This window comes from Mesoplodon mirus (genome assembly GCF_964341445.2).
Source record: "Mesoplodon mirus genome assembly, chromosome: 4".
NCBI classification, from domain to species: domain Eukaryota; kingdom Metazoa; phylum Chordata; class Mammalia; order Artiodactyla; family Ziphiidae; genus Mesoplodon; species Mesoplodon mirus.
The window spans coordinates 44,897,036-44,969,124 of record NC_138979.1 but is presented as its reverse complement, the minus strand read 5'-3'; the positions used below and the strand labels follow the sequence as shown (position 1 = coordinate 44,969,124).

The following is a 72,089-nucleotide window of genomic DNA, read 5'->3' as shown; positions in this document are numbered from 1 at the left end:
CACACAGTGGAATATTATTCAGCCATAAAAATGAAATAATGCCATTTGTAGAGTTAACTTTTGAGGAGAAAGATCGTTATATGTTTCTAGAGCTATCCAAGTTTGAGGTGGTTCTGATTCTAGAAACTTAACCCCAACCCTTTAAACACTGTGTAACAGAGAAGAACAAACCTGACTCCATATTGAATCAATTCCCTTAGCTCTAACCCTTGTGCTCTGTTGCCTGTGCTTAGTCATGCTGGCTCTGCACCTTTCTCTAAAAGAATGTTGCCTATAGCCTGAAATATACATGGAAGCCCTTTCTCAAGGCTCTGCCTCCCAGGCTTGACCTTTAAAGCCATAACACTTTTCCTTCATATGGAGATTAAAAGTTGCAGAACAGAAAATGCCATTTGTCTTGGTGGTGGTTTATAGAAATATCATGACCTGACCTACATGGACAGCTGCACCAAGAAGTCTGCAACAGTCACACCCCCTACTCTTTTGGTATAAAAGAAGCCTGAATTCTAATTCAGGTAAGGTGGTTCTTTGGGACACTAGTCCTCCATCTCCTCAGTCTGCTGGTTTTCCAAATTAAGTCACTATTCCTTGCCCCAACACCTCATCTCTCTCAATTAACTGATTTATTGGCTTGTCTTGTGGCAATCAATATGAGCTTGGACTCTTTAACAATTGTTGAAGCTAGCTTGATAAAAGGAAACTGAATGCTAAACCTTGTCTGAAACTCTCCGCAGTTTATCTCCTTAAGCACTAGCTCTATAAATTTTCAGGCTCCTACTAAATTATATGGGAAACATAACTTAAGCACTGTTTGACTACCTCTTCAAAAATGCTCTGAAAATAAGGAACAAGATCACCCTCAGTCTCTGCCTTTTCCACCCACCAAAACAAACTGTTTAAGCCCACATTTTAATATTTAACCATAGTTTGCTGTCTAAGAGATCTGTATTGATGCCTCTTTCTTTCCCACTTGACTACTAGCTCCTAGGGGTCAGGGATTGTTTGGTGTTTGCTGCTGCCTTCTACACAAGGTTTAGCACTGTTTCTGACACCTGCTAAGGAAGAGCAATAAATGTGTGCTGACTTGAGCCAAATTTAAAATAAGGTGAAATTCCTCTCTTTCCTTTATTCATTTAATATGTCATTATAATTGAATGTTAAACAATAACCTCAAAAAGGAGTTGGTGTTTATATCATGCTAGTCAGAATTTCTGAGGTATCAAACAAAATGATTTGCTTGGAGTGGGGGAGAATTTTCTATTGTAGTACAATCCACATAACATAAAATTAACTACATTTAGTGTGTTCACAATGTTATGAGCATTTTTAAAATTAAAGTCTAATAAAGAAAATATTTACAAAGAAAGGAGCCACTACCTTTAAAAACACTACCTGAGCACATTTCATTTCTGTAAATTCTCACTTTGCTTATGTTAGAATTTCAGAGAAAGGATGTCATAATTAGTATACATTTAGTAATAGTATAATAGCATATATTCTTTGGCATTTATTTTAGTGATAAAATATTCCTATGAAGGCAATACCAGAGTGTTTTGAGCCTTATGGGTAGTACTCAGAGCTCCTCAAGTATTTTATAAGCCTGGAGTGCAGGGCATTCGTGTTTACACACACATGCCCACAAGCACACTCTGCAGCCCCATGAACAACCCAGCCAGCAAGGCTGCCTCTCAGTTCCATGACCTCCTCAACCTTGATGATCTTGTCCTCCATTCTACTTCCACCATCCACTCCCTGAACCATCTCATGACATTGTCATCATCTATAATTCTTACAACTACACAAACATTCTCTGCTCAGAGTTTCCATTAGTTTTTTGGTTCAACTGCTCCCAGTTTGACCAGACTGCAAACTCAATGAGCTATCCATCCCTTTGAGTTCCCAGGTTTGTCCCAATACTTAAGCTTTTTTTTTTCACTTGTCAACTTACACAGCTTAAGACCTGTCATTTCAATGATACCCTGGCCAGTCCCGTAAACTTCCTTGCCCCTCTGTTTTGTTTTACAGCCAAACCCCATCTAAGACAGGTTCACATGACAGGTAAGGACAGAAATCTGGAGCAAGATGGTGTATGTCTCTTTTTGATCACTGAGCACCCAGCCCAGTGCCTATGTGTTGTAGGCAGTAAAGATAAATTTGCTGTGTGAACACCCCATCCCTTAATATTCTTAAATGGGTGAAATCTGATTAAAATGACCAGGATTAGGAGGTAGCGGGATGGGACAGATAGATGATTGTAGTATTACCAGACCACCCAGCTGATTGCGTGTGTATAAAGCCTCAGGATTTTCAGTACCAACTGCTTCTCTCTCTCTCTGTGCCCTCCACCTTCCCTGTATTCTTGAGCTGCTGCCACCATCCACTTACACCCCACCACATCATGACTGCCCCCAAATTTCTGTAGAGAATACTCTAACGATATTTAAATGTTTTGGAGATGGAATTTCAACAGCCCTGTCACTTTGATTGTGTTTCAGCCAAATGAGATTGCTCTAATTACCCACATCACTTTGGCTGGAGCAGTTTCAACTTTTCTCATTTCCAAGTTCCTCTCACTCTAATGAAATAACAGGAATATAGCAACTGAAAAGTCATGCCTCTTACTAAACCTGTCTCTTATAATTTTGTATTCCTTAATTCAGCATGTTCAATATTGAAGATTATTCCTAGGTTGCTCTTTTCCCATTATGACTTTTTTCCTAGTTAGATTCAATATATATAACTCTTCGGGAAAAAAATAATAACTTTGATTCCATCATATAAAAAGAAGCAGGGGCTGGGCTTCCCTGGTGGCGCAGTGGTTGAGAGTCTGCCTGCCGATGCAGGGGACACGGGTTCATGCCCCTGTCCGGGAGGATCCCAAATGCCACAGAGTGGCTGGGCCTGGGAGCCATGGCCGCTGGGCCTGCGTGTCCAGAGCCTGTGCTCTGCAACGGGAGAGGCCACAACAGTGAGAGGCCCGCATACTGCAAAAAAAAAAAAAAAAAAAAAAAGACGCAGAAATCTTCTGAGAGAAGTCAAGCATCTCTGTGAACACAGGTGAAATACTATAGATAATCAAAGATACTATCTACATAATTCCTGCTCAGAATATATACTCACCTGAAATTGTCTCATACATAATAGCACTGATATTTTGGTGCTTCTGTGGATGAACATATATATTCCAATTCTCTTCTTATATTTTCCAAAATATCAAAAGTAGAACCAAGAAGTTGAATTTCAGATGTCCTAGCCGGCTCACCTTAGTATTATAATTGGACTGTGAAAGTATGCTGATTTCTTTATCATTTTGACCTTTGATATGGACCTTTCATTTTGACTTTGATATCACCATAAATTATGAAAGCCTTAAAGTAACAAGATAACAGTACCCTAACAGCCCAAGCAAGGCCAAGAAACACATCATTTATTTATCACAATTTTTGAAATATAAACTTGGTCGTAGCATTTTACAATTCATATACATTTTCTCCCTTTAGGCTTGAGAGAGTGAGAACTACCTATCCCTAAACATATACCAAATCACTGAGGAGAAATCTTACTATTCTTTCCTAAGCTTATCCTGGGAGCCATCTAAATGTTTTTTGTTCTGTAACAAATCTAGCTTCTATTTGAAGTGTACAGTTAGAAGACAAAACCTGTAAAGTTCACTCAAGAGCAAGTTGTAAAGATGTATGGCAACATCTAATTTTGGATTACATCTTCATCAGAAGAGGCTGTCTGATAGCAGGAAAAGCCCTGAGACCTGAAGTGAGAACTTTGGCACCTGAATTCCAGGTTAATCAATTTAAAACTGTGTAATAATCAATAATTACCAACAAATAATCAATTTATACCTTGTGAAAACACTTTTAAACTTCCGTTAATACTGCCTTTGCTCACACCAGTTAGAATGGGCATCATCAGAAAATCTACAAACAACAAATGCTGGAGAGGGTATGGAGAAAAGGGAACCTTCTTGCACTGTTGGTGGGAATGTAAATTGATACAGCCACTATGGAGAACAGTACGGAGGCTTCTTCAAAAACTAAAACTAAAACTACCATATGACACAGCAATCCCACTACTGGGCATGTACCCAGAGAAAACCATAATTCAAAAAGACACATGCACCCCAATGTTCATTGCAGCACTATTTATAATAGCCAGGTCATGGAAGCAACCTAAATGCCAATCGACAGATGAATGGATAAAGAAGTTGTGGTACATATATACAATGGAGTATTACTCAGCCATAAAAAGGAAAGAAATTGGGTCATTTGTTGAGACGTGGATGGATCTAGAGACTGTCATACAGAGTGAAGTAAGTCAGAAAGAGAAAAACAAATATCGTATATTAATGCATATATGTGGAACCTAGAAAAATGGTACAGATGAACCAGTTTGCAGGGCAGAAATAGAGACACAGATGTAGAGAACAAACGTATGGACACCAAGGGGGATAAGCAGCGGGGGTGGTGGTGGTGTGATGAATTTGGAGATTGGGATTGACATGTATACACCGATGTGTATAAAATGGATAACTAATAAGGACCTGCTGTATAAAAAAAATACTGCCTTTGCAACTATCAATCAATAATTTAAAATAGACCTATACCTATCCAAACCCCTATTATGTGAAATTACTATGCTAAGTAGCAATAGTTCAAAGAGAAACATTGCCTCTACCCTCAAGAAGCACATAGTTTAGTGAGACAAAGAGACAAAACACTGTATTAGCATAGATTTAGATGTGAAGCATGCTTTGAGAATGGGCAGAGAAACACCTGACCTGGTCTTTGGCTGATGGTAATAGCTTCTGAAAAGTGATTTAGATAAATGAGATGGCATATGTAAAACTGACAGGCATAGAGTAGTTATTCCTTGTACAACCCATCACTATGAGAAATTCAGGCTCTTTAAAGGATGGGTAGGAAATGATGAATGAGAAAGGAGACGATGGTAAGGGATGAGAAGAGCTGTGCTGCCCTGCTGCTCCTTCCATTCAAAGCTCAGAGCCAGAGCCGTGCGTAGTGATCTGGCTGTGGTGCACCTCTCCAGAATCATGGCACGTGTCTGTTTACCAGCTCACTGACAAGAAACTTTGGATTCTGTTCTGACGTTGCTTCTAGGGGATATAAGAGCAAGGGGAGGTTTGTGATGAGGAAACCTATCATCACTAGATGTCTTAGAGGTCAAGTAGCAGGAAACGAGAAAGCACAAGCAAAATGAAAATCTAATGTGTTGGCAAGTGTTAACAATTGTTATGGGACAGGTAGATCATATCTAAATATCTACTCTGCCTCTGAGTCATTGCCGCCAGTCCCTGACACAGGGCAACTGCCCCCAATTTGTAATGCATCCATTTTTAGAGCAAATTTGTTCAAGCTTTAGCCTAGTCCAAAAAGGAGAATCTTTATTCTGCTTGTCCTGTAATATTCTTGGGCAATGCCACAATTTTGCTATTCCAGAAATATCCCTGAGTCTAAAGTTTCCTTAGGGCTGAGTTGGACAGAAGCAGGAGACTCATTGCTAATGTGACTTGACTTTTGGGGCCCTCCTAAGGGGAAACCCCTACAGTATCACACAGCAGCCGCCTGTGGCACAGCCTAACTCCCCGCCTACCTGCCATGCTCTTAGAAAGAAAGCCATCAATTTCTCATTTCCCTCGGGATTCAAGACTGCCTGCTTTGCATCAGATTAATGGAGGTTTTCCACATAGAAATAAAGTGTGATCTCTGGTCATCTAACCGTGTGAATCTGAGGGAAAAAAGAATTCTCAAAGTGCATTTCAAAATCCTCTCATCACATCAAAGTCTGAACCACGATATAAAAAGAAGCCTAAGTTACCCACTGAGAGCAGCTGTTGTGAGGTGCTAATTCAGTAACAGTTTATTCACATCTACTATTTTACTTAATGTTTTGAACACATAAGTGACATATATTTCACATTTTGCACTTCACATAAATACAAGGCACTCCAGCAATCTTATTTTCGTTTTGCTATGTTCTTTACCAAACCTCTCCAAAAAAAATCAGACATTTTAAGAGACTGTAAAATTTTGCAATGTTTTATTATACATGCCCTGAAAGCTATGAACAGCATGGGTCCCTGTGCTTTAATGGTTTCTCTGTAAACTTGGAGTAAGAAGGAGAGGCTTTGAATCCCCTATTTTATCGCAGTGCTTTAGGTCATCTTTAATTCCTAGATGCTAACTAAGTGCCTAGCACAGTGGATTCCTAATTTGGTTACACATTAGAATCATCTGGGAAGCTTTTTAAAATCCTGATGCCCAGGTCACAGCTCAGCAACTAAATCAGAATGTCTAGGTTGGCAGCCACGAAGGAATCAGTATTTTTCAAAGATCCCAAGGTGTTTCAAAAAGGCATCAATATTTGAAACCCCTGTCCTAGCATGAAGTTGGTACTCAGTACATTTTTTTCTGATAACTGATAATATAAATTAGTTGATGAGTGGGAGGGAGAATCATGAGGGAAGAGAGAACGAATGGGAGAATGATTTAGAGTTAGAAGTCCTGAGTTCAAGATCTAGCTTATTAATTTCTGTGTAACTTTGGGAAAGCAAGTCATTAATTGTATGAATCTATTCCCTTTTTCATACAATCGAGATAATAATATTGTCCTAAGCAGTAACACCATCATCATCTTAACGACCATTACCACCTTTACTTCTTAACTATCTCATGAAATTCCCACTTTAATTCACATCTATACAACTTTAGGGCAATGACCATGCTTCTCCAGGCCATGTGTCCAAGATCTCCAGAATCAATACTTTTTAGAAAAGATTCCTCTTCTCTTCTCAGAACAATGACAGCTCAAGGAATAATTTACTGTATCATTTGCCTTCAGATTATTATCTTAGCCCACAACTACAAGGCTCAACGTTGCCCAAGCTCCCACACTGTCCTATAGCAGATGTGTGAACCAAAGGTGCATATCATCCTGTGCAACCTCTATCCTTTGTTTTTTGCAGCCAAAGTGTTACCTTTACAAAGATAAAATCCTTATGACCAGCTGGTCTGTAGGTCTGCTGGGACAGAGCCAAAGGAATCACTTGAACTTGCAACAAGATGGATTTGAGTTTAACATTAGGAAAAATGTCCTAGGTGTAAAGGTTATTTATATTTATAAAAATAAAGGACGTGATACCCTTTTCTGTCTTACATTTTACGTAATTTTTCCTAGCATTTAGTGGGAAAAGGTATCCTTAAAGTGTAGTGGTTAAAAACATTAGCTTTGGCATCAGACAGAACTGAATTTTCATCCTGGCTCCATCGCTCACTAGCTTAACCTCTCAAAACCAGGTACCATGGCCTGACCTGTGAGATTAGGAGAGTAACACATACTGTACTTCACAAAGTTGTTGTGAGGAATAGGGTGACCATACAATTTGCCACTCAGATCAAGATACTTTTTTGAGAGTGAAAAGGGGTCACCTCATTAATTAGTGGGTTTTAATTAATCTGTAATAGAGTTAATATCTGTTCCTGGCAAACCTGAACACATGGTCAACCCACATAGTGGGCATCCACTATGTGGAAGACATGTGAAATTAGAGTAAAATAGACAGACATGTGAAATTAGGGTAAAATGTTGAAATGAGTCAAGATGAAATTTAGTCCTTCCAATTCAGCTTGTATATCAACTCTCTGGAGGCATTTCTTATGCCAAGTCACCCATCAATGCAGGTTTATTGAATTGAATTGGGTTTAAGAAAAAAGGTAGAGATTTTCACACTTGTTAAAAACATAAATAATAATTAAAGAAATTTGACAAAAGGGACCATGGATATTATCCAGTCTACTGCTCATATCTTATGGTTTAGGAAACAAATTCAAAGAAAAGGCATCATCTTCCCATATTCTCCTCACAGTGAGAATCAGAGAATGGAGAAAACTCCAGGGTTCTTTCCATCAGATTATTATATTAAATTTCTCTTTGCAATGTACCAAAAACTGTTGCTACATAAAGACACAAAACTTTGGGGAATATGTTTATGAAGGAAATGCAGTTGCCTTAGCTGCTTTCCTAAAAGCGTCTTGGAACACTAACATGTCTTTCGTAAGCATAACAAAGTGTTGTAGCCCTAAGCCACCCCTGAGCTGCAGTCTCCTCTGAGAGAAAAACGCCTGATCACTGGCTGCCACTCACTGCTTCTGTGTCTTAGGTCCGGAATCCAGAATCAGATGTGACTTTCTCAAATCGGTTTCCTGTCTTACAGAAGCATCTTGCAGGAACATTCCATGTTTTACAATACAGGCAGATGTTAGAAGTGGACCTACTGAGTGCAGTCCACAATTAAATATCAAAAACCTGGAGTGTCCGTTGAAGTCTTTGATTCCCCAGTTATTATCGTCTGTTGTCAAAGATGAGAAATTACTACAAAATTAGGGTACTGAAGAATTCTATCAGAAAATGTTAGCATCAAAGTAGCTACTAAACATCAGGTCCTACAGAGGCAAAAATCTTTGTTAGTTTCTGTCTTTGTTGTTGATGATACTTCTTCAAACAAGCAAAGGAATTTTAAGAAAGGGGGGAAATGATAACTTATTTAACAAAAAGGGAAAAATAGAGAGACCTTCTCTGGGCAAATTACTTGACCTCTCAAGGTCTCAATTTCCGGTCTGTAAAATGGGAATTAATGTGTCTACTTTACATAGCTGTTGTGAAACACAAATTCATAAATATAAGGTGTGTTCCACATGGTGGGCTCTCAATACCTAATCATCTTTATTCCACCCCTTCTTTATATTTTAGGTTTAGAAGTTACCATACAGATAACTTTCAGTTCCCTGACTGGGGTTAATATGGATTTTTTCCCTCCTATGTGTACTGATAGAATATACTGAGGTAAGAACATCACAGATGTCTTTTCTAGATACACTTCTGTGTATTGACATTTATATCTTCTTATTGCTTGTGTTTCTGATGTTGAAGATATGGGTGCCAAAAATATGAAAAGAACAAGAACAGATAGTGGAGATTTTTAAGGTCAAATATAATTTTAGTTAAACTTGAATTTGTTATGATACCTTCTCCACTCAAAAAGAATAAGTTCTGGAGTATCAGTTCAACAACCAACATTTTATTGTCTTAAGTGCTTCTCAGACTTTAGTGTATCTAAGAATCTTTTGAGAATGGTATTTAAAATGCAAATTCTGAAAGCCTCCTAATAAAATCTGATTCACTACGTCTGGAGCAGGTCTCCAGGAATCTGTATTTTTGCAAGCCCATCAGTGGTCCTTGCATGATGCTTTGAGAAAATTCTCTCTGACATTCCAGGTCCTCTGCTTAGGATTCTGGAGTGCTCATAGTCCTCCAGTCCTGAGATGTGTAATCAGAGGACTACAGTCCTGCAGGAAATACTAATGCAGGTCTACACAGGGTGCTACGGAGAAATAGAAGGGAAAATGAAAAAGTACTCCAGATTCTAACTAAACAAATACTTAAGAAATTATTCTAGGACTTCCCTGGTGGCACAGTGGTTAAGAATCTGCCTGCCAGTGCAGGAGACACGGGTTCAAGCCCTGGTCCGGGAAGATCCCACGTGCCACGGAGCAACTAAGTGCATGCGCCCCAACTACTGAAGCCCACGGGCTTAGAGCCTGAGCTCCGCAACAAGAGAAGCCACCACAATGAGAAGCCCACGCACCACAATGAAGAGTAGCCCACGCTCACTGCAACTAGAGAAAGCCTGCATGCAGCAGTGAAGACCCAACACAGCCAAAAATAAATTAATTAATTAATTTTAAAAAAAGAAAGAAAGAAATTATTCTACACAAATTGCTTTTGATAACTTGCAGCTTTCTTTCTTATTTCTCTTTTTAAACAGACAAAACCAGAAGACACTTGTATGGATTTCCTGGGTTACCTCAATGAATAATTCTTAGTCAGGTGTTAATTTTTAAAAACACCTGCCAATCTCCCTTTCAACAAGTAGGAAATGGCCTAGGATTTAGGACTTTCAAGTATCTGCTATGTAGCAGCAGGTATTTTACCTTATTTGAGGAAGCAACTCACATTGCCAGCCTGTAGCCATCCCCAAACTGCACCAAGTGTGAGCAATCTAAAATATCCATAACTCCATTAAAAGGGCTAAACTTCCCCAATGCAGACAAAGATAATGTATTCATTATATTTTAATTGCCTATCCATTTCTTTGTATCCCTCACCAGAGTCTAAGTGCCTGGAGGGAAGACACTGTCTTGCCCTCTGCTATATCCCCAATGCCGAGAACAGCGCCTAGCACAAAAAATAGTGATGACCGGATTAATGGGCAATACCTTTAATGGTTTAATAAAGAATCAGTTCCAAGATCTTTAAGCACAACATCTAAGGCTCTGAATTCATCTTGCTAGCCTCATTCCTTATCATTCCCCTGCCTTTGACTTTAGCCTAAGGCATCTCTAAATATCATACTCTGTATCAGCTATGTGGCTTTACTCTCCCTATTTCCTCTCCTTGAAAGGCTATTTCTTCACCTGCCTAATTCCTATATATTCTTCTAGAATCATTTCAGTCCTCCCCCTTCTTTTTTTTTTAAATTTAAGACCTCAGAAAATAAAAGGACTGTGGCCCTAGATTGCTAGAATATAATAAGTCTACTTCTGTTGGTCTTTAGTACCTATGATGGCTCTTTCTTTGGTAAAGGTTTCTCAATAAGCCACTTTCTTCTGAAAGCAGTATCATTTTTTTTTCTGTCTTTAAATGAGAACTTCAGAAAGTAACATTCAGGAAACTGGTAACTTAAAAAGTTAAAGATATAGTAAGAACCTGCTGTATATATAAAATAAATAATAAATAAATAAATAAAAAGTTAAAAAATAAAAAGAGTAAGCAAATAAGACTTATTATGTTAGAAAGTCTAGGTAGATCTTACCTGGGTAGTTTTTGAGAAGGAAAATGCTTTTAAGTCAAGATTTTGGTTTTGGTTTGAACCCTCAGCCTACTCTTTTTGTTACTTTTAGTTCTTCTTATTTAGCTTTAGAATATATTCAGGTACTTTCACTACTGAATTTACATAGCAAAAAAATCCCACTGACAAGGTTAAAACTACAGCTAATTTTTTATTCAGAAAATACTGGCTGTCACTTTCCAAAATTTATGTCATGATATAATTCTGAAGACAAAGTCACTGTGATACTAAACATAAGTTTTTGTTCTAGATAATTTTCTGCCCATCTGTTCTTTGCAGTGAAACCTGAAGGGTCATCTTCTAACCCTGACAATCCTTCATCGTCATCACTGAACAAGTCCCAGACGATAGCAACAACCACCTCATGTGGTCCCGATTTTCTGCAGTAGGCATTCAACGAGAGTCTCTGAGGCATACAGAACACTGTATCAAGGGCTGTGGTGACAAGATCAAAGAGACATAGATGCCCTTTTTAGAAAATAAAGAAAGCTGCAAGATCATAATAAGGCATGTGAATAAATATCTCCAACAAGAAGTAGAAAGTGATCAGTGGAATTATGAAGAGTTATAAGATTTCAGGAAAGGGAGAGACTAGCTACTTCCAGCAGGGAGAAGATTCAGAAAATATTGTGAAGGAGTTCGTCTTTGAAATATGCCTTGGAGGCTGGGGATTGGGTATAGACAAAAGATGCAAGAAAGGATATTCTAACAACTGAGGACTGTTACTGAGCTGAGGGTTAATAAATCAGTTCTACTTCATTTTTTCATTCACTCATTTGACAAATATCAATCAAATGTCTTTTATGGGCTACACAATGCTATGCCGTAAGTATAAAGTGGTGAAAAAAGAAAGATGCAGCCCCTGCCTTAATGGAGCTTAGAGTCTAAAATCCTCTATCTACCTCCTTTCCACATTTTCACTTTGCAAGTCTGGGGCTATGTACAGTCCTGGAACTAATTAGAGCATAGATTAAAGAGTCCAGAGCAGGACATATGGATAGTTGTTGATTGACTGCACAGAAGTGATCAATATAAACTTGAGACCAAGTTTTATACCTACATTTATAGAGATAAGAAACAAAAAAGAGTGCCTTTTCCATTTGTTTGCTCGTAATCTAAGTATAACTAGCTAGAACTTTCATTACAACCTACTAGGTTCTGTGCTCATGACTTTAAAAATCGAGCCAAACAAATTAAATCATCCAAATAATAAAATAACAAATTTACTTTTTCTTCTAAGAGCTTTAAGAAACACAACAATTAGGAAGACTGAAGTTATCTTACAATAAGCCATTCATATTAAATATAAAAAAATTAAATGTAAATCATCTAAATATACCAATTAAAAGACACATTGACAGAGTGGGTTAAAAAATATGACCTCATTATATGCTGTCTATGAGAAACTCACTTCAAATATAACAACATAGGCAGGTTGAAAGTAAAAAGATAGACAAAAATAACTGTAAACATTCATCAAAAGAAAGTAGAAGTGGCTATATTAATAACACATAGGACTGTAAACTTCTGAGCAAATAAAATTATCAGACACTGAGACATTACACCAAGATAAAAGGGTAAATCCACCAAGAAGACATAGCAATCCTAAACATACACATACCAAATATAGTTCTGCAAAATATTTCATGTAAAAATTGATAGAATTGAACGTGGAAATAGACAAACTCATTTTTAGTTGTAGACTTTAATCCACCCTCCACCAACAACAGATAAAGCAACTAGACAAAAAAATTAGCAAATATATAGAATTCAAAAAAAAAAAGAATTCAACAACAGCATCAACTAACAGAGCCTAATTGATGTTTGTGGAACAATCCCCCCAATAACAGCAGAAAATACAGTCTTTTCAAGCACCCATAGAACATACACCAAAATTGGCTATATTATGGCTGTAGAGTAAATCTCAACGAATTTAAAAGAACTAAAGTCATATAGATGTATTTTCCATCTACAATAAAATCAAACTTGAAATCAATAACAGAAAGATAACAGGAAAATCTCCAAACAGTTAGAGACTAAGCAACACAATTTAGTCAATATGTCAAAGAAGAAGTCTCAAAGGAAATTTTAAAAGTACATTGAACTGAGTAAAAGGGAAAATATAAAATATCAAAATTTGCAGGAAACAGCTAAAGCAGCATTGAGAAAAATTTAAAGCACTAAATGCATGCAATCAAAAAGAAGTCTAAAATCAATAATCTAAGCTCCCATGACATGAACCTAGAATAAGAAGAGCAAAGTAAGCCCAAAGTCAGCAGAAAGACTGGAGTAATAAAGATAAGAGCAAAAATTAATAAAATTGAAAAAAGAAAAACAATGGAGAAAATCAGTGAAATGAAGTGCTTGGTCTTTGGAAATATCAACAAAAGTTACAAACCTCTAGCAAGACAGAAAAAGAAAAAAGGAAGACACAAATTACCAACATCAAGAATGAAACAGAGGATATTACTACAGACTCTACAGACATTAAAAGAATAATTAGGGTATACTCTGAAAAACTTTTCACCATAAATTTGACAGCTTTGATATAATATACCAATTCCTCAAAAAACACAAACTACCACAACTCTTTGAATATGAAATAAACTATTTTAATACCCCTGTACTATTAAAGAAATTAAATTTATTAATAAGAAACATAAAAAAAAGTTAATTTTCCCAAAAACTTAATATGGTTTCACTGGAAAATTTTGCCACACCTTTAAAGAAGAATTAGCACCAATTCTACATAATTTCTACCAGTAAATCCTTCTCAAATCACTTTACAAAGCTAAGATTACCTTGATATCAAAATTAGACAAAGACAGTACCAAAAAGAAAACTAGAAACCAATATTCCTCAGGAATTTAGATGTAAAAGTAACAAAATATAGACAAACAGAATTCAGCAGTATGTAAAAATAATTATATGCATTGACCAACTAGTATTTATTTCAGGGGTGCAAGGCTGGATCAGAATTTTAAAATTAACCAATGTGATCCACTATATTAACAGCCTAAGGGGAAAAAATCACATTATCATGTCAGTAGATGCAAAAAAAAAAAAAAAAAAACATTTGACAACATTTAACATTCATTCATAATAAAAATTCAGAAAAGTAGAAATAGAGGGGAACTTCCTCACCCTGATAAAGACCATCTAAAAACATTTACAGCAAACAATATACTTAATGGCAAAAGACTGGCTGCTCTTCCCTTATGATTGCGAACTAGGCAAAAATATTTGCTTTCACTATTCTTATTCAACATGGTGCTAGAACTTGTAACCAGTGGAATAAGACCAAAAAAAAAATAGTATTTCAAAGATGTACAGATTTACAGGAAAAAAATAAACTGTCCCTATTCACAAAGGATATGATCATCTATGTAGAAAATCTCAAGGGCTCTACCAAAAAAAGCACCTAATAGAACTAACAAGTGAATTAAACAAGGTTGCAGAATACACAAATATCAGTTTTCTATAAAAAACAATGTTTCTATATACTAGTAATGTATAGAGGATATCAAATTTTAAAATATAATACCATTTATAGTTGCTCAAAAACTTTAATACTTAGGTGTAAATCCAAAAAACATGTATTAAACTTTATTCTGAAGACTACAAAACACTGATATAACAAATCAATGGACATCTAAATAAATGGAATAATATGCAATGTTCATAGATCAGAAGATGCAGCACAGTAGAGATGCCAATTCCCCCCCAAGTTGATGCTCAGTTTTAATACAATTGCTATCAAAATTCCAGCAAGAATTTTTTATAGATATAGATCAGATTATTCTAAAATGTGTATAGAAGAAGAGCACAGGAGCTAGAATACCTAAAACAATTTTGAAAAAGAAGAATAAAGTTGGAGGCACCAATCAACCCAATTTCAAAACTTATTATATATAATAACTTTAGTCAAGACTTTTCTGCAAGGAATGCTGCCCTTAAAGAAACCAAAAGCAGTCAAACCTCTATCATCGTCCATGGGATATTTCCTCAAATGATAACTTAGAAAAACTGGCTAGGGAAGCCCAACAATTAGTTTTAGAAAATGAAGAATAAGACTGGAAATTCAACAGTTGTTTTGATAAAAAGAGAAAGCTCTGGTTTGGACCAACTAACAACCCAGTCTTACTGGAGACTCCAACATTCCTACTCCTAATCACTGTACATGCATTAAACAATTGGTTTATTGATAAAATGATAGCATTCATTAATCAATATTGATGGGAAAACAAATATTAACAAGGCCAGAAAACATGCCTACCTCACTTGTCCCACTTACTCGAAACACAATCCAGGGAACCCTGCTCCCAGATGTTTAAAACTGTCTAATGGACCATTCAAGTTCTGGCAAATGGATTTCATACAATTTTCTCCATCTCATGAATATAAATATGTTTTAGTCATGATCTGTATGTTTTCTCACTGGACAGAAGCCTTCCCTGGCAGACAGGATACTGCCTCCTCTGTGGAAAAGAGTATCTCTACTTGGGAAATTCCTCTCAAACATCATAGTGATCAAGGACCCCATTTTATTGGTCAGGTACTTTGACAAGTCTGCATTCTCTGGCCGGTTTTAAAACACCTTCACTGTGCTTACCACCCTCAATCCTCTGGTTTGGTCAAACACACTAATGGCATTATTAAGGCTCAATTGGCAAAATCTGTAGAAGCCCTCCAATTACCTTGGCCAAAAGCGTTGCCATTGATCTCTCTGAATCTCAGATCTACTCCTTTTGGAACTCATAAACTCTCACCCTTTGAAATAGTTACAGGACACCCAATGTACTTGGCTCCTGCCTCTTTTGACCCCCAACTAATAAAGAAAGAGATAGTTCAATATTGCAAAGTCCTAATTACCTTTATTTAAAACAACCATGTTTTGGTAGAGCAATCTTTTCACAGTGTGTTCTTGAGAGATGTAGACCTTGAGCATGGCACTTTGCAAACTGCAGACTTTGTTGAAAAAGACACCCTCAGAAAGACTCTCTTCAATGTCGCTGGAAAGGTCCCTATCTGGTACTGCTAACCAACCCTCATGCCGCCAAACTCCAGGGAATAGAGCCTTGGATTCATGTGACATAGCTAAAGAAAGAACCCTGACTGGACCTGCATTTCATCCAGTGACCTGAAAGTGAAGATTTCCCAGAATTGAAGCAGATGACATCTGATCAGACAGTTTTCCCAAGATATCCAGACCAGGCCTATTGGAAGTTTATTGCCAAACCTTTGATGGTGACATAATGTTTCAAATGATCTCCAGTGTCTATAATCTTGTTAACATATGGACTTTAGATAAAAAGTGCCTAAGAGTTCTCCCCCCTACCCCTCCTTGTTACTCAAATGTGACCTCAATAGGTTTCAACTTGCACACTTTCCCTTGAATGTGGGACATTATGCCCAGGAAAGTTCCTTCTGGTATTGAAGGACAAAAAGTCATTGAAACCAGAAAACCTAACTCTTAACCAGAGATGCTTTCAGAGAAAGATCTTGATCAAAAGTGGGAAATGTAAAAATTAATCATCAGAAACCTCAATTAAAATAGTCAGGAGGCCAGAAGGGCATGGACTCTCATGCCCTTAAACAATAGCAGAGTCCAACAGGAAGAAGAAAGATTCGCTCCTCTTGCTTGGCAAGAGCTCCACCATTGAGAGACCGCCACAACTTAGCCAATGAAAAGCTACTATACTTTGAACTCTCAATTCCTCCAATGGACTCTTTGTTTACTCTAGCCCTCCCAACTTCCTTTCCCCTCTTGAAAAGAGTTCTCTTCTCCTTGCTGTGTAGGGACTTGTACGTAGCTCACCATCACTGTAGACCCTGAATTGTAATTCTTTGTTGAGCCCAAACAAACCCATTTTTGCTAGAGAAATAACTGTCAGTCTATTTGTTTTAGGTCAACAGATAAAAGAGCTCTGTTATAAGAGAGTGTAAGGTCATGTATCAGTAGACAATTATAGATACAAGCAAGTGCAGTGAGATTGTGTAGATCTTCTTGCAGAAGTTCTGTACAGAATATTGTTCGGTAAAATTGCAGGAAAGACTTCAATGATGAAAAGATTTAGGATATGTGCCATGAACGTTCAATAAATGGCTACCAAGTAGACAAGGCTGGGAAAGGTAATCCAAGCTGGGATACCAGAGGGAGCAAAGGCACAGAGGCATGCAATGGTATGGTGCTGTCAGGGAGATGCAGGGGTTCAGCATGACTAAAGCACAGTACGCCGAGTGTGTTAAGGCAAATGGCTGGAGAAACAGAGAGAAACCAGACCATGTAAGACTTTGGAATTTACTTCACTTAGCATGATAATCTCTAGGTCCATCCATGTTGCTGCAAATGGCATTATTTCATTCTTTTTGAAGTAAGCCAAACAGAAAAGACAAATATCATATAATGCTGCTTATATGTGGGATCTAAAAAAAAAAAATGATACAAATGAAGTTATTTACAAAACAGAAGTAGACCCAGAGACATAGAAAGCAAACTTATTGTTACAAAGTAGAAAGGTGGGGGAGGGATAAATTAGGAGTTTGGGATTAAAAGATACACACTACTATATATAAAATAGATAAACAAGGACCTTCTGTATAGCACAGGAAACTATACTCAATTTCTTGTAATAACCTATAACGGAAAAGAATCTGAAAAAGAATCACTATGCTATACACCTGAAACTAACACAATGTTGTAAATCAACTATACTTTGATAAAGAAATTCAAAAAAAATTTTTTTTTTGGAACTATCCAATAGCTCAGAGGTGTACGTGTGGGATGTATCCACCACCAGTGCTATTATACCCAGTGCTGGAGCATGGGAAGTAAAATTAGAATGTGTGTTTATTTTAATCTCATGCTTAATTTCTATTTGTATATATGTTTTATAATGAAATATATTTGTGTAGTAATACATGGTGGTATTTTATAAGTGAATAAATATACATATGTTAGGAACATATGTTTAAGTTTTTTCTTTACTGATGAGGTACACTACCTACAATGTTTGGAGACAACAGCTATTAAAGTATTAAGCAGGGCCATAAAGTAATAAGATTTTTGCATTATAAAGTCTTCATGGTAGGGGAGTATGGGACAGTGTGGACTAGAGATTAGAGGCAAGGAGAAGAGTTACGTTGTTATTATAATTGTCCAGGCTGAGACGATGAGGACCTGAACTGTGGCAGTAGCTTTAGAGTTGGTGAGGAAGGAAGGGACTGTTATTGGAGAATTTTACAGAAAAATTATTAACAGGGTTCAGTCACTTATGAGATAGAAGAGATGAGGAACGGGGTGCATCTGGAATCATTCCCACGGGTGTCATTGGATTTGGATGACTAAGTGAATGGCAGTACCAGTCATGCGCATTAGGGCATGGGAACAGAGAAGGTTTGGTGGGAAAGCTAATGAGTGTGAACTTTTGACATGTTTAATTGTGAGACTCTTCTCTAACAACTGGATGGAAATGTTTAGGATACAGTTGGATATCTGGGTTTTAAAGTTCTGAAAAGGGATCTAACCTGATGATAAATATACATGGGAGTTACCAGCTTATCCTCAGAAGAGTACCCACAGAGTGAAATCAAAAAAATAAAAAAGAAAGAAAAGAAAAGAAGTTGAAGGACAGAAGCTAAGGGAACTCTAATATTTAAAGGAAAGTGATAGGAAGAAAAGACAGAAAAAGCCACCCAGAAGAAAAGCTTAGATTGCTAGGAACAGCATGAGTAGAGACAGAAGTCATGGCAGTCCAGCTGAGGAAGAGTCTCATGAAGACAAGTGATCTAATTGTCTTGGGTAAACAACACTCCCTTGTTCATCCTCCTATTAACATTGTCAAGTCTTTATTGAGCACCTGCAGTTAGACAAATTGCATTAATTCTAACATCACAGAATTATAGACACAGACTACAATGTAGAACAGAGTATCTATGAATAGTATTCTCAACATGAAGCAATTTTGTCTGCCATTTAACTGAGGTCAGCATTGTTAATTCAGCACTTAGTATATGTTAAATTAAGAGCATCATGAGGTGTATGCTGTGGATGGTTAAAAACACTGATACTGGGCCTCCCTGGTGGCGCAGTGGTTGAGAGTCCGCCTGCCGATGCAGGGGATACGGGTTCGTGCCCCGGTCTGGGAGGATCCCATATGCCGCGGAGCGGCTGGGCCCGTGAGCCATGGCCGCTGGGCCTGCGCGTCCGGAGCCTGTGCTCCGCAACGGGAGAGGCCACAACAGTGAGAGGCCCGCATACCGCAAAAAGAAAAAAAAAAAAAAAAAAAAAAAAAACACTGATACTGATGTTGGGCCAGATGTTAACAAATGCTCAAGTTAATCATCCCCATTTTAGTAAATGACCTTATTCTACTACATAAATCAATGACAACATCATAATGCCAGGGACATGACTCTACTTGTAGGGTACATGCCAGATGTGACATTAGGCATACTTCCTATTAGCAAAATAGGAAATAGTTTTTATCAAAACACAACTCAATTGATTTCATCCTTCCTAGGAGAAGAATCCCAAAATCTTCCACAAAACTCACCCACGTGTATATCTTAGTTTATTTGTCTTAACAATGTGTTTTAAAGCTTAGGCTAGACACATAAGCCAGAAGTTGAGTGCCCTGTAAATCAACCCCTCACCTTGAGTCACACAGGAAAGCGTATATGATTAAGAACAAGGTATCAAAGACAATTTACACACACACATGCATATACTTTGTAATACACAGGTTATGATTAATAAACAAAAGAAAAAAAATAACTTCTTGCCTGACATGGAAAGCTCATCTCACTTAAGCAGAAGTCATTGCCATCAAATGGCATTAGACAGTTGTCACCTGCTGGTTCTTTCCCCGGGAAACCTCTTGATTAAGTGCCCTTTGCAATCAGGCACATTCAATTTAGGAAAAACCCATTAAACAATAACTAGATAGTATTTTTCATTCACCATGACAAAGTGTTCTCTGAAGAGGTTGACAATAATTTTATTTGGGTTTAAATCTTACTTTCAGTTCATTGCTTGAGAAATCTTAACACTGAAAAAGTATCTTAAGAGCTCAGAAGTAAAATGCACAAGGGCAGCAGCTGTGTTTGCATTGTTCATATGTTTCCCAGCACTGACCTAACATTCAGCATTTCCTCAGTAATTGTCAAATGAAGAAATTAGAGTACAATTTAAAACCTATACATTATATCCATTCTGTCAGATAATAAATATAGTGTTTGAGTTCAGAAGGCAAAGATACAGATAAAATCCAACAAAGTCTACAGAGAAGCCATTTTTCCCAGTACAGATGAACCAATACAGTTCTTTTTTAGTATCAGTATTCTAGACATTTAGTTCACCACTGCCCTGGAAGGAAACACAGTGGCCCTCTTCCCAGAAAATGTATTTTTAATGATGTGGTTGATTGTCTCCAGAAATGGCCACCAACAATTCCACCCATCCTTCTAGCAACAGGCTACTCCTCCCATCAAGAGTTGGAGGTTATTTCCCCTCCCTCTGAATTTGGGCTGACCTTGTGATTTACTTTGACAAATAGAATGCAATGGCAGGGACATGTGTGAGTTCAGAGCCTAGCCATTAAGATGACTGATAGCATCCACTTTTGCTCTCTTGGGACTCGACTTCCATGTTATAAGGAAGCCCATACTTTCCTGCTGGGAAGAGTGTTCATGTGGAGAAACCTTGGATGATAAGACACTACGTGGAAAAAGAGGCCATATAAAACCCTGGAGAACAGAAGTAGCCCAGCTGACAGTCACCTTCAAGGCCCCAGACATGTGAGAGAGGTAGTCTTGGATATTCTAGGCCAGCCCATTTGCCAGCTGAATGCAGCCAATGGAGTGACCCTAGCTGGAGCAGAAGGATCACCAGCCAACCCACAGAATGGTAAGAAATATTGATAAAACTATTAATGTTTTAAGCCTCTGTATCTTGGGTGGCTTGTTATATAGTAATAGATAACTGAAACAAATGACATTACACTCCTCCCCTTCTATGTCACCATTAGCCTCTCTCTTTTTTTTTTTTTTTGATACTTTTCTCAAAGAAATTCTACCCTGTTTCCTTTCACTGTAGTGTTGAAACCAGTTTTTAGAATGAAGAGCTACAGTTGGAAAATGCTGGTTTCTAAAACTTTCCAATGGGTATGATGTCAGATAACCTAACTGTTATTATAACGGAGACAGTCTGTCTTTAAATTGTTTACAATCAAATGTACTGTACTTGACATACTCAAATGCATAGAACTTTTACTCTTAAAATTCTTATAATTCTTAAGTAGTCAGTACAAGGAGAGCAAAGCCCCCATTTAATGTAGTCTGTCCCCACGACATGCACCTGAAAGAATCATTTGGGTCTAAGCTGATCCATTACATAGTTAACTATGTATCTAAATATTTAAATTTTTCTAATCAGAAATGGTTTCTTCCTCTGTCATTCTAAATGTCAGTATTAGATGTTTGAATATTACTTAGGGTAGGTACACTCATCCAAAAAGTCTCTGGCAACAACATTTTACTCAGTGGCATTTCAAAATAATGTGGCACAATGTTGTAAACTCTCAATAAAACCTCCTGGTAAACATGGAGTGTGATCCTTCTCTTTAATGACTCCTGCCATGAAGTAATCCTCATCCTTTTTGTCCAGGCTGAGTTTCAGTGTGGACTCCTCCCAAACAGAACATAAAGGGCATGACCTATTCCTGAAAGCCACTGACATAAAAAATCTTTTTTATGCTAAGATTACTTATACAATGGATAAAACGGTTAAGTTCAACCTCCCAGTACTCTGTGAAAGCAGCAGTGCCTCCGGTAATGTACCTCAGCCTGCCCCGAGAAACCTATTCACTGTAAACCACACTGTATTATAAATCCCAACTGCAGGCGCCTACAGTGACACTCTCTCGTAACAGAGCTAAAAGCAGATATAATCCGATGTCTTCCCAGGGGAGTCTAAAGACAACTTTCCTTGTGAATAGTCAGATTCTATCGCTGTGCTAAAATGCTCATCAAGCAGACATGATTTATCCCTTCCTTTTTATAAACTATTATTTCTGCAGTTGTTAAACTCTAACTGAGCAGTTACATATGACTAATTTCAACTAACTGCAGGCAGAATACGCTGATAGGATTTTGCTCATTCTATCATTCTTGAAGATACCACGAGAGCTGGCTCTCCCTGGCATTCTATTCCAAACCCTTTGCTCTTCTCACTTCATGCCCAAAGAGGCAAACTCAAACATCTCCATCTCTAAGCAATCCATTTAAACTTTCCCTAGGCATTCACACATATATTCACAGCTTCTGTGATGACTCCCAAATCTAAATTTCAGACTTAGACCTTGCCTTTGAATTCCAGCCCCTATAACCATCTGTGTTCCGTACCTGGCCACCTGCATATTCCACAGTTGTTTCAAAATTCACACGGTCGTTATATCTCTCCTCCCATTCTTAGTCTAGGTTCTTCCTATCTTGTTAATGGAATCATCACTTACCCCGAAACTTGAGATTCTTAACTCTCTCTCCCTTACATTCCACAATCAGCCACACCAATTACTATCAGTTCTACCACCAAACACATCCTTTGAACCCATCCATTCCCTCTGTCTTACCTCACTGATGCATCATTTCTTGTCTTGACTTTTACATCTCTATCTCCCTGCCTATAGCCTTACCTCCTCCCCAATCCATCCCCTGCCCAGGACCAAGGGTGATCTTTCTAGAACAGGGAACTAATCCTGAGTGGCAGCGTACTAGAGTGGTTAAGTCTGTGGAAGTCAGAAGCTGGGTTGAATCCTGGTTCCATCACTTACAAGCCGTGTAATCTTGGGAATGTAACTTATCCTGTCTTTGCCTCACTCTCCTCAGAAGTCAAATGGGAATAAAAATAATATCTACTTCAGTTGATTGTGATGAAGATGAAATAAACATGTATAAAGCTCTTAGAACAATGCCTGGCACACAGAAAATGCAATAGAAATAGTAGCTTAAATAAATGGATGCCACTTACCTGCTTAAAGCCCTTCTGTAGAGGAAAGGGCTGCCTGAGGGAAAGTGACCCTCCATAGTATGCCACCTGCTTCCCTGTCTGGCCTCAGCTCACTCTGTTTACCCCACATAGAAGCAGAGCTCCAGGCATAGCAGATCCTGAACCTGACCTGCTCTTTCATTCCTCCAACGCCCATCTCTCTGGAATACCCTCATCCCCACGGGACGTAGGAGGAAACTCCTACTAATCCTTCAAGCTTCAAAGGATTAAGTGTCCCTTTCCTTTGAAAGTCCTTCTAGACTCACTGAAACCTAACTATTCAATTCATTTTTGGTTCCGTTCTGGGATCTAGTAGCTATCTCTATTATTCTATCTACCACACTGCCTTGCAATTATATTTTTACAAGGCAATTTCCCCTACCAGGCATGCTCGTTCAGGTCAAGGACTGTATCATATGTCCTCATATTCTTAATGGATAGCATAATATCTATTATGGAACACGGGATACAACAAATGTTTATATATTTTTCTCTCCATTCTTTCCTTCTTCTCCCAGTAGTTTTAGTAGTAATAATAATAATAGTAATATCTTACTGCTTTAATATTCATAAAACACTGAAATATATTTTATTTTGATCCATAGAATAAAACAAAAAAAATTATTCCCACTTTATCACTGAGAAAACTGAGGTCACAGGAGTAATGTGGTTTCTCTGGGATCATGCAGTCATGTAGCCATTATTCAAATCCAGGGCTTGCTATTCCAAATCTTATGGTTTTGCTTTTGGTGTGTCTTTTTTTTTTTTCTCACAATAAAAGACCCTCCCTTCAAGATGGTCATTTTGTCCAAAATTAATTATATGGCCACCTCCTTCAAAAATACCTCTGCTTTAATGTCTGTAAGATTCAAAACTCCCCATCAAAAAAAAAAAGAAAAGAAAAAAAACAACTAAACCATCTTGTTTGAATCAACAATAGTATTGTTCCTAGTCAAATGCATTTGTTTCTTACAAATATGTCTTATAAGCTCCCAGACACGTGTCATTTAAAAATACTTTGTGTTGCCATAGGTGTGACCCCAATGTCTGTGGGTCCTAGCCAAGGGCACCAAGTCATTGGATTCAGATAAGGAAGCCTGGTCTGTGATGTCATTTCGTATTTTACAGACTCAGTCAGTAATGTTCACAAACACAAAGCATCTGGTCAGGCATGGAGATTTTTCATCAGATCTAAACAAGGAAGACCTTTCTTGAAAAAAATAGTTTTTGGAGACACCTGAAGATTAGGCTCAGCCAGCATCACTGGTAAATAATAGTCTGGTGTTTATGTTTTCACTGGGGATTGTTTCCCCTGACACCACAAATTAAATGAGGCAGCCAGACTCTCAGAGCTTGTAATTTTACCAGGCAGGCTATATGTTTAAAATCTAAACAAAAGAGCTAGTCTGCCTTTACAGGGAATTTAAGAAAAGCCAGAATTTAGAATGCAAAAACACTCTGCCCTGTTCCACTAAAGGGCTTTGTACCAAAGTTCTAAAATGAGTCTTTTCTCCTCCCTCGGGAGTCCTTCCAGTTTCACGTGTGTGGCAAATGCTAAAAGCCACAGAGAAAATAAGCCTTTCCCTTGGGAAGGAGAGGCTGAATTGCCAAACACAGACCCTTTGGGGTTTGAAATCTTGACAGGCCCCAAACAAACGTGTCTTGTTTTTGTCTCTTCTTTGTAGACTGCAGTGTTTAACTTTTGTAACATGAAAAGGTATAATATGATGTGCTTTATTTTATCATTATTTTTGGGAAATTTCTACCCTTTGAGAGACTATCTGAAATAATCGTCTAATGTAATTGCTCTAAAAGTCCGTGAATACCTAATCAAATCACTGGGTGACATTTATCCCCTCCATTGAAAAAGCAGAATAATGCAAACAAATTCCATTTGTTCTGGGATATTACCCATGAAACTAAGTGCTACTTTCTCTTTATAAAAACCATTGACTGAAATAATACTCTGATTCAATATTTGGCCCAGAACAGCTGTGAAAGCACAATCTTCTACTGAAAGGTTAATTCTCATCTCACCTTGGGATTCTTAGTTATAAGCAGGCTCCCAAACACATATAGCCATACACTTAACACGTAGTTTACAAATAGCATTCCATCTTCAAGATTGAATTAATTAAAACCATTAATTTGCTTTAAAATCAAAGAGTCTATTTACTTGTGTTTAAAGAAGTCATATTTTGATTGTTATAATATTCAGATGATTCAGTGTTCAAAAGTTTATGATTTAGTCAAGTTAAACATAGGCTTTCTTTGGGATTAAGAAAGGATATCTCTTGCTTTTAAATTTTCTGTATGTATGGCACATCATTTTCTAAATTTGTAGTGAAAGTTAAATAATTATCTAGGTTAAACTAAGCACAAGATCACAAACCAGTGTTTTGCCCAAATTATCCCAACTAAAATTTGCCTCAACCATAAGCTCAAAGTATAGTACCGTCTGTCATGATTTTCTTCATCCATGAAGTTAAGATATAAGTGGAGGAGGTAAATAATAACATCTTACATTTTCAAAACACGTATCCACTTTCTAAATTGAACCTCACCGCAATTCCATAAAAGAGAAGGGAAGGGATCATTACTTACATTTAGTAAATGACGAGCTGAGTCTCAAAATGGTGACGTGGCTTCTGCAAGTTCACCCAGCTGGTAAATGACAGAACTGGAAAAAATGCAGTCTATTGTCACTGAATTATGCCATGCTGCCTCTCTTGAATAAGCTTTACGAGTAACCTATAACAATCCACTTGGCTCCAAAACTGCTATTGGTTACCAATCTGCTGTAAATTAACTCTAGCAAAAGTTCTACAAATCTGTTCTCTGGTCAGCATGGGGAGAGAGTTCCTGAGAAGCAGCTATGGAGGACTTATAAACCAAGAGAAGATTCTCTGTGCGACTGTTCCACTCCAAGGAAGAACCACACTGTCCCTCCATATGCCTTGGGCTCTGTGGGCTCAACTTTTTCAACAAAATCCTACTCTCTGCAGTTCTACATTTTAATAGTTTCCACCAGAAAACAAATAAACAATGTGAGCTACATGAGTGACAGCTAATACTGAAGGGAAATGCAATGCGTGGGGTTGCACAGTCACTTTTTAAGGTCAGTCGAAGGTCACAGGGGCAATTTCCCACAAGTCATCGAGGCTGGTGGTTACTCAGGTTGTCACAAGCCTCTTCATTATTGTTTCCACCATAAACATCACATAGTGTCAAATAGGCAATGAAGCCAATCCTAGAATAATCTGAAAATTTTTCTGTTTTAGCACATTCAGTGACAGACATATGGAGGCTTACTAAATTATTCTAGTCTTCTTCCATTCAGCAAATAATTATTGAGGATCTATTTTGTGCCAGGCTCTAAATTAGATCCTGAGGATACATCAGTCTTGTACAGGAGACATACACATAAATAACCACACTGATTCCTGGTGGACGGTATAACTAAATACTTTGGGTGTGATTGTTTCCACTTGGTGAGTGGAAAAGTATCACAGAAATGATGTTATTTGATTTGGTTCTTATAGGTTAAACAGTAGTTCAGTAAAGGAGTAGAAAGGGTAGTATTTTATTCCTGCTGCAATTCACAAATATATACATTCAAATGAATAGTCAATCCCCATGGGAAGTCCCAACCTATCTACTGTTGAAATATTTTAATAAAAAAAGAAAATCTCCAGAACAATGTATACAATGGCTTAGTAAATCACAACTATATAAATGCACCTCATGCATTTCACTGTTGTTAATTGCTTCTGGTGAGTATTGAACACTTTATTACATCATGTATAGATTCTCAAAATATTAAGGGTAGAAAAGTTCTTAGCTCTATCCCAGTCCCATGTCATCTTTTTCAATAAGGCATAGAAAGGTTAAGTGTCTTATTTAAAAATCATAGTTAATCACTGAAATTGAGACTAAAACTTAGATTCCCTGATATCCAATTTAGATTTTTTTCCCCTGCAGTACTGCATGCTCTGTTATTGTAAGTTGATAGTTTATGGTTAGAGATGTCTTTTGTAAGACATAAGAGTGGTAGTTTGAGGTCAGAGGGTCATGTTAGTAAAACTCATGGATGTTGTTATTTATTTTCTGTTTAACATGAAAAGGAATAAATCCCTAAAGAAGAGAACATAGTCAGGCAAATAAATTCCAAAGGAGAAGGATAGGAATGGAGATAAATATGAAAGGCCAAGAATCAGGAGACCTGGATTTTATTGGGAAGTTGTCTTGAACAAGTTGCTTTCCCCCATTCCCTTCCATCCCATCACCTGTAAACTCAAGCCAGTATGGGTGGGAACCATTTACTTGCATGTTTTCCTGTCTTAGTTTGTGTGTGAACAAGTGTTGCATTTCTAATTGATATAGATTAAACACCTCCTGGGAACCTTTCTCATATGTGCCCTCAATTATTACTCAAGCCACCTCACACATTTGGTACTAGATAGGCTCCATGTAGAAATGGGGAGACTGTGTTACAGACAGTTTACGTGACTTGCCCAAAGCCACTTACCTAGTACATTACAGAGCTTTAATTTGAACATAGTTGTCCAAGCTTATTCCTTTTTCTGTTAAAAACACCTTTAGACTAAATAACCATTAAAGTCTGTTCTGGTTCTAAAATTCGACTCAATGCAATAAAAAATATGGAAATGCTTTAGAAAGTTTTAAGTGCCATGAAAATATGAGGTGACCATAACACCCCCATTAATCATATATATCCATCTGTATGGACCCAAAGCACTACAAATCCAGCCATTGCCTACATGACAGAGTGACAGGGCGGGCATTTTGAGTCCTTTATAGCCCAGAGAAGATTAAGTCATAAATAGCTATAATTTGTCCTGACCTTTAGAAAGTTGATATCCCACTGACGAAATTATTAGATTGGAGAGCTCTGAGATAATAGATGTTTAAGCATGTTGACTTCCTTTCCTATAAAACATATAATCTCTACAGAGATTTGGCCAACTTTAATGTCAACCAGAATAGTTATATTTGCTTTGCTTGTCTCAGAGTCATCTGGAAAATGAAATGCCTTTTATTGACATAAAATCATGGATGTAAATTTACTCTCTGAAAAAGAGCTATATAGGGCTTCCCTGGTGGCGCAGTGGTTGAGAGTCCGCCTGCCGATGCAGGGGACATGGGTTCGTGCCCCGGTCCAGGAGGATCCCACATGCCGCGGAGCGGCTGGGCCCGTGAGCCATGGCCGCTGAGCCTGCGCGTCCGGAGCCTGTGCTCCGCAACGGGAGAGGCCACAGCAGTGAGAGGCCCACATACCGCAAAAAAAAAAAAAAAAAAAAAAAAGCTATATAAATAATATAGCAATTCCTTTACTTTTTGACTATAAATGGAATATTGTTTCTAAGAAGCATATAGAGATCACCAAGCAACTCTGAAAGCTATTACCAATATTAGAACCAGTTTTTACACTAGCAATGAGAAGTCTACAGAATGAAAAGAAGTAAAAGCATCAGCTCTATTCTCCCATTCACATCCAGAGTAACTATTTCAGAGCAATGTTCCCCTTGTCCCAGAAAACAAATGTCTCAATATCTGTGCTCCAGCTACCCTTGCATGACTTTCTAACCCCCAGTGAGTCTTTCCCCTCCTGCCACAGGGTCAGTTCAAATGTTCTTCTCCCTACTTAGAAAACACCTCAGCTTCCTAATTTACATTTATTCACCCTTCACAACTAAGCTAAATAATACTTCCTTAGAAAATTAACCTGAGCCTTTTCCCTTAGTCACTCCCCATAGCTAAGCCTCATGGCATAACACATTTTACTGTTGTACAATATTGTGAGTTGTTATTTATTTGTGCAATTATTTGATTAGAAGCGATTCCTTCACTAGATTCAGTCTCTAAGAGGACAGGGACTATGTCATTTTGCTCATCATCACATCCTCAGGGCCTAGCAGAGTACCTGGAACATGTAAAATACTCAGTTAATTGTTTCTTTGAGAGACTAAATCATTCTCTCCTGGAGAAGACTCCATCCACTCTTGGTCATCATGTTTCATATCCTCCTCCAAACTCTATGTCTGGGTTCTATTCTTAAAGAACCTTACACACCAAGGAGCTAATGCTTCGTAAGAATAAGACAATCCAGTTCATAATTATGAATATAATATTACTTTTTAAATTAATGCTTAGAGAAAGAATCCAAGAGAAGGGGAAAGAGGCTATGCACAAAGTAACAGGCTATAGTGTCATCTTAACAGTAATATGAAAATAACCTTAGCATCCAATGAGAAGGAAACAGTAAAACATAATACATCTATGCAGTAGAAAGCTAGCTATACATTACAATGAATAATTATGAGGATTATGTTATTTCAAAAATGCTTGAGTAAATAAAGCTCAGTGAATTAGAATAAAACAGAAGTATATATTACCTTCTAATGTACAAAGCATATGTTTATGTATAAAGATTGATTGAAAAAGAATATGGAAAAGAAAAGCTACTTGATATGAGAGTGTCATATAATCTTACAACCTTATAATAAGATTATAAATATGGTAAGACTATAATGAATAATTTTATTTTGTTGTAATATTATCTATATCAAGACAATCGCTTAAAAGTACATATAAAGTAATACTTAAAGGCTGACTGCAGGATATTTTCCACCCAAACTTTAGGTACTTACCTTGAGTATACCATATCATGTTATATGTGTCATATATTCCAGTGTAAGGAACAACTGGGTTATGCCTTTGAATGAAGGCTGAGTACCAATAGGCATTTAGCTTTACTCTTAGAAACTCTGTGATTTATAACTATTGAGTATACTTGGCTAGAATCTAAAATTAACATTGTTCCAACAAAAGATTGTGTCAGCTTCTTGGGATAGTACATTCTGCTCCATCACATGATGGTATTGGAGATGGACATGTACTGGCCTAGAATGTAGATGATTTTTCATTCTGTTTTCTTTTTTTTTTTTTTTCATGCCAAACTGCATTCTGTTTTCAGTTGCATTCTGATTACAAATCAGCACCCAAGAGCTACAAGTATCCATCCTCTGAGAATCCCTCTCTGATTCCAGTCAGGGAGTTAATTCATTATCTAACCAGGGAAGCTCTACCCTAAGAGCACTGGTTCACTGAGGCATGCATGGTCTCCTATGAAAACAAGCAGGCCCTTGTGATGTTCATAGCAAGGGTTAATATGCTTGTTTATGATGTTCCAGACCCATCTCTGAGCAGGCCAACCATGCTACTCCATTCATCCTCACACAACTCCACAGATGAGGCATTAGTATTAAACCCCACTTTTCAATGGAAGGAAGTGAGGCACCACAATAGTTACACAACCTGCCCAAGGTCACAAAGCCAGTAAGTGTCCAAGTCAAGAACAGAACCTAGAGCCCACACCTTTAAAGATCATACTGTGCTACCATGAAAATGTGAGATTTGTAAAACTCTAGAAAAAAAAAGGCAAGTTAGAAAATACCTGCTTCAACTCTATAATGTAAAATTCACATGAATGATAGAGCTTTTTATACTCCCACATGTGCTAAGAAACAAAGACTGTAGAGGAAAAGAAATCCCATTTCACTTCTCCCTCCTGCAGAGTCAGGGAAGTACATATTCTACGACTGTAGAAATGACCCTTGTGTCCCCATCTTTCTAAAGGTACGCTAAAGCACTATGCAATGCCCCCAAAGAATTCACAAGCCCATGACTTATACTACCAGATAAATTCCATGGTGTGTGGGGTGGAGGCTCTCTGATGACCGGCACTTGCAGGAAAAATCATCTGGCTTTGCCATCCTTGCTTTACCACTAGTCTTTGTCTTGGGAAACAGCCAGTTTCTGAGTCCCTGTGGGTTCAGCAGCTTCCAGGTAATGGGAGTGTTCAGTCTCCAGGAGCCCCAGGCAGTGTGCAATATCAGCTACAAGGGCTGGGACAGTCCCTGTGCTCAGCACTGACTGGCTGTCATAGCAAGGAAAGGCCATAAACAAAACTCTCTATCAAGAGACACAAATATCCATGTCATGGACTGATGCTTCTCTGAGGGGAGGGGAGAATAATATACACCATATGAAAGGTTGAAGGTTGAGATACTATTTTTCACCTCTGTGTCAACCGAAAAGACTGTTAACAAGCTGTTAATAAGTGTGACTTGTGACAAGAGGGTGAGAAAATAAAAAGAATAAATAAAAAAGGAAATAAAAAGTTGTTGACAACAGGAGGAAGCAACTGGGCCTGAGGCTAAATACCTTTTCATCTCCCTGGAGCTGCAGCTTAACTGTGTTCAGAGTAACACAAGCAAGGCCTCAATACAGGGCTGATTTGAGTCCCTGCTGCTTCTGCAATTGAGTGGCTTTCACAAGCAAACAAAAATAAACACAAAAACAAAAAACCCCAATAATTCACGGTTGAAAAGGAATAATCATTCATCCTAATTAAAACAGAATTTTAGAAACGCTTGTTGGAAGCAGGGGGAGAATTTATTGTAATAATATTCACATTTTTTTTTTCCCTAGAGTCTCACTTTTCCTTCTGGGTTCTTTTCTTTTGATCCTATTGCTAGCACCATGCCCAGCCCCAGGAATGTCTTAGTCTCTTTAGAACGTGCTAAATACTGAACAAATATCCTTCCACTCTTCCTCTTCTCTCAGTTAAGACAGGTGACTATGTTTTTGTTTTTGTTTTTTCAAATTTATTTTATTTTATTTTATTTATTTTATTTTTGGCTGTATTGGGTCTTCCTTGCTGTGCATGGGCTTTTCTCTGGTTGCGGTGAGCAGGGGCTACTCTTCGTTGTGGTGCGTGGGCTTCTCATTGCTGTGGCCTCTCTTGTTGCAGAGCATGGGCTCTAGGCATGCGAGTTTCAGTAGTTGTGGCACGGGGGCTCAGTAGTTGTGGCTTGCAGGCTCTAGAGCTCAGGCTCAGTAGCTCAGTAGTTGTGGCACACAGGCTTAGTTGCTCTGCAGCATGTGGGACCTTCCCGGACCAGGGCTTGAACCAGTGTCCCCTGCACTGGCAGGCAGGTTCTTAACCACTGGACACCAGGGTAGCCCTGGTGAGTGTGTTTTAAGTTAGTAAAAATTTAGAAAGGGCAAAAAAGGAAATAGCAGCCAAATTAAAAAAAAAAAACTCTCAAAATCAATGAAAATAAAAACAAATAATTAAAAAATACAATTTCACAAACAAAATTAGCGAAAGTAGCCAAGAATCTTACATAGCCCCAAATGCTTTTCTCCTAAGCCTAAAAAGCTGGTTCCACTTTATATATATCGCCTGTCCTATTTTTCTATCTGCTAGAGAAAAGTATGTGTGTGTGTGGTGAGGAGTGGAGTGGGGGAAGAGGGCAGGATATGAAGAAGAGGCCCTTCCTATTGTATGTGTGATATTTCTGTCCACAGTCTGAATTATCACTGAGTTACAATTCTTTAAATGCAAAATTTTTCCCATGAGAGTTTTGGATGCTTATTGCCCTGGATCTCCACCAATGTCCAGTCTGCGTTCAGACAAATAACAATTAATGACCACTTGTAATCTAAGAATTGATATACTTACTGGTATAAGTTCCATCCTGGGGCCTGTAAGAGAACTCAACTTCCTTTTTTTCTTTCTTCTTTTCTTTCTTCTCTGTATTTTCTTTATTGACATCTCTAGTAGTCAATGCCTTCTCACTTTGTTCTGATTTCCATCTCAAAGGCATAGCCAGCTGGAAGGAGGGTGTTTGACACCGTGAAGCTAGCTGCTTTTTACTCAGGCATAACTGCAGACACCTGTTAAAGAATTTCAGGACGCTTAATTGGATGAAATCACTTTGCACTCAAGAAGTTCAGCTACATGATAACCAGTAATAATGTTGTGGAGATAAGAAAGGACAAGATTCTCATATTATATTTAAACATTAAACAGATTCACCAGCACCAGAGTATCATGTAAGTAAATAAATAAATAAATAGGGAATTAGGGTGTCATTCTTATACTGTACTTAATACCTAATCATAGGTCATATGATTCTTTGTTTTCCTGACAATTTTTAACTTTATTCAAAGAACCTACAACATTATTTCCCTAAGTGCAATTTGTGAACCACCTGTTTTAAAGCCCAAAGGTGCTTGCTAAAAATGCAGATACCTTGACAGCACCCCAGCTGCAGTGCATCAGAATCTCCAGTCATGGAATTCAGGAATACATTGTTTCTTTGCAAGTTTCCTGGTGATTTTTAAGCATGCTGATGTTTGATGGTTCCCAAACTTTAAAGTGTATGAGAATCACTTTGAGAAGATGCACAAAATTCCTACCCTCACAGACTGGGATTCAGTACTTCTTAATTAAGCTCAGCAATCTGCATTTTCAGAAAGCAACTCAGGTAATTCTGAAATAGGAGCACACTTTTCACAACACTGCATAATTTCTGAGCATTCAACCAGGCAGGCAGCCCTACTTCCCGATTCTTTGACTACAGATAGGTCTGTTTTCTTTATCTTGCAAGTCCTGGACTTTTCCATTCTCTCTGGTTCCCTCTAAGACAGGAGGGAAGCTGGCAGGGCACAACTTTTAAAAGACTGACATAGCCCTTGAGGATATGACATAAACTGGTTAGAACCTACAAGACCCAAGATGGCAGAAGATTCAGCTTCCAGTAGAACTTGAGCCTCATTATACACTCATTGTAATATCAATACACTAGCTAAATGACACACCCACAGGTGCCATGACAGTTCTGAGGCTGACCATAAAAGGCCAAAAAGTGGGCAATAGCCCAATTCCTGGAAATCTCAGCCACTTTCCCAAAATAGTTGGAATAATCCTCCTGCCCCTTAGCCTATGCAATTACCCAGCCCATAAAAAACTAACCATCCCATTTTCAGGCCACTCTTACATTCTAAGATGGACTGCATTCTACCTATGGAATGTGAATCTCTAAATAAACTTGCTTTCACTTTACTATGGCTCTCTCTTAAATTCCTTCCTGCACAAAGCCAAGGACCTCACTTGGTGAGCCTGTCCCTGGGACTTGTCAGAGACCTGAGACATGACCCTCCTCTTATGCCCCATTCTGCAATACTTCTCCACTGCTACTTTCCCCCCATCCTTTTCATTTCAGGCCAGCCGACTCTTTAGATACAAGGGCAACTAGGCCCTGACCTGGGTTATTTCCTTAGGGAAGGCTCCTCCAGACCACTCTCCAAGCTTAATGACTTAAGCTGTACTGGAGGTCTCTGCCCTGGGCTGCCCGCTCATCTACTCCCATTTCCTGAAATGTGACTAGTCCTGACCTCAGACTACCCTGTTATACTGCCCCTTTCTTACATCCATTTTACAAGGTGTTTATTCTGCAGCCCTTATTTTATAGATTTTTATTTCAACAGTATAATACTACAACAGAAATTTAGGGGAAAAGGGAATCTTGGAAAAAGAATTTAAATAAAAAGAAGAAATATTAAAAGTAATGCATTCCTTTTTCTCCATTTTACAGATAAGGAAACAGATAAAGAGCAATGAACATTGTTCCATCAGTATTTTTCTTAGATATATTTTTATTCATATGCATAGATTTCAGTCATAGTGTAAAAGAATTTGTATCTTGTATCTCCTCTAATATTCATCAGTCTACTTCTTCATTTATTCATTCAAAAACTATTTAATACACTAAAGTGTGAAACTATTGGTGTATATTATTTTACAATTTTTGCTGATGTAGTAAGAAAAATATGATTCAACTTTGTTGTTTAATTTGTATTACTTTCCTTGCTAGTGAAATTTAACATAGTTTTCAAATATTTGGTTTTTAATTGTATTCCCTCATTTATGAAATATCCACTTAAATACATTGTCCATTTGTCTTTTGAGTTCTTTATGACTTTTTAAAATTTATATGAACACTTTATATTTAAGAAATATTAAAGCTTTGTTGCTCATAGTTGCTACAATATTTTTCCAGTCTTTACTCTGTATTTTTACTATGGTTGTTTGAAAATTTTTATATATGTCAGTGAAAACTTTTTAAAATCATGTTAAGTAGTTTCATTTGTAAATGTTTTCAATTATCATGTGCTTTTTGTTACTTGAAATAAAATAATGGAGGAGCTTCAAGATGGCGGAAGAGTAAGACGTGGCTATCACCTTCCTCCCCACAAATACATCAGAAATACATCTACATGTGGAACAACTCCTACAGAACACCCACTGAACGCTGGCAGAAGACCTCAGACCTCCCAAAAGGCAAGAAACTCCCCACGTACCTGGGTAGGGCAAAAGAAAAAAGAAATAACAAAGACAAAAGAATAGGAATGGGACCTGCACCAGTGGGAGGGAGCCGTGAAGGAGGAAAGGTTTCCACACACTAGAAGCCCCTTCGCGGGCGGAGACTGTGGGTGGCGGAGGGAGAAAGCTTCGGAGCCACGGAGGAGAGCACAGCAACACGGGTGCGGAGGGCAAAGCAGAGAGATTCCTGCAAAGAGGACTGGTGCCGACCAGCACTCACCAGCCCGAGAGGCTTGTCTGCTCACCCGCTGGGGCGGGTGGCGGCTGGGAGCTGAGGCTGTGGCTTCGGAGTTCAGATCCCAGAGAGAGGACTGGGGTTGGCTGCGTGAACACAGCCTGAAGGGGCTAGTGTGCCACAGCTAGCCGGGAGGGAGTCCGGAAAAATGTCTGGAGCTGCCGAAGAGGCAAGAGAATTTTTCTTGCCTCTTTGTTTCCTCCTGCAAGAGGAGAGGGGATTAAGAGCACCACTTAAAGGAGCTCCAGAGATGGGTGCAAGCCGCAGCTATCAGCGCGGACCCCAGAGACGGGCATGGGACGCTAAGGCTGCTGCTGCCGCCACCAAGAAGCCTGTGTGCGAGCACGGGTCACTCTCCACACCTCCCTTCCGGGGAGCCTGTGCAGCCCGCCACTGCCAGGCTCCCGGGATCCAGGGAAAACTTACCAGGGAGAACGCACGGTGCACCTAAGGCTTGTGCTACGTCACGCCAGCCTCTGCCGCCGCAGGCTCGCCCTGCACTCCATACCTCTCTCTCCCCACGACCTGAGTGAGCCAGAGCCCCCGAATCAGCTGTTCCTTTAACCCCGTCCTGTCTGAGCAAAGAACAGACGCCCTCAGGGGACCTACACGCAGAGGCAGGGCCAAATCCAAAGCTAAACTCCAGGAGCTGTGCGAACAAAGAACAGAAAGGGAAATCTCTCCCAGCAGCCTCAGGAGCAGAGATTAAATCTCCACAATCAATTTGATGTACACTGCATCTATGGAATAGCTGAATAGACAACGAATCATCCCAAATTGAGGAGGTGGACTTCAGGAACAAAGATATATATGTATTTTTTACCTTTTTCTTTTTGTGTGAGTGTGTATGTGTATGCTTCTCTGTGTGATTTTGTCTGTATAGCTTTGCTTTTACCATTTGTCCTAGGGTTCTGTCTGTCCGGGTTTCTTTTTTTTTTTTTTTTTTTTTTTCTTAGTATAACTTTTAGTGCTTCTCATCATTGCTGGATTTGTTTTTTGGTTTGGTTTCTCTATTCTTTCTTTCTTTCTTTTTTTTATTACTTTAAAAAATTTTTTTAATAATTACTTTTTATTTTTTATTTTAATAACTTTATTTTTTCTTCTTTCTTTATTTCTTCTTTTTTCTCCTTTTACTCTGAGCCATGTGGATGACAGGCTCTTTGTGCTCCAGCCAGGTGTCAGGGCTGTGGCTCTGAGGTGGGAGAGCCAAGTTCAGGACACTGGTCCACAAGAGACCTCCCAGCTCCACGTAATATCAAATGGCAAACATCTCCCAGAGATCTCTATCTCAATGCCAAGCCCCAGCTCAAATCAACAACCAGCAAGCTACAGTGCTGGACACCCTATGCCAAACAACTAGCAAGACAGGAACACAACCTCACCCATTACCAGAAAGGCTGCCTAAAATCATAATAAGGACACAGACACCCCAAAACACACTACCAGACATGGACCTGCCCACCAGAAAGAAAAGATCCAGCCTCATCCACCAGAACACAGGCACTAGTCCCCTCCACCAGGAGGCCTACACAACCCACTGAACAAACCTTAGCCACTGGGGACAGACACCAAAAACAACGGGAATTACGAACCTGCAGCCTGTGAAAAGGAAACCCCAAACACAGTAAGATAAGCAAAATGAGGAGACAGAAAAACACACAGCAGATGAAGGAGCAAGGGAAAACCCACCAGACCTGATAAATGAAGAGGAAATAGGCAGTCTACCTGAAAAAGAATTCAGAATAATGATAGTAAAGATGATCCAAAATCTTGGAAATAGAATGGAGAAAATACGAGAAACGTTTAACAAAGACCTAGAAGAACTAAAGAGCAAACAAACAGTGATGAGCAACATAATAAATGAAATTAAAAATTCTCTAGAAGGGATGAATAGCAGAATAATGGAGGCAGAAGAATGGATAAGTGACCTGGAAGATAAAATAGTGGAAATAATTACTGCAGAGCAGAATAAAGAAAAAAAAATGAAAAGAATTGAGAACAGTCTCAGAGACCTTTGGGACAACATTAAACACACAAACATTCGAATTATAGTGGTCCCAGAAGAAGAAGAGAAAAAGAAAGAGACTGAGAAAATATTTGAAGAGATTATAGTTGAAAACTTCCCTAATATGGGAAAGGAAATAGTTAATCAAGTTCAGGAAGCACAAAGAGTCTAATACAGAATAAATCCAAGGAGAAACATGCCAAGACACATACTAATCAAACTATCAAAAATTAAATACCAAGAAAAAATATTAAAAGCAGCAAGGGAAAATAAACAGATAACATACAAGGGAATCTCCAGAAGGTTAACAGCTGATCTTTCAGCAGGAATTCTCCAAGCCAGAAGGGAGTGGCAGGCCATATTTAAAGTGATGAAGGGGAAAAACCTAAAACTAAGATTACTCTACCCAGCAAGAATCTCATTCAGATTTGATGGAGAAATTAAAAACTTTACAGACAAGCAAAAGCTAAGAGAATTCAGCACCACCAAACCAGCTTTACAACAAATGCTAAAAGAACTTCTCCAGGCAGAAAACACAAGAGAAGGGAAAGACCTACAACAACAAACCCAAAACAATTAAGAAAATTGTAATAGGAACATACATATTGATAATTACCTTAAACGTACATGGATTAAATGCTACAACAAAAAGACATAGACTGGCTGAATGGATACAAAAACAAGACCCATATATATGCTGTCTACTAGAGACACACTTCAGACCTAGGGACACATACAGACTGAAAGTGAGGGGATAGGAAAAGATATTCCATGTAATGGAAATCAAAAGAAAGCTGGAGTAGCAATTCTCATATCAGACAAAATAGACTTTAAAACAAAGACTATTACAAGAGACAAAGAAGGACACTACATAATGATCAAGGGATCAATCCAAGAAGAAGATATAACAATTGTACATATTTATGCACTCAACATAGGAGCACCTCAATACATAAAGCAAATACTGACAGCCATAAAAGGGGAAATCGACAGTAACACAATCAAAGTAGGGGACTTTAACACCCCACTTTCAACAATGGAGAGATCATCCAAAATGAAAATAAATAAGGAAACACAAGCTTTAAATGATACATTAAACAAGATGCACTTAATTGATATTTATAGGACATTCTATCCGAAAACAACAGAATACACTTTCTTCTCAAGTGCTCATGGAACATTCTCCAGGATAGATCATATCCTGGGTCACAAATCAAGCCTTGGTAAATATTAAAAAATTGAAATTGTATCAAGTATCTTTTCTGACCATAACGCTATGAGACTAGATATCAATTATAGGAAAAACTCTGTAAAAAATACAAACATATGGAGGCTAAAGAATACACTCCTTGGGCCTCCCTGGTGGCGCAGTGGTTGAGAGTCCGCCTGCCGATGCAGGGGACACGGGTTCGTGCCCCGGTCTGGGAGGATCCCATATGCCGCGGAGCGGCTGGGCCCGTGAGCCATGGCCGCTGGGCCTGCGCATCCGGAGCCTGTGCTCCGCAACGGGAGAGGCCACAACAGTGAGAGGCCCGCATACCGCAAAAAGAAAAAAAAAAAAAAAAAAAAAAAAGAATACACTCCTTAATAACCAAGTGATCACTGAACAAATCAAAGAGGAAATTAAAAAATACCTAGAAACAAATGACAATGAAAACGCAATGACCCAAAACGTATGGGATACAGCAAAAGCAGTTCTAAGAGGGAAGTTTATAGCAATAAAATCCTACCTTAAGAAACAAGAAACATCTCAAATAACCTAACCCTATACCTAAAGCAATTAGAGAAAGAAGAACAAAATACCCCAAAAGTTAGCAGAAGGAAAGAAATCATAAAGACCAGATCTGAAATAAATGAAAAAGAAATGAAGGAAACGATAGCAAAGATCAATAAAACTAAAAGCTGGTTCTTTGAGAAGATAAACAAAATTGATAAACCATTAGCCAGACTCATCAAGAAAAAAAGTGAGAAGACTCAAATCAGTAGAATTAGAAATGAAAAAGAAGTAACAACTGACACTGCAGAAGTACAAAGGATCATGAGAGATTACTACAAGCAACTATATGCCAAAAAAATGGACAACCTGGAATAAATGGACAAATTCTTAGAAATGCAGAACCTTCCGAGACTGAACCAGGAAGAAATAGAAAATATAAATAAACCAATCACAAGCACTGAAATTGAAAATGTGATTAAAAATCTTCCAACAAACAAAAGCACAGGACCAGATGGCTTCACAGGCGAATTCTATCAAACATTTAGAGAAGAGCTAACATCTATCCTTCTCAAATTCTTCCAAAATATAGCAGAGGGAGGAACACTCCCAAACTCATCCTACGAGGCCACCATTACCCTGATACCAAAACCAGACAAAGATGTCACAAAGAAAGAAAACTACAGGCCAATATCACTGATGAACATAGATGCCAAAATCCTCAACAAATACTGGCAAACAGAATCCAACAGCACATTAAAAGGATCATACACCATGATCAAGTGGGGTTTATCCCAGGAATGCAAGGATTCTTTAATATATGCAAATCAATCAATATGATACACCATATTAACAAATTGAAGGGGAAAAACCATATGACTATCTCAATAGATTCAGAGAAAGCTTTTGACAAAATTCAACACCCATTTATGATAAAAACCCTCCAGAGAGTAGGCATAGAGGAACTTACCTCAACATAATAAAGGTCATATATGACAAACCCACAGCCAACATCATCCTCAATGGTGAAAAACTGAAACCACTTCCACTAAGATCAGGAACAAGACAAGGTTGCCCACTCTCACCACTCTTATTCAACATAATTTTGGAAGTTATAGAGACAGCAATCAGAGTAGAAAAAGAAATAAAAGGAATCCAAATCAGAAAAGAAGAAGTAGAGCTGTCACTGTTTGCAGATGACACGATACTATACATAGAGAATCCTAAAGATGCTACCGGAAAACTACTAGAGCTAATCAATGAATTTGGTAAAGTAGCAGGATACAAAGTTAATGCACAGAAATCTCTGACATTCCTATACACTAATGATGAAAAATCTGAAGGTGAAATTAAGAAAACATTTCCATTTACCATTGCAACAAAAAGAATAAAATATCTAGGAATAAACCTACCTAAGGAGAAAAAAGACCTGTATGCAGAAAATTATAAGACACTGATGAAAGAAATTAAAGATGATACAAATAGATGGAGAGATATACCATGTTCTTGGATTGGAAGAATCAACTATTGTGAAAATGACTCTACTACCCAAAGCAATCTACAGATTCAATGCAATCCCTATCAAACTACCACTGGCATTTTTCACAGAACTAGAACAAAAAATCTCACAATTTGTATGGAAACACAAAAGACCCTGAATAGCCAAAGCAATCTTGAGAAAGATAAACAGAGCTGGAGGAATCAGGCTCACTGACATCAGACTCTACTACAAAGCTACAGTAATCAAGACAGTATGGTACTGGCACAAAAACAGAAAGATAGATCAATGGAACAGGATAGAAAGCCCAGAGATAAACCCATGCACATATGGTCACCTTTTCTTTGATAAAGGAGGCAAGAATATACAATGGAGAAAAGACAGCCTCTTCAATAAGTGGTGCTGGGAAAACTGGACAGCTGCATGTAAAAGAATGAAATTAGAATACTCCCTAACACCATACACAAAAATAGACTCAAAATGGATTAAAGACCTAAATATAAGGCCAGATACTATTAAACTCTTAGAGGAAAACAGAGGCAGAACACTCCATGACATAAATCACAGGAAGATCCTTTTTGACCTACCTCCTAGAGAAATGTCAATAAAAACAAAAACAAAAAACAAAATGGGACCTAATGAAACTTAAAAGCTTTTGCACAGCAAAGGAAACCATAAACAAGACCAAAAACAGCCCTCAGAATGGGAGAAAATATTTGCAAATGAAGCAACTGACAAAGGATTAATCTCCAAAATTTACAAGCAGCTCATGCAGCTCAATATCAAAAAAACAAACAACCCAATCCAAAAATGGGCAGAATACCTAAATAGACATTTTTCCAAAGAAGATATACAGATTACCAACCAACACATGAAAGAATGCTCAACATCATTAATCATTAGAGAAATGCAAATCAAAACTACAATGAGATATCATCTCACACCGGTCAGAATGGCCATCATCAAAAAATCTACAAACAATAAATGCTGGAGAGGGTGTGGAGAAAAGGGAACACTCTTGCACTGTTGGTGGGAACGTAAATTGATACAGCCACGCTGGAGAACAGTACGGAGGTTCCTTAAAAAACTAAAAATACAACTACCATACGGCTCAGCAATCCCACTACTGGGCATATACCCTGAGAAAACCATAATTCAAAAAGTGTCATGTACAAAATGTTCACTGCAGCTCTATTTACAATAGCCAGGACATGGAAGCAACCTAAGTTTCCATCAACAGATGAATGGATAAAGAAGATGTGGCACATATATACAATGGAATATTACTCAGCCATAAAATGAAACGAAATTGAGTTATTTGTAGTGAGGTGGATAGACCTAGAATCTGTCATACAGAGTGAAGTAAGTCAGAAAGAGAAATCAAACACTGTATGCTAACACATATATATGGAATCTAAGAAGAAAAAAAAAAAGGTCATGAAGAACCTAGGGGCAAGACAGGAATAAAGATGCAGACCTACTAGAGAATGGACTTGAGGATATGGGGATGGGGAAGGGTAAGCTGGGACAATGTGAGAGAGTGGCATGGGCATATATACACTACCAAATGTAAAATAGATAGGTAGTGGGGAGCAGCTGCATAGCACAGGAAGATCAGCTCGGTGCTTTTTGACCACCTAGAGGGGTGGGATAGGGAGGGTGGGAGGGAGGGAGATGCAAGAGAGAAGAGATATGAGGATGTATGTACATGTATAACTGATTCATTTTGTTATAAAGCAGAGACTAACACACCATTGTAAAGCAATTATACTCCAATAAAGATGTTTAAAAAAATAAAATAATAAAATAAATTTGTATTTTTTGAATAGAAATTTGAATTAAAATGTATTTTTTCTCCAGATGTTTAATAAATATACCATTCTATTGTATTTTCCTCTAATGTTCACTTAATCTACTAGACTTTGGGATAAGGCTCACATTTGCCTCAGAGTTTCTCTTTTCGCCTCTATAACCCCTGAGACATTGTCTTCTCTCCAGCACGGTTATTACATTCTTCTTCTAAAACCCAATAGGCAGAAGAAATAAAGGGTGTTCTCTCTGTAGTATAGGTAATTATGAATGGGTTGAAATTCTTGCTTGAGTGTGAGCTCCTGGGGGTAGAAACTATATTATATTAATCATTCACCCTGCCCAACCACCCTGACTACTGTAATCCCAGCACAGAGACTTACACCAAGTATGTCATCAAAACTACATTTATAGAATGAATTCAAAGCAGGATCCATTGGCTTTGTCAGATATTTTCAATATGTTAAATCCTAAATGTAATAAACTGTAGCACTCTATTGGAAAGATGGTATACCTCTAAATTCACAAATATATGTAAATTTAAATGGTGTTTTGCTAAAGATACCAAGAAAAGTTCGCATAGAGAAGTGTGGTTATTTTGTTGGAAGCAGTTAGATGGTTAGTTAATGCTGTAGATAGAATTTATGACAAGATCTAGAATTTATGACATAGATCGTGGGTGAGTTGATTTGGCCCAGAGGAAGTAAGGTGTTAAAAATATACATATATAGAAAGTTATTGTCTCCTCAGTGTGTTTGATAAAGCAATATGCCATGGATTTTTTAGTTTATAAAATATTTTGCCTAATTAGGTAGAATGGTTCTGTGAAAAGTGCCCCAGGAACTCGGATTGGTGCACTGTGCTGACCTGGGCCCCAGGGCTCAGGCTCAGAACTGAACAACCCTCAGTGGAATTGGCCTGGGCTCATCGGGGCTCAGTCATGCTGTGTGGCAAGAGAAGGGGGAGGAGGAATCCCTCTCCTTTCTGCTGGCAGACAGAAAGCTAGTAATTGCAGAAGCATCTAATTTCCAAGGCCTCCAGGTATCTGCTCAAGGTTTTCATCAGTAACTGAGTCAGAAATACAAGCCACTTCAGGCAAAACTTTTAGCAAAGCGCTTCTAAACACTTCTCAATTGAGTAGAGTGACCGGCTCAACATAGTTACCACTTTTGTAATTTTTTTCTCCTCCTTTCAATATTTTACTCATCTGCCCCCCCCCCCCGCAAGCAGGAAATCTTCTAGAATTTCTGTGAATTTAACCCCTAGGGTATTATGCAAAGTTACAGGATTAAGAATAAGATTCCCTGCTCTGTCACTGTCTCATTTTCATATTACCTCCTTGAGTCTCAGTCTTCTCACCCATAAAATGGGGGAGTTGGACTATATCAGCACTAAAATTATGTCCTGGTGCTTCAGGGTTTCTACTACATTTTCATTCATATTTCAGTGTTAGGTACGTAATTTAACATGTGTTGATATAGAATAAAATCTCCAAGATAAAGTGTTTTAAAAAAAAAAAAGCACAGGGCCGAAAAATGTTCTGATATGGAATTTTAAAAAGAGATGCACATAAATATGCTTATATCCATTAGGTATTTCTACAAGAATGCAGAGAATAGTAGTAATGGCAGCTTTCTCTGAGGAGTGGGACTTGGGCACTCAGGGAGCAAGACGGGAAACTCACTTTACCTTGAATACACCTTTAGTGTTTGAATTTTTATCATGCACACGTTTTAAGTTTTCAATAAAACATTTATGTATGTATACAAATATGTTTTTGATGCATCGAACCAATTATTAGCACTGTTTGTGTTAATGATAAAATTATGTTTAATATTTCACCATTTTACTACTATACTTTTATTGTTCTAAAATCAGCATGCATGATTTATGTTGTAATACTCAACCAATGTTTTTTAAAAAGTATTAAGTATTTTAAAATAGTAATTTTTGAAAACATGTATGAAACCAAATGTTTATATACTACAATTTTAACATGGTAGATACTTCCCAATGGGTCATGTGCTACTAACCTACTTTTTTGTGTGAACCCTGGAATCAAGTTTCTCCTATTAACTCTAAGAACATATTTGAACTTCTATATGTGCCATTAACTAGAAGCTTTCCAATACTGCCTAAGTCTTTTATATTTTTTTTTATTTTTTAAATTTATTTATTTATTTATTTTTGGCTGCATTGGGTCTTCGTTGCTGTGCACGGGCTTTCTCTAGTTGCAGTGAGTTGGCTACTCTTCATTGCAGTGCGTGGGCTTCTCATTGTGGTGGCTTCCCTTGTTGCAGAGCACGGGTTCTAGCTGTGTGGGCTTCAGTAGTTGTAGCACGCAGGCTCAGTAGTTGTGGTGAACGGGCTTAGTTGCTCCACAGCAATGTGGGATCTTCCCGGACCAGGGCTCAAACCCGTGTCCCCTGCATTGGCAGGTGGATTCTTAACCACTGAGCCACCAAGGAAGCCCCCTAAGCCTTTTTTAAATGCAGGTCTCTGCAAGCTTGGTAGGGTACAAATAGGACAAACAAGGGCACTAGGACCAAAAAAGAAGGGCTGTGTTCAGTGACAAGGATGTATGCATGTTCCTGCACAGGCTGTGGATAATGAGTGCATACCTATAGTCAAGAACCTACTCTCATTCTTACACTTATGATAAGAAATGCTAACAGGTAGAAGAATATTCAACTACTTAAAGGAAATATATTCTCCTACTTCTCTTTCAAACATCTTAGTTTAAGTTAAGTAAATCCTAAAACTTCAAGATACATGTATTTTAAAAAATGTTATCTAAGAAAATTAGGAATTACTTAATTCTAAATAAACAGAACAAAATCAGAAACAAATTGAATGATAAGGGTGATATAATCTCTAATGGTTCTGTTTATCATTTTGCTTTTATTTTACTCATTTATTCAACAAATATTTATTGAGCACCATTTATATAAGCATTATGCGTAGAACTAGAGATAGAGGGGTAAAGAAGATAGATAAATCTCTGCTCTTTGGTAGAGGAGAAAGACCTGAATGCTTAATTAGATAATAATATATGATAATTACAGAATTCTAACTGTGAGCAAAGTTCTGTGCCACTTTCATATGCATCATCTCAGTCTATAATTATAGTAATTATTTGCCAGAGGTATTATTATCCTCACATTACAGATGAGGAAACTGGCTCAGAGAAGGAGATTAAGTGACTTGATCAAGATCCCCAACAAGAAACAAACAGAGAAATACTCAAGTTCTGAGGAAAATTTTAAGTAGAAGTATTCCTATATGGCTTTCTCCCCATTTTAGGCATCATCTACTATTACTAGTATTTATTACAAAAATTAAATATGTTCTTTCTTTTGAAAGCATTATTATATTATCAATTAACTATTTATAGCAACTATCAGAAAATAGGCAAAATCATGTAGTATTCATGCTAGTAAGTAGATACTTCCTGATCTTAGGAGTTTTTTATTGCATAAAATAGAAATACACCTTAAGTTAAAAATAGTGATATTAATGGAGGATGTTGATTATTTCATATACTTGATAAAAAAGTTCAGGAACAGTCTTTGTATAAAGGAGAAAGCAGAAGGGTTCTGGGGTTCTTGGCTGAAAAAAAGAAAAGAAAAACAAACAGACAAAAAAACAGTCTCTCCTGGGTTCCATGTACTGCCATCTGTAGGAATCAGCAATAATTAAGTCCTTGAATCAGTTGATTCAAGATTCAATATCCTGGAGTAAAAGTTTAATTGTCCTGACTAATCCCCCAACCAAAAGTCTCCTTATTGAATCTTCAAGATTTAAAATCATAATTCTCAGGCTTGCATTTGGTCAAATAAACCAATCAATCAGCCACCCAATCAATTAAGAATTATTAGGTATGTGGATATTCATGTTAAAGACCCACTAAGGTTCCAGTTTTTTAACGTTTTATATCCCTGCACAATGTCATCTCTATTTCATAGGATCTTTCTTTTTTTATGTGCTGCCAAGGTCTAAATACTAAGCACTCCCTATCTCAAATGGAAACTTCATTATCTCCCTTTTCTTTCACAATTCCACAACCACCAAATCAGCTCTCAGAAAGGTCTTCGGTCACTAAATACCTTCTCATTCACAACCAGTTAGGCTGCACATATGATTTTCTACCTGACCTAGACGTGAACACAGCCCCTTCACTTCCAGTTTTCCAATACCAGATCATGCCTACTACCTGCTTTCCTTTGCTTGCTCTCAGGCTACAGAGCATCGCTAGGGAAAGTCATTGGACAACAGTGTACCTGGTCTGATCATGGTGGATAGATTGGAGATTGATAAGAATTGCCATTCTATTGATTTGGCTGAGGGCAATGGAATTGAAGAAAGGCAAAATTATCTGGTCAGCCTTGTGGTCATCCAGTTTCACATGGAGCTATCATCACAATCTTGTATTAATGAGAAGGACTCTGATTGAACTTGTCTTGCTCTGGATGGATTTCAAATTCTGGAAACTTAATTAGAATGGAAATTATTTTCTCTTCAGAGATTATACTCTGAAATATTTCAAGTGACATGTGATGGATGTGCTTCTGATGTATTTCAATAGGCACCATGAAAAAATCTTGTAATGTAGAACAATATGTCTGGGCCCTTTTATTTACACTAGGAAATTCTAATGTCTTACATCTGTTGAGGTCAAGGCAATCTTGAAATCTGAGTTGATCTGATGTCATGCAGTTTGCATTAGCTTTAGAGTTCCAAAATACAGACTAATGTCTATGTATCAACATAACTTATTTGAATTTTTATGAAAACTTTATCCCCTGCATTAGAGAATACTTTTTAACCAATTTATTGCATCAGCATTATCTTGTATTTATTTCAAACAGAATAAAACTTCAGATTGACTATATGATTTCACTGGCATCTTCCAAAGATACTCTTATTAGGAACCGTGTCCCACCATTCCAGTCTCATCCCTGCCACTTTGAAGCTTCTACTGCTTCTGAATTTCCCTTCTATCTCTCCTAGAATCCCTCTTATACCATTATTTCCTCCCTTCATACCTGTAGTATTCCAAAATGAGTTTCAGTTGCCTTCTCTTGTGCTGTTGATACTGGGATGCACTTAGGCTACAGTCACCATGCATCCTTCTCCCCCTAAATTCCCTGAAGACCCCTGACCAATCTGTTTCTGTGTTAGCTTCTATAACTATAAATTTCTTGCTTTGCCATTACTGACAATGAATTATCTACCCCTTGAGACACTATATTGCCTGTGCTTAGCATGTAGGAAGTGTTTAATAGGAGTTAAATAAATAAATGAATGAATAAATAAATCAGACTTGTTAGTCTCAGCTATTTTCTGGTCCTCATCTGTCATTGCATTTGGTTTCTTCTATCCCTAATTATTCTTCCTGCTACTATGTTAGGTTTCTGCTGCCCCAAACTACTCATGATAGGTCCTCATATTCCACAAACACCAGCTGATAACACTAGTCCTTTCATCAGTGTACTTCCTGACCATATTAGTCTTTTTTCTCTTCCATTACTGCCAATTCTTGGCCACAACTGATAACCCTATTGAGGTAGAAATTTGGCTGTAACTTCCTCCAATCTTTCTGTCTCCTATCTCTAGAAAAGTACACATAGATGGGATTAGGGTAAGGGAGTATTAAAGGATCATATAGGACAAGTAAAATGAGTTGTAAAAAGAGACCATTGGATTTACACATAGTAGATCACTCGTGATCTGAGCAAAACTTGTTCCAGAGAAATAATGCCATTGGTGCCCAGAAGAAGGCTGGAAGTGGAGAAAGTTAAGGTGGGGTGTTAAGACCACTCTTTCAAAGAGATTGGCTGTAAAAGGAAGAAGAGAAATAAGAGTACAACTAGAAGGGAAAACTAGGATGAAAGATTTTTAATAAAACAAAATTGAGAATTGTTATAAGCCATAAAGAAAGAACCAAAAGAGAGATATTGAAGATACTGATATAGTTTCTTCAAGATATTGAAAATACTAAAGAGAGGGCAATGGCTAAGAGACCATGATCTTGGAGGATATAGAAAGAGATGAGAGGTAAAGTGCAAGTGAAGGTATTGACCCAAATCAAAAAGGTAATTTCTTTTATTGAGGCAAGTGGGAAGGAATAAGAATGAGTGTGGCTATGGGTAATTTTGTAGATAGAGGGACAGGAATCCTCAATTTTCACTTTAAAAAGGAGTGAAGGTCATATGTAGAGATAACTCAGTGGCAGAAGAGAAGACTTGAGGGGAGGAGAGAGACATGGAATCACCAATTACCGTAAAATGTTTTTAATGAGAATATCCAAATGTTCTGGATGCAGTAAAATATACACTCTCAAGTTCCTGGCAGCATTATAAATTGGCAAAGTGTTTTTAGAAATCAACTTGGCCTCAAAAATATTTATATATTTGAATCTATTGACTTCATTTCTAAGAAAATAATTCAAAATATAGAGAAAAGTTTTTGTACAAAAATGTTCACTGCAACATTATTCATTATGGGGAAACACTGCAAACAACCTAATTATCCAATGATAGAGAAGTGGCTAAATAAATTATGATGAATCCAAGCAATAGAAATTTATGTAGACATTAGAATAATGCTTATCAAGAATTTTTAATTTCATGGAGAATTTCTTTTATAAAAAATAAACCCAATGCCTTTATTATGTTAACTAAATATGTCATAGGCTAAAATAGAAAGAAAATAAATAAAAATAATAGCAATGTATAGAATTATTCTTACATTCTTACGTAAACAAACCTTTCAGTATTTTCCAAATTTTCTACGAGGGTATATATTACTTTTGTCATCAGAAAGCACATACTAAGTGTTAAAGAAAAATCTTTGGTAAATTATGAAGACTAGTGTTGGAAAGGAGAAAAAAGAAATATTTGAAATAATTGTGAAAACGAAGAGAAATTGGAGGGAATGAAGTACAGATTCCTGGAACTCAGTTAATTAACAATATAGAACATTTTTTGAGTCAGCATTGTGAAAGTACAAAATAAAGTTTGCAGATTTGGGCCTCAGATATGTTGAACTTTTAAAAATTGGGTGATTTTTTATATATATCTACATGTCTTTAATCAGTTGACTTTTCTGTGTCTTAAACACGTGTTTTTCCTCTTCTCTAATTTTCTGCTTTTAATCTGTGAACTAGAAAAATCATATCTATAATTAACAGAATTCTATCTGAAGTTGGAATAAGTAGTCAATGGGTGATATTTAAAAACACAGAGTTTTGACCTCTATTTTTGCTTCCTTGAGCTCTTTAATAAAACACTTTGTTTCCTGGAAGAAAAAAAGTAAAAAATCGGGTGATTTAGCACAAAAGATACGCATTTCTGGTTTTCCTTAGCGGGGAAAAAAAACACAAAATAAAAACATAAGAAAAACAGGGTCAATGAACAGTGGGCCTCTGTTTTTATACCGTAATAATTCCCTGGACATGCGCTGTGGCCGCCCTCCTTAGGTGAGTTATGTGACTGCAGTTATCCATAACGTTCACCACCATACCCTATTGTTTTTCTAACAATGAGATCAAATATCAGTAGCTTTTTTTATCACCCTTGATTTTTTGTATTTATTATGATAAATAGGTGTTTACAGTAAATAAATGTTTTTCTGTCACCATGTCTATTGAAACTGGAATTAAATAGATATACTTTCTGTGGAACATTATGCTAGGAGGTTGAGGAGGCATTTAATATTCAAATTCGGTCTTTCCTTTGGGGGGATAACCTACACATAAATAAAGTAGTATAAGGATCTGTTACACCAATTTGATGACAATATAAACAATAAGAGATATATAGAAGGAAAGAAAAAGCTGTCTATAGGCTGGAGTAATGCTTGGTAGGGGAGGGGAAATTGAACCATGTGGAACTGGGTGAAAATTTATAGCTGGAGGAATATAGCAAAGATGAGAGACTGGAAAGAGACTTTCTCAGGGAGAGTGAACTCAGTCTTCCAGCCCAGAGTTCATTTAGGGGAAAAAGTTTAAAACTTTGGGGGTTAAAAAGTTTGGGTTAAGAAAATTAGCATCTTGGGCCTCCCTGGTGGCGCAGTGGTTGAGAGTCCGCCTGCCGATGCAGGGGATACGGGTTCGTGCCCCGGTCTGGGAGGATCCCATATGCCGCGGAGCGGCTGGGCCCGTGAGCCATGGCCGCTGGGCCTGCGCATCCGGAGCCTGTGCTCCGCAACGGGAGAGGCCACAACAGTGAGAGGCCCGCATACCGCAAAAAGAAAAAAAAAAAAAAAAAAAAAAAAAAGAAAATTAGCATCTTGAAATTCAGGAAGAGGAGTTTGGAACTTTATTCTCTATGGAAGCTATTATGTGCTCTTGAACATAAGAAGTTAATTCTTTAAGAAGTTTAATTGGGAAGGAAAGTGATTTGAAGGAAGAGATTAGAGACAAAGATGACAATGAAGTATTTTTAAGGATCCATATTTATTCAGACAGTCAACAAGTTCTTACAGAGCACTTGTTATGAGAGGCTCTTTCTTAGGTACAGTAATCAAATTCCTTGACCTCAAGGGTATATGCCAGTGGACATAGACAGATAACAAATATGTACAGAAATAAGTATAGCAGTGCAACAGAATAGAGTGACTTGTGTGCACAAGATCCTACTGGCGTTAATGTGGTCACAGAAGACCTGAGAAGTGACGTTGACCTGAGTCTTCAGTGATGAAAATGATACTGTTACATGGAAATACATCAGAAGACTATTTTAAGCAGAGGAAATAACAAGCGCAAAGGCCCCAAGATGAAATGAGCACGGTGTATTTAAGGGAACAGAAAGGAAAGAAGCTAAGGTTGCAGAAATGTAGTAAGCAACAGGAAGAATGATAGGAAATACAATCAGAGAAACACGTAGGGACTTGCAAGCCATGATAGGGACTTGGACATTCTTCTCACTGACCTGTGAAGACACTAAAGAGTCTTAGGCATGAGAGTGATATAATGGCATTCACATTTAGAGAGATTACTTTGGCTCTATGGAGAGTGGACCATGGGAGGACAAAAATGGACCCAGGAGGACCATAAAAATGCTGTCGTAATAGTCCAGAAGAGACATAATAAAAGTGGCTTAGATTAGGCTTTATCAGTACAGATGGTTTTAGGTTGTCAGATTTGAACACATTTTGGAGGAAGTATTGATAAAACTCATTAATGAATTGGATATAGACTAGAAGGAGAAAAAGGAAATCAAAATTTTGATTGGTCAGGGTCCTGAGCAACTGGGTTTGGCCCTTCCTGAAATGGTGAAAATTAGGGGAAAGAGTGGTGAAGCAGACCATAGAAATTAAGATTTCTGCTTAGAAAATCTTAAACTAGACATGTCTATTAGATTTCCAAAGAGAGGTGTATCTGTGAGGAGACACTTGGATATGTAAGTCTGGAGCTCAGCAGATGCTTAGAGATGTGCATTTAAGAGTAATCAGGTGATGTATAAATGCATGGTTCTGGGAAAGAACAAAGAAAAGCCAAGAGTAGAGCCTTGAGATAACTTAACATTTTATTTTGGGAGAGTAGTAGATTAAAACTCAGATGTGTCAGAGCCTTTTAACAATATTCTGAAAAATTAATCTATGGATATTCTGGCCTAACTGCTCATCTAAAGATCAATTATATTCTTTGTCAAGTCATTATTGGCCTACAAAACAAATGCTACTGCGTTCTCTTAAGACACATGGACTATCTATTCTTGAAACCTGTTAACTTTAAAATAGCCCAGTCAACAGTATGCTCCTTCAGTAAGCTAATGTTTTTTGATTCTTTTCCTCTTCACTAGGGAATCAGAAAAGGCCATGGTGACCTCCCTCTTTAGGCTGTCACAGAGCAAGCCAATTTAGGAAAGTGTTAATTTGAAGAATACATATGGCTATTAGGGGGGAAAAAATTGTGTGTGTGTGTGTGTGTGTCTGTGTGTGTCTGTGTCTGTGGGCAAGAATCATTTAAAATAATTTTATTAGAGCCACGTTTAAAAGATAAACATGACTGGTTTAAAAATAATACCATAGTTGTAACTTTAATGTTAGAAGAAGATGGTGATGATGATGATGATGATAGCCATCAACTTTGTGTGAAAGGAGAATAGGCTGCATTTTTAGGACTGTAAGAGCCAGCAGGAGGAAGTGATATAGAAATTCTCATATTGAACTGACCAGCATGAATCGCACAGCTGGAAAAGTTAGCCCAAAAAGAAAATACTTGTAGAGAGTAGGGTTTTCATCATCAGACACCAATGCTCATCAAGGCTTTTATTATAAGAAACTGAAGAACATAAAATACCCAACTTGAACTACAGTGGTCAAGACTCACAGTTTTTCAAAGTACAGCATTAATTCCTTGGGACTTTAGTAGTGGTTAGCCAAAGAATGAAGATAGACAGGATATTCAGATAGAAAATAAATTTGGAAAGTATTAAGGTGAAGTTAAATCAATTTTTTAATTATAGTGCATATAAGAATCTTTAATATTCTAAGGTGTTTTGTGATTTTCCAAGAAAGCCATCATGTATGGAGCCCTTTAAGGGAGAGCTTCTAGCCATGGCAATTCAGGAATGGTGGCAAAAATGGTATTATATGAGGGACAAGTCTGAAGAGGTGATGCTATAAGAGTTTGATGACATTGTGAGTAGATTCAATTGGATTGTAATGTGTTTCTGTTAAATGTGTATATAGAATTATCACTGCTACCCAAGGACTGAAAAGAGCACCCAAAGCAGTAGTGTAATGAAGGATTACTGAGCTGGTTATCAGGCAAATGGTTTTAATCCCTATTACACATTTTCTTAATGTAGTCATTGGACCCCTGTGAGAGCTCACTGATTCGTACATTTATTCAATGAACACTGAGTATGTTTGCTGTGTGAGAAATGGTCCTAAGTGCTAGGAATGTAGCAATAGACAAGAAAGATCTAGTCCTTAACCCTGGGGAACTTACATTCTAGTGTGGAAGGCAGACAGTAAATAAATACATAATTTTAGCTGATTTGGGGCACCATGAAGAAAAATCAAGTTAGATAAGGTGTTATAAAGTGAAGAAGGAAAGTAAGCTTCAGTCACTTGTACAAAATGAGGAGGCTGGACTCCATCAGCAATTTTCACAGTTTTTAAGTAATTACATGAAAGAAAAACCCAAACAAATTAACTATGGCTTTCCCAAATAAAAGTTTATTTTCTGATTTAACAAAAAAGTAGGAGGTAGGCAGGCTAGGACTGGTAGAGTAGTTTCATGATGTCACTGGTATCCTGGCTGCCTTCAGTGTTTCTACTCACTGTCTTTAGGGTGTGGTTTTTATGCTTATGGCCATCCTGCAAGACAGCTGTGTCTCACATTAACACTCCAAGCATGGAAAAGAAAGAAGTGCCAAGGAACACAGAATAGCGTCTGCATTAGGAAAGCCATACTTCCCTAGAAATCCCTGGCAGACATCCCTTGAACCTTTAGAGAGGCTGGAAACACAAGTATTTTTCAGATGATTGAGGGTCTTCACTGAAAAATATTCAGTTGCCCTGAACCTGGTTCACTTAAGAAAGAAGGATAAGAGTAGAAATTCGGTAAGCAATTAGTCTGCCATAATGCTCAGGGGTACAAATGTATGTCTACTTCAGCACCAAAAGTATTACTGTAATAATAATATTCATACTGGTAGCCAGCATTAGGAAGAAAATACTGATTCATATACAAGTATCTATAAGTGATATTTTTGAAAAAACAAGCTATCCATGAAAGCGCAGAGAAATCTACTAAACTGAGCCAGAAGGGCAAAATAGCACCAAACGTAAGAGTAAGTGTTAAAACTACAATGAAAGATTGACACAATTAACTATTAGATCTAGACTTACTGTCACTTAATTGGATTTGGCATATGTGTACTCTAGTAGCTTATTGCTCACATTTATGACAAGTGAAAAATCTAACACCAAATGAAAAAACAATAGTTATGTGCTCTTCAATCAACAACATTTTTATAAGATACTCAAGAGAAGTGTTGTTCTTAGGACTCCACAGAAGTATATTACATTGGCAACTCAAATTAACTTGATGATAGTCACTAATGTGTCACATTTGACATTAGCAAATTTAGGTTCATACGTTGCTTTTTCTCACTATAATTTTAATTTGTTTCAGAAGTCTTTTTAAGTAAAAATCAAATAAAATATTTGCAGAGCTCTGAAGACCCTCAAAGAAACACTAAAAGTTGAAAAACACTGGACTAAATAGCTTCAACTTCACCTTCAGACTCAGACATTCTTAAGATTTTTGTATTTTACTAGAATCCTATCTTTTTAAGGACATAGATTAAGCAATAGATTGATTAGCAGTCTTAGTTGTTGCTTTCAATGCTCATCAGAGAGCAGTGATTTCTCAAACCTTTGAAGAATTTGTAGGAGACATTATAAAACTGGTGGAAATATTAATGATATAATGAATTCAGAGATGGGTTAATCCTTCTCATTTATAATTCCTAAGAAACACAAAAAGTAGTATTCATTCTTTAGCTATCTGCACACATTCTAATCACACAGACAGCTAGAAAGTACAAAACTCATCTACAAAAGATTATATGTATTATTAGTTAGATATGCAGCTTACTTAGGCTAGGATATATTTTAATTATGTTTATAGAAGCATTCTAAAATATATTTTACAAAAAGTGTTTTTATTTTGTCAATATATGAACATTCAATGATATCAACTAAGATTTAAACAATATCAGATCATGCCTGAATCTTCTACACTCATCTTTCAAAAGACAAAGACCTACCAACCTGATAATTTCATTTCTAGGGAAATACATTTAAGAAATAATCCTGGCGCTCGCGGGGGTCCCTCCAAGATGGCGGCGCAGAGGAGGAGCCTGCTGCAGAGTATGAGGAAACTGAGGCACAGAGAGGTGGTCATTTGCCAAAGGCCACACAGCTGGTAAGTGGCAGAGGCAGGATTAAAATCAGGGATTCTGATTCCAGAAACCCTCTTAACCTCTAGGCTATACGGAGGGAATGACTGGGTTCTGGTCCTGGCTGTAACTCACTGTGCTTCCATCAGCCTCAGTTTCCTTATCCGTTAGGTAAGAGCAGACAGTGGGAGGATTGTCTTGAGGCTCCCCCCTCCCACCTCTCCCCAGTCTGGACCCTCATGGGTTTGTCACTGGTGTCTTCCAGCCCCTGCATCCTTTTGACACACATATACATAGATGCACATGCGTGTTGGCACCATGGACTGAGGGCAGGTTGCTGGTCCCCTGGGTCCTCCTCAGACATGGCAGTCTGTTGTACTTGCCTGTGGACTAGTCTGCCTCCTGTACTGGAAAGTGAACTTGAAGAGAGGGTAACACTGAATAGCGTTACCAGCACCTCCCACCACTAGGTGCCGGGCATTCAATAAATTGTTTATAAAATAATGAGTAAAGCATTTGAGGCCAGGTCCAGTGCTCAGCCCTGACTTTACAGAAATGCAGCAAATCTTGGCCCTACTGCCCTAAGGGGTCGTGAAGCATTGGAACCAGAGGGTAAGGGTGGCCTTCACTGCTGTAGTCTAATGAGAGGCTTTGTGTAGACTCCCTTTGAAATTGCTCCTCCAGGAAAACGATGCCCAGCTTTTCCCAGTGGGGAATGCTCTCTTCCCCTCCACACCTTTGGCTGTCCCTTTATTTTACTACTGCCTGGCAGTTGGGCCTTATCCTTGAGTTGGTTAGGTAGGCCTGGCCCTCTGCTTTGTAGGTGGGCAGGGCCCCTGTGTAAACGTCCCCAGTGTAGTAAATATTCCAGAAATACTGGGTGGATTGTGGCAGATGCTTGTGTGGTTAACTGTCGTAGGCTGACGTGGCTTGCTGAGGAGAGTGGCTGCCAGCTTCCCTCCCTTATCGGTGTGATGGAGCCCAGGGGCCTCGGGTTAGACAGAGGCGGGCTTTGCTAGCTCCAGAATGTGTGCAGTCTTTTAAAGTTGGGTGGTTAGCTTTAAGCGCATAGCACTGTGACGAAAGGCAAAGGGACGGCAGGGATGTCCACACCAGACCCCTCCCACGCTAATGATGAGCAAGACATCTCTGCTCACAGGGTCCACGCGGTGTGCTGGGCTTGGCCTGCCCTTCACTGTCCTGAATCTGGTGAGAGTAGCTCAAACACCGTCATTCAGCAGGTGGCTATGAGAGCTGCTGGTCTGTAGTTACTGGGCCTGGGGATACGAAGATAAATAAGGCAGGTGTCCACCCCCACTGCATTTGCAGTCCTGCGTGGGAGAAGGAGCCTGTATCACTAATGTGATGTGTAAGGCACTCTAGTGTCAATGTGTTGAGGGGCTGCAGATGGCCTGATTTGACCAGGTCAGTGCACGCTTGCAGGAGGGGCTGGGGATCTGCTGTCATGGTGCTGGGAGGGAGTGCCAGGGACAAGATGGCAGAGCGCTTCGTGGAATGTCATCCTGAGGAGTTTTGCCTTTGCTCCCCAGGTAGTGTAGTACCTTAAAAGGACTTTTGAAGAAAAGATGAGCTTTTGAAGTAGCTTCAAAAAAACTTGGGCCCTTCACAGCCTGATAAAACAGCTCACGGGTCCTCTATGGCCTTGGGCAAGTCACTGACATCCCTAAACCTTGATTTTTCACTTAACATCCCTGAACCTTGGTTTCCCCACCCGAGAGGACTCCCAGGAGTGTTGTCAGTATTAAATGAACATGTTACACTCCTGGCCTGGTGTGGTTACCCTCCAGCCATGAAGCTCCACCTTCAGTCCTGATGTGAATGAAGGTCTACAGTTCATTCCCTTAAACATCACTGAGTACTCAGTATGTGGCAGGCACTGTGTAGGTGCAGGGGACCCTGCCCTCTTGAAGCTTATGTTCTAGTAAGGGAGATAGGAAACAGAAAGAAGTGCAGATTATATATGATATAATAATATCCAGAATATAACATAGGGGGTGCCGTGAGGAAGAATAGGCAGGATTCACAGACAGCGGGTGAAGGGCCTGTTTCAGACGGAGTGGTCGGGGAAGACAGTTGAACGTTTGATGAGATGAGGTGGGCGATGTGGGAGGAAGTATTCCTGCGTGAGGGAACGGGTGCACAGGCTCCCCTGTTAGGGGAGCGTCAGGGAGGCCAGCGTGGCTGGAGTGGAGTACGTTGGGGGAGTAGTAGAAGCCGAGGTCCGAGGGAGCCTTGTGGATCCTGATGTGAGCTTTGGATTCTGTGCTAAGTATGATGTGAAACTCTAGGGTGGGTTTGAGTAGGGGCGTGAAGTGATCTGGTTCGTGGCTGGAGAAAGAGCCTTCTGTCGAGAGGCAGGCGTTTGAGCGGCGAGAGTGGAAGCTTGGGACCTGCTGCGTGGTGCTCCCCGTTGCCCAGGTGTGAGACGACAGAGGCTCGGTCAGAGTGACGGAAGAGGGGTGGTGAGAAGGACCCAATTCTGGCTGTGTCTGGGGGGAAGAGCTGATACGGTTTGCTGACGGATCAAGTGTGAGGTGTGTGACAGAGGAAGAAGAGTCGAGAAGGACTACGAGGTTTTGGTTGGAACAACAGTGGTGCCATTTACTGAGGTGGGGAGCCCTGGAGGAGGCGTGCCCTGGGGGCGGGGAGAATCAAGAGCTTAATTTTGCCTAAACTACTATTTACTTAATTATTTAAAAAGTCAACTTGAAATCAAATTTTTCCTGAGCAATTATATCTATGAAATCACAGGTCCTAGCCATATATTTTTCTTCTAATGTATGTTAAAATAAACACATAGCCTTAAAATAAAAACATCCTGGGCTTCCCTGGTGGCGCAGTGGTTGGGAGTCCGCCTGCCGATGCAGGGGACACGGGTTCATGCCCCGGTCCGGGAGGATCCCACGTGCCGCGGAGTGGCTGGGCCCGTGAGCCATGGCCGCTGAGCCTGCGCGTCCGGAGCCTGTGCTCCGCAGCGGGAGAGGCCACAAGAGTGAGAGGCCCGCGTACCGCAAAAAAAAATAAAATAAAAAATAAAAACATCCTTTAGACCATCACCTACAACCGTCTCATATGCCGTCAGAATGTGGTCCAGCTGCTCCAGCACACGATTTGGCAGGTAATAATGATTTTCCACTTATAATACTGAAGAGTTTACATTCAAAATGAAGTCATTTGAATAAAAGAAAAAATGGCAGATTAAAGAAAAAACATGAAATGGATAATTTGTTGAAGATGGAGCAGCAGCCAAGCTGGACGGACGACCTGCCACTCTGCCACCTCTCTGGAGTTGGCTCAGCCTCCAATCGCAGCTACTCTGCTGATGGCAAGGGCACTGAGAGCCACCCACCAGAGGACAACTGGCTCAAGTTCAGGAGTGAGAACAACTGCTTCCTGTACGGGGTCTTCAACGGCTACGATGGCAACCGGGTAACCAACTTCGTGGCCCAGCGGCTGTCCGCGGAGCTCCTGCTGGGCCAGCTCAGCGCCGAGCACACTGAGGCCGACGTGCGGCGGGTCCTGCTGCAGGCCTTCGATGTGGTGGAGAGGAGCTTCCTAGAGTCCATCGATGATGCATTGGCAGAGAAGGCGAGCCTCCAGTCCCAGCTGCCTGAGGGCGCCCCTCAGCACCAGCTGCCTCCTCAGTATCAGAAGATCCTCGAAAGACTCAAGACGTTGGAGAAGGAGATTTCAGGAGGAGCCATGGCCGTGGTGGCGGTCCTTCTCAACAACAGGCTCTATGTCGCCAATGTCGGTGAGCCACCTGCCTGTCCCAAGGCGAGAGAGCAGGGGAGAAGGTACGAACCGTGCACTTTTATGCAAATCCACGGTGGATGGTCTTCAGGTGACACAGCTGAACGTGGACCACACCACAGAGAATGAGGATGAGCTCTTCCGGCTCTCACAGCTGGGTTTGGATGCAGGAAAGATCAAGCAAGTGGGGGTCATCTGTGGGCAGGAGAGCACCAGGCGCATTGGGGACTACAAGGTCAAATACGGCTACACTGACATCGACCTGCTCAGCGCTGCCAAGTCCAAGCCCATCATCGCGGAGCCTGAAATCCACGGTGCACAGCCCCTGGATGGGGTGACTGGCTTCCTGGTGCTAATGTCCGAGGGGCTGTACAAGGCCCTGGAGGCAGCCCACGGGCCTGGGCAGGCCAACCAGGAGATCGCCGCCATGATCGACACGGAGTTCGCCAAGCAGACTTCCCTGGATGCAGTGGCCCAGGCCGTGGTGGACCGGGTGAAGCGCATCCACAGTGACACCTTCGCCAGTGGCGGGGAGCGTGCCAAGTTCTGCCCGAGGCACGAGGACATGACCCTGCTGGTGCGGAACTTCGGCTACCCCCTGGGGGAGATGAGCCAGGCCGCCCCCGCCCCCGCCCCCGCCCCAGCTGCAGGAGGACGCGTGTACCCCGTATCCGTGCCTTACTCAAGCGCCCAGAGCACCAGCAAAACCAGCGTGACCCTGTCCCTCGTCATGCCCTCCCAGGGCCAGCTAGTCAACGGGGCCCACAGCGCCTCCACCCTGGACGAAGCCACTCCCACCCTCACCAACCAGAGCCCGACCCTGACCCTGCAGTCCACCAACACGCACACCCAGAGCAGCAGCTCCAGCTCTGACGGGGGCCTTTTCCGCTCCCGGCCCGCCCACTCGCTCCCGCCCGGCGAGGATGGCCGCGTCGAGCCTTACGTGGACTTTGCAGAGTTCTACCGCCTCTGGAGCGTGGACCACGGCGAGCAGAGTGTGGTGATGGCGCCGTAGCCCGGCCACGGAGTGCAGCCCGAGCAGGACCTTGCCTGGGGACGGGGCCCAGCTCTGGGCAGGACGGGCCTTTTCCTGCCGTTTGCCTGTGCCCCAGGGGCCAGCGGGGGCCTGGTGCTCAGCCTGCGTCGCACTCTTGCTCCACAGTCTGCGGTGCTGTAGAGAACGTTCTCTCAGTGCACCAGTGCAGACCGGACCCCTGTCACGGCGGCTGCACAGGGGCCGGAGGCAGTCCTCCGGGCAGCCTCAGCCACGACCATTGCTGTTTCTCAGAACAAGGGGCACAAGTGCGGCAGTCCACGAGCCCCCCGAGTGGCAGCCACTGCTTTCCCAAGGCCACCCCCTTCCCGCCACCACCTACCCTGGAGGAGCCTGTGGCCACTGCTAGCGCCCCCTCGCCCCTGGGGGGTGGTTCCCGCCTTTCTTCTCCAGCCGGCCTCCAGAGTGGAACCCCAGTTGGTGTCTGCACCTTCGAGGCCTGCACCCGTCCCTGGGCCCCATCCCTAGGCCTCCTTGGGCCCAGGGGCACTGGGATGGCTGCAGAGGGGGCAGTAAGGTGGAAAGGAACTGGAGAGAACTGGTCCAAGAGGAGCACTGGTTCTGGAGCCCACCAGAGTGGGCAGGCTGGGCAGGGCTGGCTCCCCAGGGCCGGATGAAGAGGGGAGGTGTGCCCGGCCTGAGTGGGGGCAGGGGTCGCCCTTGTCAGGCCCCTCCGGGAGCGGCAAGGCCCTGAATCGGGGTGAGCCAGTTCTGCTCTGCTTTTCCCCGCTGGAGCTGGGGAGGGCCCCAGGGTGGGAGCTGCTAAGACTGCAGTCTTAACCACTGACTGTGAGTCTCTGCCAGCTCCACGGTAACAGACAGGTCTTAGGCCAGGCCTCGGGGCTCACTGGAAACAGAACAGTGGAGAAAGGTTCCAAAAGGGAAGAGGCTCCTGGAGACCTGCTGCTCTGGGTGGTCGAGGGCTTTGGAGACGTGCACTGTGTTTACAGACACTTAGGGTCGGGATCAGGACAGCCCAGGCCCTCAGTTAGACCATTTCATGCATGTTCACTGCCTTCAGTGGGGAAGGGGTGCCACCAGGGCTGTCACCTGGAATTGCCCTTTGTATTTTCAGAGGAGGAAGCAGGCTCAGGAGACTCACACCTTGTCCAAGTCGCACAGTCAGTGGTGGAGCAGAACCCAAACTTTCTTGTCAGTCTCTGAGGCCCCCCTGGGTTCTTGCCAACACCCCCCCACCGGCGCCCAGCCTCCTGCCCCATGATGCCCCAGACACAGCTCACCGGGGACTGGCCGCTGTGCATGGCCTCCAGTGTGCTTGGACTCTGAAAAGTCAAAGACCAGTTCGAGGTTTCCTGTTCTCCCTGTGGTCCAGGAATATGTTTTCCTGTGGCAGGGCAGGGCCCATTGTGGTGCCCATTTCCGAGGGGAGCCGCGGCATGAGCAGAGGAAAAGCGGATCTCAGCAGAGGGCCTTGACCCCCTTCCACTACGAAGCCATCTCCGTTGTGCAGGTGATCAGGTTTAAAATCAGTCACAGAGGCTTGGGCACGAAGGGATTCTCTTCCGAGAATGTCTCTGTATGCTGTTTGGTCTCTAGAGATAGAATCACTTTTTTACGGCAGTAAAGAGATAATAAAGGGTGGTATAATGAAAAAAAAAAAAAAAAAAAAAAAAAAAAAAAAAAGAAATAATCCTAACAACAACAACAAAAACAGCTTTATCCATGAAAATGTTCACTGGGTAATTACACATAACTGAATTTGGAAGCATTATAATTATCAATATAATACTGTACAGAGCAGATTGAAAAATAAACATACTAAATAAGAAAGGATTATAAAGATGTAGATGATAGTGGCCATTTTTAATGTAGTCAAGTTTTTAAATAAACTTTATCTTTTAAGACAGGTTTATATTTACAAAATTTAGAAGGTAGTACAGAGAATTCCCACACTGCAATTTTTCTGATGTTTTCTCATGATCAGACTAGAGTTATAGATTTAGGGAAGGAAAATCATTGGTAAAGTGTCAATTTCATCACATCATACCAAGGGTACATGCTATCAAACTGATTTATGACTGGTGATATTGACCTTGACATTGATCATATGACTCAAATAGTGTTTATCATTTTTCTCCAATGTAAAGTTAACCACCCCCCTTTTAAATACTGTATTCTTTGGAAGAAAGTCACTAAGTGAAACCATAGTTAAGGAATGGAGAATTATATTCCCCCTCTTTTATGGTGGAGTATACTCATCAATTATTTATAAAACTTCTGAATGAGAAATTTGTCCCCCCACACACACTTATTAATTTATTCAATTATTCCCTTACATCAGTATGAACTCATATATATTTGCTTTATACTTTGGGTTATAAGCAAATGTTACTTTATTTTTTTGCTCAAATTTTCATAGCTTTCACCATTTGGCTCTTTCAGTTGATTCCTGTCCCTTTGAAATAACTGAAGCTTATCTTAGCCCCTCACAGAATTGCTTTCACTAAATTGTGCCTTTGCCTTTTGCTTAAATAAAGACATACTATGAGTGAGGATGTGGAGAAAAGGGAACGCTTGTGCACTGTTGGTAGGAATATAAATTGGTGCAGCCACTATGGAGAACAGTATGAAAGTTCTTCAAAAATTTAAAAATAGAACTACCGTATGATCCAGCAATTCCACTTCTGGGTATCTAACCAAAGAAAACAAAAACACTAATTTAAAAATATATGTGCTCCCCAATATTCATTGCAGCATTATTTACAAATGCTGGAAATATGGAAACAAGCTAAGTGTCCATCAGTAGATAAATGGATAAAGAAAATGTGGTATACATATACAATGTAATATTACTCAGCCATAAAAAAGAAAAAAAGTCTTGCCATTTATACATAGATGGACCTTGAGGATATTATGCTAAATGAAATAAGTCCAATAAAAGTGGTTGGAAGGGGGCAAATAGGTGAAGGGAATCAAGAGGTACAGACTTCCAGTTATAAAATAGTTGTCATGGGGATGTAATGTACAGCATGGGGAGTTCAGTCAATAATATTGTATTAACTTTGTATGGTGGCTGCCGGTAACTATATTTATTGGGGTGATCATTTCACAATGTATACAAATGTCAAATCACTATGTTGTATACAATAAACTAATAAAATATTATAAGTTAGATATACTTCAATTAAGAAAAATAAATCTTATTCAAGCCTCATAGATATCATATTGAAAAAACCCTTTTAGGCTATAAATGAAAATTCTTAATCAAAAATTGAATGTTCACCTTAATTGGAAGATACACTAATGATTAAAACATAGTTGTTATGAACAAATTACTGGTTAACAATATGAACTTTTTAAATGCAATCTGCTTCTGTATATTACTCACATTGCCCCCTAGGAAATATGAATTTCATAAATTAAGAAAGTTAGGGGCTTCCCTAGTGGCACAGTGGTTAAGAATCTGCCTGCGAAGGCAGGGGACATGGGTTCGAGCCCTGGTCCGGGAAGATCCCACTTGCTGTGGAGCAACTAAGCCCATGCACCACAACTACTGAGCCTGTACTCTAGAGTCCACAAGCCACAACTACTGATGTCTGTGTGCCTAGAGCCCGTGCTCCACAACAAGAGAAGCCACTGCAATGAGAAGCCCGCGCACCTCAACAAAGAGTAGCCCCCGCTCACCACAGCTAGAGAAAGCCCACACACAGCAACGAAGACCCAACGCAGCAAAAAATAAATTAAAAAAATAAAATAAAATCTACCTTGAGAAAAAAAAGAATGTTATTGTCCTACATGAAGTACTTCAAGCATAAGCAAAAATAAACATAGATTCTTATATCGGTCATCAAAGAAACCGAGATAATGTTGTGCTCTATAATCCTTTTTGAAAAATTACTTGTTATTGCTATGAAATGTCATTCAAAAAACATGGTAAACCTTCCACAAACTTTTGTAGATGGTGTTCTAATTTATTTATCAGTGCTAAAAATAAAGGTCTTAACATTCAGGCTACTTGCCAATGTTACCATGTTTATGAATGAATTACAAAAATCAAAATTTGTAGCTATGCATATATCTAATAATCTATCTTTTAAATTTAAAATTAGGCAGATGGTATCCTGGAGATAACTGTAAATAAATCCATTCTTATAAATCTCTAATTTGATCATGAACAATTACTCCAAATCATTTTATAGAATTGAGAAGGTCTTCCTACATTGGTCAATTCTCCAAACAACATGCTTGTCTGTAATCCTAATAATTAAGATACTTATGCTGTTCCAAATCTTATTTATTTTTCAAAACATATCATGGAAGTCCTCCCAAGTCCACATTACCAACTGGAAAAAAAAAGACATTTGAAAGAGGGAAGGAACCTGTGTATCGATAGATGCTATGAGATAACAATTCAAGCAAAAGAAGCCTGGCATTCCCAAGTCCTAAGTCTCATTATAATAGCTACCAATTGAAAATAACTTCAATTTGATTTAATTCAATAAATATTAATTGAGCACCTGCTTCTATGTGGAGAACTTGTTTGCATTTTGCCCTCAGTGGAAGAGTGCCTGTCATGTTCAAGTGATGGCAAGAAGGCTGAGTGTCTGAAACAAAATGAAAAAAGAGAAGAAGTCAGAGAGGGCTGTAGCAGGAGGAGGTAGATCACTGTAAGAACTCTGACTTTCACTCTGAGTGAAATGCAGAGCTATTAGTAGGTTTTGAGCAAAAGAGTAACGTGATCTGACTCATGTTTTTAAAGCATTATTTTGACTATATTTTGAGAACAGATAATACGTGAAGAGAATATTAGCAAGGAGATTTTATTGAAGGCCACTGCAGTAATGAGATGAGAAATAATGGTGGACTGAGCCAGGGTGGGAGAAGTAGAAGTGAAGGTTGAGTCAAAGGGGAATTTCTGATAAATGGGATGTAGAATGTGAATAAAAGAGGATCCAGTAATGACTCCTTAGCCTGTTTAGCCTGGTCAATTGGAAAAATGAAGTTGCCATTTGTTGAGATAAGGAAGGTTTTGGGGAGGAGCAGATCAGTGGTTCAGTTTTTGATATGTGAAGCTTAAGACTGCTAAAAGAGATTTCATGTCAAACTGGAGAGGCACAAAACCCAAATATCTGCACATTTTTTTCCAAAACAAATCTTCATTGTAGGCAAAAGGGAAAAAACATAACTGAATGGCAACAAATCCATTCCTTCCATATACCCTAAACAATTTTTAAAAAATGAATAAAAACAAAAACAAAATAAAGATCACTGATTTTGAAGCTCTTCAGAAAAGGAAAATGTTTCTATTCACATAATATTCCATATGCTTTTGAAATTTTTGAGGACAAATTAACTTCATCACTGTAAAGAGATAGAGCTTATTTGGAAAAAAATCAAAAGGAAAAAATGTAGAGTATTCAGGTACAATGGTTTGAATGCTCACACATTAGATTCTGTACTATAAAAAATTTCTTGGAATCTGAAAAATTAATAATTGCTATCTGAGTGTCCAAAGTTATGCAAATGCCTATAAAACATTGAAAAAAAGAAATCTGAATAGTAACATAAGTTGAAATATATGAAATTGTCAATATTTTCAATTTTTGAACTGCAAAAGTAACAACAGAATATGGTTCAATCTAATATACTATGAAATTGAAAAGAAACAATCACACATTAGACAAAGGGCATGCTTTGGTCATTATTATCTGAACAATATTGACTTTCCATTGCTAACACAGTGGTACCAAACAATAGCTCAATAATTCCTTTCAGCCAATGTTTCTTAAATAGCCACTGTCTGCAAAATCCCTGATAGCTACTGCCAGATAAACAAAGATGAGGGAGTACAGTGCTTGAAAAACTTATAATATAATGAAGATGAATAGGATAACTACCAAGGCAATTGCACCAGAAGTTAGAATAAGATGAGTGGGATTCCAAAATGGGAATTTCCAAATTTGAATGGGTACTTCAAGAATGCTTTCATACAGGAAGGGACATTGAACTGGAGGTGGGGAGACACTGTAACACTGCCAATGAGACATAGAGAAATCTGAGCGACAGTAACCCTGAGCTTTAAAACTGTATTTACAGGTCTTTTAGGAGAGAAGGAAAAGAGGTCTTATAAAAGAAGAACTTCTAGGATGTGCGTTGGCCGAAAATGGTCATGAAAACAATTAAGAGTGGATAATCTATTAGGGCTGATAGATGCTTACTTAGCTATGCTAAAGAATTCCCAATGCTTTATTTATTTGTTTCATCTTATTCATTTATTACTCTATGTTTCTGGAATCACTGTGGGATCTAGAAAGCAGAAGTCAACAATTCCACTTTACTGCTTTTAGAAAAGTACCAATACAGTAGGATAATCACATATAATACACAACAAAACTAAATAATGTAATAAGTATCTCATTAAAACTCAGGGAAATAAAATCCTAAATTGGGTTTCTTTGAGCAAGGAATGGCATATTACCCATTACTACTAATTTAAGATATGTGAACTACTATTGACTTTCTTTTTACTTAATATGCTGCCTTTACTGTACTATTCTAATGAGCATAAAATATATTAATAAACATGTTCATAATTCATATGTAATCTCAATCATCCAACCCTATTTTTGTTAGATCTTATCAAATTCCTTAAACAAAAAATGGAGGTTTTTAGAATTCTAATCCTCATGGCTAAGACACAGATACTCTTGAAAACAATGTATAAAATATAAAACCAAGTAGATAAGTATATTATTTCTCCCTTTTGGAAGCCTAAACTATATAAGTAACATGTAATATATATATTTTCTCATCAAGATTCTTATTAATATATAAAAAAGCTTATTTTTTAATTATATTTTTGGATATTGAGAAAAATACAAAAGTCCTTCAAAAGGGGAGAAGGATTAATAAAAGTACTCTAGGCTTTTCTTTCTATAAAACTTTCTCCTTGGTGAGGTTGTATTCCTAGAATGGAAACAGTAACCATCACAGGCTTGCACATGGTTGCACTAAACAAATATTTGTTGAATTGAATATGGTCTGGTGAAATCTGTAACAAGTTTGGAACAGTTTGAGTCGGGGAGTCCTGGGGAAGTTTGGGCAGAAGCTTCTGCCCAGTCAGCAAAGAGAACTAGTGGGTGACTGAAAAGCAAATAAGGGGACTGTAGAGAGAATGGGGTGTCCAGGAAGAGGAAGTGGAAAGGAGGATCTGCACTGATAGAGACTGACAGAAATGGCAACAAATCCCCACCTCACACCAGTGGACAGAGGTGGGACCTTGTGGCTGGTGAGGCCATTGCTGAAATTTTATGAAGGGTAAAGAATAAAATTTGCTCCTTAAAGTTCAATTATTTAACCAGTTTGAGATACACACTGAATCCTGTAATATTTTCAGGTTAACCTTCTTGTTTTTCAGAAAAAGAAATGCAAGCTTACCAAGGTGGTCTGAATTATTTAAAAAATAATAATAATTTATTATCAGCTTCTTAGAAAGGAATGTCTTTTAAAAAGAAGCCTGGGTGTATACTGGCCACGTGTGCTTAAGGTATTGGGTAGAGTTGGCCACAGGGGATAAAAGCAGCATGGTGTAGGGAGGGGAAGAGAGAAAGAGAGGCTGAGAGAGCACAATGATTTGAATGCAATTCTCTTTCAACTCAGGTTTGGAGCTGTCAACTCAGAGAAAGAATTAGCTGGCTACTCTAGTCAGCTGGATTTTTTTCCCTTGGGACCCAACACATAGACAAAACAGGTGTTACCTTGGTTTTTCATCAGACCATCAGGTGGAAGAATATACTGGCTTTTTGCCAAAGTAGAAAAAGGGTCAGCCTCCCCCACCTAGCAGGGGCACACTGCAACAAGAAGCACGTTCTTCACCAGAACACCACCCAGCCCCAGGGTTGGGGGCGGGGGGAGGGAAACTCCAGGTTTCTCCTTTAGTCTCTGTGTAGCAATGTAAATCACCACTCTTTGTTAAATGGAGATAAAATTTTCAAAGCTTAGTGAAGATTCTGATTAGAATTTCTGAAGCCAGGATTCTGTCTAAGCCTCACAGGGTGAGAGTAAAATGATGGATAAAATGACGGAGGCCTGGGCCCCAGAACTGGAGCATTCAGAGGCAGCCTGGTAATATACATAGAGTCAGTCTCACCTAGATTCAAATGCCAACCATACCCATTTCTAATTGTGTTATCTCGAATAAGTGATTTTAACACCTCTCTGAAATGAGAATAAAATCCCATACTTGATACAATTATTGTGAGACTCAATTGAGGTTATATATGTGAAAATTTTTAGCATATTTCTCTGCACATAATAAACACTCAATGACTATTTTTCTCCTCCTTTTCCATTCTTGCAGTGAAGTACCCTACCAGAAAATAGATAATGTAAGGCTGTCGCACGAGAGCTTTCTAAGTACCTTTATATCTAAGGAGGGGCCAACAAGGTAGAGCAAAGAAGGTAGATGCAACTTGCTTCAGCTAGCAAGACAACAGATGTCCTTTGGCAGCTGTTGGAACAAAGGCTACCTGACCCCTTCTGACCGTGATAGTGACTGTGAAATAATTTAAAAGGGAATTTATTTGTCCCTTGAGCTACAGAAGTGCGAGTAGGGAAGAAGACAGAAACATTCAACAGCGTTACATCAAACGGATCAGGGCATCCTATGATCTTGCCATTTGGAGGGTCTGTTTTCAGCTGGAGTTTCAATCAGGAAGTTAGGGTTTCAGCCAAACGGAGTAACTGTTTCAGCCAATAGAGCGACATTTAACCATTCCCATTCCCACATCCGGAACACATAACAGGGCAGAGTATTGAACACAGAGTCCCAAGAGCATAAAGCAGGGTAGTCCTAGTATCAGACAAGCCCAAAGAGGGAAGCCTCATGCATTAACACATAATTAAAGATAATTTACTGAGCAGATTAATGGGAACTAGAGTGCCCTAAGCAGTGTAATTTGCAATGATTTGTCACTAAAATTTGAGCTTTAAGCACTTCAGACTGGGACTGAAAGGTGTCATGGAAAGAGAATGGGACTTGGATATTCCTGGGTTTTAACCTCAGCTTACACTTAGCACCGTGAGATGATGGAGACATGATTTAACCTCTCTGAGCTTTGATTTCTTCAACTGCAGGGTGGGAAAATACTCACCTTAAAGAGCTGTTGTGTGGAGTACATGAGCTTGCTTTTAGAAAGTGCTAAGCACAGCGCCTGGCAGAAAGTAGTAACTGGATAAACTGTGGTGGTGGTGAGAGCAGGATGGCAGCTGCTGTAGTGGTAAAGGCCAGCAGGTGGAGAGGGAGTCCTCAAGGTCGTCGGTAAATAAAACCTGGAAGGCTATGTCTGAGTCAAAACCACTCAGAGGATGCCAGGACTCGAGGTGGGGAGATTCCACTCAATCAGTGTAACCAAACAGCAGGATTAAGGCTAAAAGAGTAGCCTGGTAAAGATCAGGGGCCAGTGGAGGAAGTGGAAGGGAAACAAGTCAAGGATGAAGTGAAAAGGACCCTGGGAAATTACTGAGAAAATGGCTGAATGGGGAGTCAGTCTGCCTGGATCACAGCTCTGACACTAGCTGATCGTATGACCTTGACAGGTCCCTTCACCTCCCTGCACCTCAGTTTCCCATTTGAAAAATGACAGGATTCTATAGTTGATTTGGACCATTCCTTCCAGCCTTAAGCACTTATGAAGCTCTTTAACAGCAACGATGATCTCAGCTGGCCTCATGGATCCTAGCCCAGATGTGCTCAGGACCTGGAGCATTTCCCCTGACCTCTGTATCAAGGCAACTTGGAAAACTGGAAACAACAAAGAGAAAATGGAAGAAATCTATCCTCAGACTTTCCCTAGGACTTTTTTGCCCAGAATTATGAAAAAAAAAGAGATAAATACCAATACCCTGAAATATTTTATATGCTTATTCCAAATATTATATGCTTTATGAAAGTCTGAAGCTTTCAAAGTCAATAAAACCTATTTTGAAAGAAAAAAATTTGCTCTTCAGGTTTATGTACTTATTTTTTTTATCAATTTATTTTATTTTATTTATTTTATTTTTGACTGCATTTGGTCTTTGTTGCTGCACGCAGGCTTTTCTCTGGTTGTGGTGAGCGGGGGCTGCTCTTCGTTGTGGTGTGCAAGCTTCTCACTGTGGTGGCTTCTCTTGTTGGGAGCACGGGCTCTAGGTGTTTGGGCTTCAGTAGTTGTGGTGCACGGGCTCTAGAGTGCAGTCTCAGTAGTTGTGGTGCACAGGTTTGTTGTTCTGCGGCCTGTGGGATCTTCCGGGACCAGGGCTCGAACCCGTGTCTCCTGCATTGGCAGGCGGATTCTTAACCACTGCGCCACCAGGGAAGGGAAGCCCTTTGCTTTATGTACTTTTTAAATGTAAAATGCTGCCTGGGAATTTTTCCTCTGAGATTTCTGCAGCAGCCAAAACCAAATATATCTTCTTTGACAAATAATAGTTCAGTATTATGACTAAAAAAAAAAAAATCTTGTCATAAAAATCTAATCTGGGGAAAACACATACTCTGTCTGCATAAAATAGCAATAATGGGACCAGTATCTACCATTTCTGTCATTTGTGCTTTTAACTGCTTTACCAACAACTCTATGAGAGGACATGTGATAGACCTGAATCGGCATTTTCCTCTTTTTTTTTGGGTTAAGAAAATTTAAGTAACTCTTGAATCTGATGCAACAAAGACAGTTATCTTTTAAGAATTATCTTTTTCTCATGACTCCACCCAAAAACCTGAGAAATGTGCTCTACTTGTCTGCCCTTGTATTATCCCTACCTCCTATGATGTTTTTTTCTGGTCTTTCTTTTCCTTCAAAACTAAGCTGTGCTGACTTTTGAATCAAAACTCCAAAAGGTTGCTGACTAGATAAACAAAATAATTAGTGTTAAAGTGATCACAGGGGTTAGAGGCTGGATGTACAGTTCTTCTGGATAATATTTGTATTTTAACAGGATCCTTTATGGTTTTATGTAGTGAATAATCCATTCTAATTATCATTATTATTATTATTTTATTATTATTCTAATGTAGAAATAATTCACTTACTGGAAGCCATTGAAAGATTTTTTGAGAATGTAAGCCCTCTAAATACTCTCTAAATGGATAAATGTATTGGTCAGGACTTTGATTGCAAGTGACAAAATCAACTTTCAAACCTCACAATTCCCCTAACAAGAGAAAAATGACTAAAAGACCTCCTAATCAGGTCGTTAATAGTTCTGATTGGCCATTTAAGTCAGACATCCACTGCTGGATAATTAAACTGTGACCAGGGAAGGGGATCTAGAGGTTGACAGCCTCTATTCATTCTCTAAAGGATATTCTTTACCTTATTTCTCATTCATGTTAATCTGGTTTAAAGTAGCTGAAAGTAGCTGAGCAAAACTTCATTAAAAATTACATGAATTTGACTTACAATGTCTTCAAAGCAGAAGTTATGGTCCCAATACAAGACAAAGCTTTTTAATTTTAAGATATTTAAAATGACCATTTTCACAATGGGATAGTGTATGCATCCACAGACTTAGACACAGTGTTCAACCCTAGCATTCCCTAACCATGGAAACTTGAGTAAGCAGCTACCTCTCCAACCAGCATGGCAACTTTGAGGCTCAAAAGAACTTAGACATTTAAATAAGTTCCATTTCTCCTTCACAGAGCAAAACAAAGAGAACTAAATAGATTTAAATTTACACCTACACAAACACCACCCCCCCACCCCACCCCCCCCACACACTCAACTTCTCCTGCTGACATAGAGGAATCGATGCAGCTGGTAATGGATGGGCTTATTCCTTGCTATAGCCCAGACACCACTGAAACTTGACTCAAGCTGTGATGCATTTGACAAGG

The 72,089-nt window shown here is 39.2% G+C and overlaps 1 protein-coding gene across 1 annotated transcript; it reads left to right on the top strand.

Annotated features, from left to right (window-relative positions):
• Window positions 1–58,610: 58,610 nt before the first annotated feature.
• On the top strand, window positions 58,611–60,211 carry LOC309802643 (TGF-beta-activated kinase 1 and MAP3K7-binding protein 1-like; the record flags this gene model as incomplete). The annotated part of the gene is made up of 2 exons (XM_082618363.1): window positions 58,611–59,197; window positions 59,241–60,211. Exons 1-2 carry the CDS (start codon window positions 58,660–58,662, stop codon window positions 60,209–60,211), a joined length of 1,509 nt encoding a protein of 502 aa, XP_082474489.1. The 5' UTR covers window positions 58,611–58,659.
• Window positions 60,212–72,089: the final 11,878 nt, after the last annotated feature.